Genomic DNA, 69,807 nt, shown 5'->3' with positions numbered 1-69,807 from the left:
CTTGCTGGGTCACTGAGGGATGTGGCCACAGGGATTTTGAAATCCCTTTGAAAATGCTTCTCTTTGTTTTGTTTTATTTAAAAATTTCCCAAATTTTTACCAAGTTAAGGAGACAACCACAAGAATGTGCAGCTTGGGTGGACAATTGGCATAAACAGCCCCAACCCCTCAAACCACTGCCCCCTCCCTCATTCAGCAACAAAACATGACAGATGTGTGTACAACTGTATATGGTCCCTGTGAGGCATGAGGGGCTGGAGATAAATCAAGGGACTGAGATAGACCAAAAGACTAGAGATAGACCAGGGGGCTAGTGGGCATCTTCAGAGAGAGGGAAGAAAGACTAGGGGAGGGAGAGGGGAAGAGGAAGGGGAAAATGTGACCCTTTCTCTCTCTCCCCCTTGGCCCCTGGGGAAACTCCAGAGCCCTAGGGCACACGACCATGGGTGGGGAGGGGGGGAAAGCCCTGACCCAGGAGCTAAGAGCCCTGACTTCCCAGTCTGCCTTGGTGGCCCTGCCAATCTGGGATTGTTCTTCCATCTTCCTGTCCTGAGGGTGGGGATGCCACTAGTGTGACCCAGCCTGCCTCCAGTGATCCCTCCCAAGGCGAATGGGTAAGGGAGGTTCCACAGACAACTAGGTTGGGTCCAGACGGCTCCCAGGAGCTATAAAGAAGCCTTGCAGAGAACAGTTTGTCCAGTACCTATCAGGACAGAATCCCCTCCATGCCGCCCTCAAAATGATTATGGAAGCTCTGCTGAGAGACCCCCAGGGACAGGCAGCTCATTACCTTTTCAGTCTCTCTGGGAGTTATAGAATCCCCCTATCTTAGGACCTGGCTCTCTGCCACTGACTCCAGGGGACCCTGGGCAAGACCCTTCCCCTCTCAGGGTCTCAGTCTTCTCTTTTGTGAAATGGGAAGGTTTAGAACATCAAAACTGGAATTTAGTACCAACTCATCATTTCCCTAATGGGGAAACTGAGGCCCAGAAGCAGGAGGGGAAGTCCTTGGGCTCTGCCTTCCCATTAGTGGCCACGCCAGGATGTCTTCTAACAGAGAGTTCAGTGTTCTTTCTCTTTATGCGTCTGTCTTAATGATCTCTGGGGCTCTAACTTTGACATTCTATGAAATTCTTTGGATAAACACACTCACCCTGATGTGTTGGAGACTTTAATACATTCCACATGGGTCTGTGTGTATGGGGGGGAGGTAAGAGCTTCATTTTCAAGGGGAAGCCAAAGAGGATAATGCCTTAACCCAAAGGAATGTGCCCTTAGTGGTGGGATTCTAGTTCAATGACACCTGAGTGGGCAGCAGCTGGCAGGGCCAGGCCCAGGATGGGGCATCTCCTTCCTCCCCACTTTGGAGCACAACAGGCCCTGGGTGAGGCATCTCAGTGGGGGGGAGGGATGGGAAGGAATCAGATTCTGGCCTTCCCAAAATGTTTACTACATCAGGAAATTAATTCACTCTGCACGGGTGAAGATGGATAATAATAATGGCCTGACCACAGCCACACACACAGACCCAGATACACACTTAGGGCCAACCTGGGCCAGGGGCAGAGCAGCCACTTCTGGGATGAGGCCTGTCACCCGACCTCCCTCTCAACTCCCGAGGATCACCAAGCGGGGGCAGGGGGCCTCAGGACTTCTTTCTAGTCTCCCCAGGCCCAGAGCCCTGGCTGGCTAGCCAACCCACTGGCCGACCAGAGGCTGAGAACTCACGCTGGACCAGAGGATTTCAAGCTGTCATCGTTATACAATGTTAATGGGACGCAGGGCCCCAAAACAATGAGCCCATGTCTCAGGAATGCGTGTTTACAAAGTACTTGCGATGTGTTTGCTGAAATGGTGAGGGGCTGCCGGATTACCCAAGCGAGCCCAGCTAACGAGCAGGGTGCTGAGGCCCCAGCCTATGCCCATGTCCCCACCCCTGGTCCACAGCCGGGCCTCCCATGGGTCCCTGGGGCAGTCCCAAGGAGAAGGAGGGCAAGGAGGGCTCACAGTCTAGGGCAGCGCTCTGCCGGCTCCCTCAGAAGGTCCTGGGAGAAGGGGGTGGACAGCCTAGGTGGGGCAGGTCTGAGGCCCCAGCCTGATGCTCTGCCCCTGTATGCTCCAGGAGACACTAGTGCCCTGCTCCCACTGCCCTGAACACCTGGCACATCCTTCTCTCACCTCCAGGTCCCAGCTGCTTTTCTATCCTTCAAGGCCGTCTCTTTCAAAAAAGATTCCTTGACCATCCTGGTCTCCAAGCACTTTCCCTTTAGGCAGTTCAGCTTAAGGTGCAGGGCACCAGATTCCGAGTCAGAAGCCATGAGCTGACAAAGGTCCCTTTCCCTTTATAAGCCTCAGTTTCTTTCTCTGTAAAGTGAGAGGAGTGGCATCTCAGCTCCCTCCCACCTCTCTGGGTCTGATCCTCCTCTGAGCCATCATCTGGGCAGCTCAGTCTGATCCCCAAGCACTGCCCCTGATTAAACCCTGGCTGAGCCTTGTTCTAATCTTTAGGGACCCCCTCAGATAACTCCCCTCCTTGGACCAGAGGCCCAAGGAGAGGGAGCCCTTCCTGGAGGTCTCACAAGTAGAAAATGGTAGAGTCCAAACTCCTCCCTCCCAGTCCAGGGCTCTGTCCTATGGACCACACTAACTGCCTTTCTTCCTAGACTGGGAGTGTCTTGAGGGCAAGGAAGGGTGTTTCTCATTCTCCCCTCCCACTCCCACCCCATATATAAGGCAGACTGCCCTGGTGCTCAGGGAAGGGGCCTTGGTTGGCATTGGTTCATTGATGCAAAGACTGGGGTTAGTCAGAAGAGTCAAGAAGAAATGGATGGAAGAGGGGAAGGAAACAAACATTGGTTAGGGTCAGGCACTTTACAAATATGTCTCATTTGATCCTCACAAGAGGCCTTAAGTTCTATTATCATTCCCATTTCACAGATGAGGAAATGAAGGCTGACCAAGGCTATTGGCTCCCTCAGGATCACATAGCTAGTAAGTGTCTGAGACCAGATTTCAGAACTCAAGTCTTCCTGCCTCCAGGGCTCTGGCCATTGGACCACCAGTTGCTTGCTCAGTCACTCTAAAACCCCTAGATCTTTTTCGGATAAGCATCTCTGCAGGTGTACCTCCCTCACCTCTGAGCACTAATAAAATTCCTTTTAAACATTCCATCCCTTCCAGGGGATTCCATTCCATGGTATGGCTCACCTGGACCTTTCTGGATTCTGGCTTGGCCAGCTTTGGCCCGTCTGGCCCATCTGATGAGCCTGACACCTGTCCTTTTAGACAAATCCTCGCTAACAGGGATGAGGACAGCCCCAACCTCCCAGGGTAGTAGAGGGGATCCAGTGAGATCCTCAAAGCTCTCAAGAAACACTGGCCCATCTTGGAACATAAAGGACCGACCAACATGGGGCGGTGCAAATCCAAGAAGGGGCTCTGAATCAGAGTTATTGTCCCAGCATCTCTGCACAGCTTTTCTACAAGAATGGCATGATTTGAGCAAGAAGCTGGGTAATCTGCCTCCTCTGCATCCCTCCCACCTAGCACTCCCACCAAAAGGAAGCAAGGTTAGTCTTGTCTGAGCTGGTTTTTCTGTGAAGTGAGCTCTTTCTCCGCAACTTTTTATCTTGACCTCCAAACCATTTCATCCTCTGAGCCCTCCCTGGAGACAGAAGAAACAATGAAGCCAAGTCACCTGATGCGTAGGGGCTCTCTCTAGCCACATCCCTGCCATGGAGGCCAGCGGGGGTCTTGCGATGGCTGGACACCCTGTGAGTGTGGACTCCCCCGTTACTCAGAGTTAGTGGGCTTTTGTCTTTGCTCATCATTCTGTTGTTAATTTGGCTAAATTGGTTTCTCCAAACCTCCTGACATTTCTCATATGTATCTCTTTCTACTAACCATGAATATTCCATTCTATTGTTTCTTTTACGTACTCTTCCAATAGATGGGCATCCATCCGTTTTACTTCCAATGATTTACTGCAACAAAGAGGGTCACTTTGATGATTTGGGTACATATTCAATCAATCAGTTAACAGGCATTTGTCTCAAAGCTTCCTGGGTGCGCATGGGGATGCTAAGCAGTGGAGATGAGAAGGATGAACAATGGCCACTCTCAAGGAGGTTCCATTGTATCAGACTTTTGTTTGTGCCCTGGACTCCCTTGGGAGTATCTGCACAGGAATGGAATGTGGGTCAAAGGGGATGGACCTTTTAATCACTTTCCTTGCAGAATTCCAAATTGAAATCCAGAACCAGTTGGACCACCCAAGGTGGGTGAGTTGCCTGTGCTCCCCTGGTCCCTCCAACATTGACTGCTCCCATCCTCCGCCATCTTTGCCCATCATCCTGAGGGCAAGCTGTTTCCATAGGCTCTCCTCTCACTACTCGGAAGCTGGTATACGTTTCCATGTGGTTGTTTATAGTTAGAACAACTTCTTTGAAAGATTGTTCATCTCCTCTGACCACTGAGTGGCCTGGGTGTTCTCCCTTTGAGCATGACCTGTGGTGTGGCATGGAGCCACGTGGGCTCTGAGTGATTATTGGCTCTCCCCAGACTCCCCAAACACCCTCATAATGTCATGTTCTTGGTACTCTCAGAAAGAGAAGTCAAGTGTATTGGCACCTACAGACTCTAACCTTTATAAGATGCCAGGCAACTTTTGCCCTCCTCCAATCCTGAGATGGCTCTGTCTCGTCTTCTCCCTATGACCCCTGAAAAACCATTGAAGCTCTGACCCCAGAATCTTTAACACACTTTCTTAGGTAGCTGCTTCTGTCCTTTGAATTCTGAACCTTCCTCCATCAGGAGTAGGGATGAGAGCCCCACCAACATCCCTAGATGTTTCAGTCTCTTGGTCAAGACTTCCCAGTTCTCAGCCATGCATCTTCCCCTTTAGCTGCCATAGGAACCATTTGTCTCCATAGGAACCATGAGGAGTGCTTGCCATCGAGCTGGACAGTTCTCTGAAGGATTTGTCACATCCCAACACCCACACTCCCCAGACCTTTTCACTCTGAGAAAAAGTCTAGTTCTAATGGCACCAACACTTTTCCATTGTTTTCCTATGGATAATTGTTGCATAAACAGATTCAGAGGTTGCACTCTGGCCACTGATAGAGAAGGAGCAGGGCCATCCAGGGCAGAGCCACTGAATTTGGTCCTCCTTTGTTCTCTCTTTCTTTTCTCTATGGTCCCCATGTAGACCCTGTAGATGCCACTTCTGACCAAAATCATACAGGGAAGTAAGATCCAACAGAGGGCTCAGTCCTCAGCAGGTAGGGACTGCTGGTCCGTTCCAAAGGCTTTGTGGAGTCAGACTGTGCTTCTGTCCATTCAGTGTCTTCCTCCAAGGACTCTTCCTCTAAGGACTTCTGAACTACTCCTTCTGCTCAGACTTCCAGGATTGGCCTCCTGCTGCCCCTCTGGCCTTGGAGCCCTCAGGCTTTTTAGCAGCTGCTTGGGTGGATGTCATAAAATTCTTGAGTCTCAGAGGTCTCTAATTTGATGTTAGGTCAGATTCATGATCCTATTGGTCCCCCTCTAGACATTTCCCAACATCCTTCCCAAGATGTATTGTCTAGAACAGAACCCAAGACTGGATGTGGTCCAGCTAGGGCAGAGGACAGTGGGATCATATCCTTCTTAGGCCTTGGCCCTGTGCTCCTGCATGTGGGATCCAAGCACCACTGTGCTGCATACCCCATCACAGACTCTCAGAGAGCTTGCAGTCTATGAATAAACTCAGATCCTTTCGAAACTGCAGCCAACCTGCAGCTCCAAGACCATCTTGGTGAGATGGTCATTACCTCCTGATGAGTTTTCATCTTTCTGCCTTTAGGCTAAGGTTCTAACCTGTCAAAACCTTTGGGGATCCCTAAGTAGCTGTGCCCAGTTCATTGGCTTGTGTCCTTGAGAAGTCCTGTCTTTCTCATGGAGTCTCTGGCCTGCCAGAAGGGACAGGTGATATACTTTTTAGGGGACAGACGATATACTTTGAGTCAAGTAGAGGGAAGCTGGAGATGAGTACAAGAACTCTGGGGGAACAAGGAGACTTTTAGGGAGTGGCCCTGAGCTTGGGAATCTCAAGGAGTTGCATCACATTAGGCTCCTTCTCTTTTTTTCTACTTGGCAGGCTTGTTGGCATTTACATTGTCTTTCTGACCCTCCTTGGCTTCATGACCAGGGCCTCAGCACCCCCCACCCCCAGCAACCTCCAGTTCTCCCTGCCCCCCCCCATACAGCTTAACACAATAACAAGGAAAGGAAATCTTTCAAACCACCAGCATCCCAGCCTCAGCCCCAAATGTGGCCCCATCTGGCTGCCTTCACCAGTCAGAGGGTCCAGATGGATTCCAGGTCTTCCTGGGAAGCCCCATGGACCATCTGGATCCTCAGATACTTGTTTTCGAGTGAAACCTAAAAGGAATCATGTGTTTTTTAAATATCTTCATGTTCCAGACACAGCCCAGATCCTGACCACATGCAGGACCATTTATGTAGCCAATGGCTTCCCAATAAAGGTTTGCTTAACACCAAGCCAATATGGCGGGGAAATTGAGAGGGGCAATGTCAGTAGAGGCATGATGAGGTCTCAGAGATTCAAGACACTGTTTGAGAGGGCAGGTGGAAAGTCCAACCATCTGCCTGGCTCCAAGTGGCTATGGAGGCAGACATTGCCCAATGCCAGCTCAGAGAGTCACAGTGGGGCCTAGAGACTTATCTTGAGCACCAGCCCTTCTGTTGCGAATGCCAGCTCCTTTGAAATCTTCAGCTGGGAATCCTGGATCTGGAAAGGATTTAGTCTGAACTGGACTTGGCTAAGAATCCCCTCTATGCCTCCCTCAGTCTCTGCCCCCTTGGGATGGGGAACATCCTGTCCCATCCTATCCTATCCCATTTTAGGACAGTTGTTCTTCCTGACCCCAAGCTTACACTTACTCCTGTAGCTTCATCAAGCAAAATAAAGCTAATCCCTCCTCCTCACAACACAGTTCCTTCGCATCTTGGAAGGTAGCCCTCATGGTCTTCTAGCTCCCACCTCTAGTATTCCCTTTTTCAGGTTAAGCAGACCCAATTCCTTCCATGGATTCTGTTAAGACATGACCTTGAGGTTGGGCTCAGTCCTGGCTGCCTTCCCATGGCCACCCTCTGGTCCTATGATGCCCAGTCCAAGCCTCCAGAGGAGTTCTGAACAGGGCGGGGAGAGCTCCTCCTAGTCTTAGACCACACCTCTCTGGATACAGCACAAATCTTTTTAAAAATAAATTTTTATTTATTTCCTCAAATATTTCTGAATTATGTATAAAAAGTTTATAACATTCTTTTGTTAAAATCTGAGTTCTGACTTCTTTCCCTCCCTTCTGTCCCTCCCTCACCCCCAAGAAAGCAAGCGATATATTATTGATTATACATAGGAGTTTTAGGGGTTTTTTATATTTTGGTATTGGTCATGTTGGGAAAAAAGCACACACAAAACTAAGAAAAATTTAAAAAAACTTTAAAAAGTTTGCTTCCATGTGCACAAAGAACCCACCAGTTCTCTCTCTCTGGAGGTGGGTCCTTTGGAATTGCCTTGGATCATTGTCTGGATCAGGGGAGCTCAGTCTTTCACAGTTAATCATCATTATGATGTTACTGTTCCTAGGAACAATGTTCTCCTGGTTCTCCTCACTTCACTTTGCTTCAATTCTTATAAATCTTCCTATATTTTTTTCTGAATTCATTTTGTGTTTCTTTTTTTACATTTCAATATTTATTTTTAACATTCATTAAAAAGAATTGAGTTCCAAATGATCTCCCTCTCTCCCTCATCCTTTGAGAAAAGAGGCAATATATCAATTACACATGTGAAATCATGCAAAAGGTATTTTCATATTATCCATGTTGCAAGAAACCACAGCAAAAAGCAAAAAATGTAAAGAAAGTCAAAAAAATGGAATTGAATTGAAAATTGAAAAAATGGGTCCTTCCTGAGAAAAGGCTGCTAGCAACACTGCTCCTCAATGACCCTGATGTCTCTGCCTTGTACACGGGCAATGGAGCTGCGAAATGGTGCCTTATTCTGCACCTAGTGCTATCACAGGGCGCCCCTGTATAACCTCTTTCTGACCATTTGTCAGATCCCCTTATAATTATTATCATTAGGCATATTGTAAAGAAGAATTAGATCCAAAGGAAAAAAACCACGAGAAAGAGGAAGCAGAGAGAGACAGAGACAGAGAGAGAGACAGAGAAAGAGGGAGAGGAAAGAGAGAGGATAGTTTGCTTTGATCTGTATTCAGACTCCAAAATTCTTTGGATGTGGATGGAGCTTTCCATCATGAGTTTTTGGAGTTGTCTTAGATCCTTGGTTGCTGAGAAAAGCTGAGTCTATCAATGTCAGGCATCACATGATGTGGCTGTTACTGTGAACAATATTCTCTTGTTTTTGCTCATTTTATTCAGTATTAGTTCATATGTCTTTCCAAGCTTTTCTGAAGTCTACCTGCTCATCATTTCTTATAGCACAATAGTATTTCATTACATTCATATACCACAATTGTTCAGCCCTTCCCCAATAGATGGGTATTCCCTCAATTTCCAATTCTTGACCACCACAAAAAGAGCTACTATATGGTTTTGTGCATATGGATCCTTTCCCCTTTTGTATGATCTCTTCAGTCCTACAAGTGGTGTTGCTGGATCAAAGGGTATGCACAGTTTTGTAGCCCACAGTTTCAAGTTACTCTCCAGAATGGTTGAATCAGTTTACAACTCCACCAACAATGCGTTAATGTTCCAATTTACCACATCTCCTCCAACATTTATCATTCTTCTATTTTGTCATATTAACCAGTCTAATAGGTATGGTGTGGTACCTCAGAGTTGTTTTTATTTGCATTTCTCTAATCAATGAGTTAGAGCATTTTTTTTAAATGACTATAGACGGCTTTAATTTCTTTCTCTCAAAACTGCCTGCTCGTATCCCTTGATCATTTTGTCTGTGTTCGTCCTTCATTTTCTAAGAAGACCATGACATCAGAGAAATGATGACATGACTTGCATTTGACTTTGTTTTGAGTGAGGGAGGGCTGTGCAGGTCACCAGCCTCACTTCTCCTCCAGAGCCATCTGAATCCAGTGACCAGATATTCATCAGGATGACTGAAGAAGTCCCAGGATGTACTGGGAGACCTTGGCCTATTCAGGTATTCACTTAAAAGTGAGGTAATGCCCATTCAGTGAATAGGCCTCTTTAAGGAGTAAACAGGAAAAGAAAAAAATAAGTAAATGGAGCTGGGAGGGAAAGAGCAACAGTTAAGACGGATAATCATTCTGAAGCCAGGAGTGTCCCGAAAAGAGCTCTCAAGTGCAGTTTGGGCAGGGATTGCACACCCTTGACCATTTATCAATTGAGGAATGACTTGAATTCTTATAAATTTGACTCAGCTTTCTATTTATTTTTGAAATGAGGACTGTATCAGAGACACTGGCTGTAAACATTGGCTTCCAGTCTTCTGCTTTCCTTCTAATCTTGGTTGCATTGACTTTGTTTGTGCAAAAACTTTTCAATTTAATGTAATCAAAACCATCCATTTTGCATTTTATAACGCTCTCTATCTCTTATTTGGTCAAAATTCTTCTCTTATCCATAGATCTCACAGATAAACTGTCCCTTGCTCTCCTAGTTTGGTTATAAGCCTTTATATCTAAATTGTGTACTCATTTTGACCTTATCTTGGTATATGTCTACTTTCTGCCATACTGTTTTCTAGATGAAATTTGTTCTTCTAGCTCTATAAAATACTTTTTTGGTCGTTGGACTGCTATGGCTTAATTTAGGTAGAATTGTCATTTTTATTGTATTAGCTCAGCCTACACATGTTGCTTGTTTCTTACAGTACAGTAGTACTCCATCCCAGTCATGTACCACAGCTTGTTCAGTCATTCCCCAGTGGATGGGTATCCCCTCAGTTTCCAATGCTTTGTCACTAAAAAAGAGCTGATGCAACCCAACTTTTAATGCATCAGAGTCCATTGGGTGGCCCAGTGAACTTAGAGTTGGGAGAACTCAAATTCTGCCTTCAGCTGCTGGCTAATTATATGGCCCTGGGCAAGTCCCTCAACCACTCTTAACCTCAGTTTCCTCATCTGTAAAATGGGGACAACAAGAACCCCAAGGGTTGTTGAGAGGATCACATGAGATGAAGTATCAAAAGTGCAACACAATGCTCTTGCTATCAATAATGTTGAACTCATGGGCTTTTAGGGTTCACCTCATCAGGCTCTTTCCCTCCGTTCAGAGGCATTGAGTGCCAGTCACAGCTGAACAAGACTCCTCTCCCCTTCCACCATCTCCATCAACAGCCAGTGAGCCTCTACTTTGGGACAATTCTCCTGAGGAGGGAGCAGACAAGGGCATCCCTCCAGGGCACATCTGGACTGGTTTGGGTGAGGGACAAGGGCATCCCTCCAGGGCGCATCTGGACTGGTTTGGGTGAGGGACAAGGGCATCCCTCCAGGGCACATCTGGACTGGTTTGGGTGGCTGTGAGGCAAGAGACTGGGGACTGGACTCTAACTGGGATGGATGAGCTGCTTTGGCCAAAATCCTGGCCCTGCATCAGAGATGAGGAGGGGGTTGGCTGATCTGGCCTTCCCTCCCTGTCCACTTCCTGCCTGACCAGGGCCTGGGGCCCTACCTTTCCGTGGCTGCTTCCACCCTTTCCACCAGCTCCAGAGTTTACAGATGGAAGGAACCTTAGAGTCCATCAAGAACAATCCCCTGTTTTTACTGAGGAAGTCTTGGAGGCCCAAGGGGAGGAAGGAGAGGGCAGATGGTCTGGGCAGTGAGGAGCAGGTCCTGGACCAGTGGGTGGCTTTATCTCCTCCATCAGGTATCACTCAACCAGATCCTTTAAGAACCTTTCCTTGAAGGCAGGGACTGTCTTCTGCCTCTTTTTTTTTATTCCCAGGACATAGTAGGTGCTTCACAAATGTTTGAGTTGAATCAAAATGGAATTTCAAGGGCTTTCACTCCATCCAGAAATGTTTTTAAGAGCACCCTGGATACAAGCAACAAAGTGAGACAATTTCTGTCCCCAGAGAGCTTACTTTTCTCTGTTCCTGGAGAGCTATAAAATGCATCCACGGTGGTGGGGGCACCAGGGTTTCCAGAAATACTTGGAGGCCTCTCGGGGGAAGTGGCAGCCCCTTGATCTGAGTTTTAATGGGCACTAAAGGTAGAAGAGAAGAGGAGAACATTCCAGGTGTGGGATACACATTTAGCAAAAAATATGAAGATAGAATATTGGCATTTGGTTTGCCTGGAGCTTGGGGGGCTGGGTGATAGGCAGCCTACATGTTTCTCCTTCTCCCTTACTGGGGCAGCCCAGGACTAAGCTGCCATCAGGCCTCAGAGGCCCCCACCCACCCAGGGCTCCATACCTCAAGGTGTCTCTGGGCTTGGAACAAGTCCCCTTGACTTGGGCTCTGATAATATGATCCTTTCTCAACCCCAGGCATTTTTTCCTCATTATATTTGGCTTAGGCTGATATTAAAGTGAGTTCACATTCCCTGAGCCTGGGCCAGCCCAGGATTAAAATCCCCTGCAAGGAATCTGCACACAGGTACCTCAGAAGGTAACTGGTCAGACTCCTGAAAATGCAGGGGAGGAGCAGGTTGGAAGAGCCAGGCCTGCTTCCCACCTCTGCCCATTGGTAGCTAGATGACCTTCAATGAGGCCCTTGGCCTGTCAGCACCTTGGGGGTGGTGGGGAGCTTCTTCCCAGGCAATTCTGGCGGCCCAAAATGGACTGGTTTTCTGCTCCAATAAAGGTCCAGAGCCAGATTCAATGGCATCTTCCAAAGTCAGCCTCCAGCATGGTTGGCAAAGACAAAGGCAAAGGGAGGGGCTCCCTGTTCAGGACATTCTGAGGGTCCTTCCCTGTTCCCCTCACCCCTCTTTTCAACTAGTCCCAGAGGCCTTCTTGACTCAGTGGCTGAAATCTCACCTGATTCCCTGAGTCCCAAGGAGGAAGAAAAGATGGATGGATTATTATTCACTCTCAGTGGGCCAAATGCTGGGCTAAGGTCTGTGGACACAAGTAAGAGTAGAGAGACGTTCCTGCTCCCAAGGAGCTCAAGTTCCTTCTGGAGAGGCCAGCAAATCCCAAGGGCACTAGGCCAAGTAGAGGGGGAATTGGATGGCAGGGGTCTGAGGGTCTGCAGGCTCTTCCTAAGTAGTGAGATGACAGTTGCTGGGGCCTGACAGAGGCCACAGAGCAGAGCACAGGGTCAGGCCTGCTGGTCCTCCCTCCTCTCAGAAGGAATGCAAGGATGGCCTTTCATGGAACCCTATGAGCAGTCAAACAGTCTGGGGGAAGTAGGGAGGGCAAGGGGTAGGCCAAGCCTTCCCAGGTGGATTCTGGGACTATCAAGCCAGAGCAGAGGTGGGAAGGCAGTGTCAGTCATTCACACCTTAGCTAGAAGTAGCTTCTCAGACTAGATTTATAGAAGAACAAGACCCTAAAGACCAGGGAAGCAAGACAGCTTCCAATAGCATGTGGGGAGGGCCTGGGAGTCTGGACAGGCCTCAAGGGGAGGGAGGCCCCCAAGAAAGGACTTGAGTTGAAAGAGTAGGAAATCTGTTACCATCATCACCATGCTGTGGGCAGGCTGTGACTCAACGGAAGGACGAATCTAAATGCCTCACAAAGGTGGTTTTTGAGTCAAGTGGTGCTAGGAGGCAGGGGAGAGGCTTGAGTTCTGACTCCCCAAGAGGCTAGGGTCTTACTTCCCTGGGCTCCTCCCTGCTCTGCATGCCCAAATGCCATGGCTAAGTGCCAGCCCCCATTCCGGTTCTTTCTCCTAGAGGGGGAGCCTCTGAAGGCAGGGGCTGGCTCCCAGGTCCTTCCTGCCTCCCTGGGCATCAGCTCAGTGCCCTGGGGCACACAGGAGACTCTTACAGCTTCTCAATGAGCACCAAAGTCTGACGTGAGTCACTGGGGGAGAAGGCCCAGCTCCCTCACTCATCCCCAGCAGGTTCCTAGTGAGGCACCAGGTAGACCCTGACTCTTTTTCCAGGAAGGATTTCCCTAGGGTCCCAGGCATGGGCCATCTAGATAATTTGCCCCTCCACCTCACTCCCCTCTAAAGATAAAACCAAACATTTTTTTCCCCCATAGAATCCTGGATATTCATTGAGAAGGAAGCTTGGGAAGACTTTAGCTCCATGCCCAGGAATAAAGCAGTGCTTCTCCCTTATTTGTGAGGCTTGGGGGAGGTGAGGGATTGAGAGCTGGAGAAAAGGAAGAACCCTTTCCAACCATCTAATTCCACCTCTTCATCTGACAGCAGAAGGAACTGAGGCCAAGAGAGGGGAAGATACTGGCCCAAGGTCACACAGGCAATGGTGGTGGAGTGACTCACTGCTGGGATTTCTGACTGGGATCCTGAGTCAGTCAGTGACAAAACTGAGATTAGAATTCAGGGCTATGGTCACTCTGGGGCCGAGGCTCCTCCTCAAAGGGAAGGGGTAGCAGCAGACACATAGCAGGAGCCATCCCAGCCTCCAGCTCAAAGCAGAAACTGGGAAGGGACCCACCCTTGGCACTAACTACCAGGTAGGAAATTACAGGTCTCCCCAGAGGCCTTGGACTGAGAGCCCCAGAGCTGGGGGAGGGGGAGAAAAAGAGATTCTGGACTCTCAGCTCTCTGGGGCTGAAGGGAAGGGTTGTGAGGGCTGGGCTGGGCTGGGCCCCAGCTATGGCCCAAAGGTGATGAAACCCCAGAGCTGGGAATCTGGAGATCTCCTAACATCAGCCCTTATTGTGCAAGGGGCATAGCTACCAAGTCTTTCCCCTCTCTGCCTCAGTTTCCCCCCACTGTACAATGCAGTGTGTGGACAAGATGATCTTCATGTTCCCTTCCAGCTCTGACTTCTAGAATTCTCAGAACTGAGGCTCTTTTCCCAAGGCACGGTACCATTCTCTCTTTTCCTCTAGTTTCTTAGAAAGATGCGGTCCTTCTTTTTTTGTCTATGTTCTTGATTTAATGCCTTGCCAAGTACTCCGGGGGCCTCGCCACCACATTCATCCATCCATCCATTCATTCATTCATTCGTTTGTTCATCCATCCATCCATCCATCCATCAGTTTGTTAATTAATTCGTTCGTTCGTTCAACAAGCATTTCCCAAACACTGAATATGTGCCTGGCCCCTTTCTCGTCCCCAGAGGAGGCAGAGTAGGTGCCAAGAGGCACTTTCGGGTTGGGAAGTACCTCCTAAGTCCATGAACATGGATTAAGTGTCTCCTATTTGCCAGGTATGGTTTGTGCTAAGTGCTAGGGATACAAAACAGCCAAGAAAAGCTCCTATCCCCAGGAGCTCCCCCCAATCCAATGGGGAGGGGCAGAGACACAGCTCTGGAGAAACCAGAAATAGTCAAGACCGAGTAGAAACCATCAGGTGCCGGAAAGCTGAGGAAGCAGCGTGTTGTGGAAGGGGGGGTGTGCTGAACCTGGGTGTTGGAGGTGAGTAGACAGGTGCTCAAGGCTTGGGAGCCACAGCCAGGGTGAGGGAGGCCCTTAGAACGGGTATAGGGCACGCGGGAAGGCATAGCACTTCCTACTTGAGCCTCAATGGAACTGGCGGCACAGGTTATGGAGCAGGGAGGTAGCAGACCTCTGTTGCTTTATTAATAACATAACTAATGGTATTCATCCTTCTTTCAGGAAGATCGTTCTGGAAGCTGAACAGAGGATGATGGAGGAGATGCAGAGCCTTGAGGGCAGAGACCATCAGTCTCCAAGGGAGATGTGGTCTGAGCCTTCAATCCCTCCTGGGGAGATTCTTTTCTGGTAGAAAAGCCTGGGGGACCAGGGAACTAAACCACATCCTCCTGGGAGCCCATGCTGCTTAGGAGAATGACTGGGGCAGGTGGGGCTATCCAAAGTCCTGAGGTTGGACCATGGAGAACTGAGAGATGCTCCCAACCACAGCGAGTCTGTGTATCCCAAGAACAGAGGGCAAAATGGAAGGAAGGTCCATGATTATAGGGCTGGCAGGGACCTACGATGCCTTGGGGCCTCCCCGTCTGAGAGGAAGGCTCCTCAGAACACAGGACCACAAGCTGTCCATTCTCTGCTGGATGCCCTCTGAGGATGTTTGGTATGACCTGGGACAGTGCCAGCTGCTATGAGTGAGAGCCCACCCCACTCACTAGACACAGGACTCCCAGAAAGGCTTCCATTAAGATGCTAACGAGTCTAGATTTAACTCAAGGCTTCTGCCTACAAACTCAGCAATGCCCATAGACAGAATGCCACCTACTCAGTTTGTCCCCACTGGGATGACAGGAGATGCCTGGGGGAGCCCTGGGTCTGGCCTGGCAGATGAGACTCAATGACAAAGCCCAAAGAGGCCTCTGCTCCCTCAAAGCTAGGTATGGGCATACAGAAGGTGCTTAATAATGGCTATTTCAATAGAAATGCAACAGGGGTGACAAGGTGAGGCCAAGACTGGAGTCTAAGGTATGGAAAAGAAGAGATTACCAGCCCAGCATGCTAAGGGAGTGGGCAGCCAAGTAAAGCCCTGGAGTTCACTTACCAGCTGTGTGGCCCTCAGCAAGTCAGTTGACTCTGCATGCCTCAGTTTCCTCATCTGTAAAGTGAACTGGAGAAGGAAATGAGCACTCCAATCTCTCTGCCAAGAAAACCCCAAATGAGGTCATGGAGAGTCAGACACGTGTGGCCAGAGCTGGGGGATGAGGAGAATCTGGAAGGGGTCATATGGTCCGAGATTCCATATCTCAAGCTGGAAGGGACCCTGAGGTCCAATCTCTTGCTTTACAGATGAGAAAACTGAGGCCTAGGAAGCTGAAGCTACCTGCACAAGGTGTAGGGTATGTCCTTCCTGCCTTCTGTTCTCCCTCCTCCCTCCCAGCCCCCACATTCCGTGTTCTAAGGGCCCTCCCACCTCTTACATTTTCTGTTCCATATTCTATTTTGTTGGTACCACCACCCCTCATACATAATGTTGGCTCTGACATTTATTTATTTATCCCTATGTCCTGAGCTTTGGCTCCTGCTCTTGCCAGCCCCCCACCCTTCCTTGGACCAAATTGTACCCCTGATGGCCTTGCAGTGACTGCCCCTCCCAGGGAATCTTGTATTTCAGAAGGAGCCCCAAGAACAAAGTAGTGATAGCAGCATTTCCATCGTGATGAGAGTCCCCAAATGTCCAAGTTGAAGGGGCCTCTCACATCACAGGTCCTAGGATGAGGGGGTTAGTGCTGGGGTGGGGTTGGGGTATTTGTTGAGTGTCAAGTCTGCCCTACTCTTTTGACAAGAAGGACGCTGAGGCTCAAAGTGGGCCAGAGACTTGTCCAAAACCACAGAGGAAATGAGGGGCCAAGGACCCACTGCCTCAATGGGGTTATACTTCTGCTGGGAAAGTGCAGAGAGAAAGACAGATTCTCCCCACCCCTTCTAATTCCCAGGCTTCCCCTGGCCTAGCTGATGGGAACCCTGGATACTGGCACAAAACCTCTCCTCCCCCAGACCAGCCTTTTCCTCCTCAGATATATGACCCCTCAAGCCTGGAGCAAACCCAGAGAAAGGGCCCAGATTACAGTGGGAGGGCCCTCAGGGCAGGGGCCAGCCTGGGCGGCCTCCTAGTCCAACAGACGGTGAGGTCACCCGTCTGCCATGGGAGGACTTCCCAGGGTAGAGACAGGAAATCCTCCCCAAAGGGAGCTGGGTCACCTTTGAGGACCCTCGTCTGGCCCCAGACAGACAGACACACACACGCACATATTCACACAGTCATATGCACCCCTCAGGGACCCTGGGCTCCAAGTACCCACTGGGGTGGGGGTGGGGCTCTTGGGTAATGCCCAGTCTAATCCTCTCATTTTACATATAAGGAAACTGAGGCCCAAAGTGGGCCACAGTCCACTCCTCAGCTCAGTCAAATCCAGCCTCTCTCTGGTTCCTGACTTTTCTTCTGAGTCAGCTCTAATGGTGCTTCTCCAGGGAGCCCTCTGTGATCGGCGGGGCCTCCACCATCTTCTTTTAGCTCTTATGATCTGGTGTTGCATAAAGATCAAGCAACGTGGAGTCGGGGGACCAGTCCTACCCCTGATCCGTCCTAGCTGTGTGACCTTGGACAAGTCCCTTCCCTTTGCTGGGCCTGTAAAAGCAGGGTGGGGGGTAGTGGGCAGGATGAATTGTTGTTTGGGTAATGCTCCAGAGGCAGTCCAGGTTGGGCTTGGCCGCAGGAGGGACAAGGAGGGAGGAGACCCAGGTGGGGGCAGGGTTAGGGGGGAGGTGTATGCACACCTTGCCCTGGTGTGAGGTATGATGGGAGAGTGAGAAGAACTAAGAGGCCTCCAGGTACAATGGGAACCTGAAACAGAACCCTGTGGCCCACCCCCCGGACACGGCTCCTGGGTCTGCTGGGAAACCACCAGCTCTAAGGGTCACCTGGAAAATGCTGGTCAAGCCCTCGGCCCAGTACACAACGCAGAGTAGGCACTTAACAAATGCTTGTTCCCTTTCCCTCCTGGTCAGGATGTCCTTCCTGATGCCCAACCCAAGGTGGCTTCTCGGCAGTTGCGCACTGTGCCCTCAAACCTTCCTCCCCAGGACCACCCTTGGTATGGGTTGCAGAACCACAGAATTTGAGAGCTAGAAGGGAGCTCGGTTGTCATCTGGACTAACTCGGAGACCAAAGGAACTGTTAGATGAATGAATGAGTGAGTGAGTGAGTGAGTGATTGAGTGAAGAAGTGAATGAGTAAGTGAATGAATGAGGGAGTGAGTGAACTGAATGAGTAAGTGAATGAATGAGGGAGTGAGTGAATGAAGGAGGGAAAAAGATTGGATAAGTGTTCCCGTGGGCCAATGAGTGGCCCAGGATGAAGGTCAGATGGGGACAAGACCCTCAAAGCAAAGACAGTCCTTGTCCCCAAGGAGCCGACATTCTAAAGGGGGAGCTGGGATGGTGAGTTGGGCCAGGGGCCCAGACACCTGGGGAGGCTGACCCACCCAGTCCAGAAACAATGGCAGAATTGGTTTCATCCTGGTTCTTGGTTCAAGGTTCCAGAATGGCTGGGAATAAGACAGGGTACCCAGGAGGGTGAGGGCTAATAAAGCCTTGGGAGGGATAGCCCCTTCTACAGCCTCCCTAACAAGTGCCCATCCAGCCTCAGAAGGGAGGAGGCCCCCCCCCCCCCCCCAGGATCAGAGAACTTTTCCTCGCATCAGACCTAAATCTGCGGCCCCACCCCAGTCACAGCTCCCAACTCTCCTCTCTGGGGCCTAGCCCTTCTTCCCCAGGATGCCTTTCACAGGGGAACCCAGCCTCACACTTCTGAGAGTCCCTTCTTCTCCAGGCCCCGCATGAACATGGTTATTGTGCCCCTCCCCTTTGTAAGCCATCAAGGATGATGTTTTGGGTCTGACTGTCCATCCAGTGCCCATTGCCCCATGATCCAGCCCAGCCCCTCAGATCTTAGGGCCACCTGCCTTGTCCAGTGGAGAGCCCTCAGCCTTGTTCCTTCAGTTTACAGATGAGGAAAGTGAGGCCCTGAGAGGCCAAGGGTTTGTGTCTTTAGGCCCATGCTTCTAATCTGCTTTCCTCCCTGCCCTCCCTCCTTTGTCTAGGGACTCTTGCTTTGTCTTATCTCCCAGATAACCAGTCTGGATGGTTTAGCTTTTCATTCTTTATGCAGAGTAGAAATTCGATGGCTGTTTGTGGTATGAATGAATGATTGACTTGGACCCAGGAAGGTTTCCTGTGTGAGGTGACTGAGCCAAGCCTTCAAGGATCCAGTCCAAGGATCTCCCCCACTGCCCAGGATTCTAAGGCACCTGTGCTCAGGATGGGTGACCATTCCAAAGGACAGGTCCCAGTTTGGTTTGCAAAGCTGGGGCAGCCAAAGGAGGAAACGCTTGGAGGCACTGAGTGAGTTCAGCCTTGGAATTCTCTTGTGTCCGTGGCAGTGCCGTGGCTAGAGCACTGGGCCTGCAGTCAGGGAAACTGGAGTTCGAATCTAGCCTTGGACACTTACTAATTGTGTGACTCTAGGTTTCTGTCTGCCTCAGTTTCTTTCTCTGTAAAATGGAAACAATGATGGCGCCTCCCTCCTAGGACACTGCATTTGTAAGAAGCCTGCAAACTTGAATGCATCCCCTCTCCGAACCTCAGTGTATATGTATGCCACGCCTACTTCTTGGGCTTGTCCATACAGACCAGCTCTGATCGCTCTGTCTCAGTGAGTCCAGCATCGCGTGCGTCCTTACTCCTGCCCCTAACTCCACTGACCCATGAGGAACTCGTTGCTGCTGCAGCTCCTGGTTCTTTTTCAGACAAACAGCTGCCTCAGTTTCCTCATCTGTGAAATGGGGGAGGGGCTAGAAGACTCCCAAGGTCCCTCCTAACTGTAACAATAAGAACAATGTGCATTTATATAGCGCTTACTGTGTGCCAAGAGCTGGAAGGGACTATCCAATCGGACCTCAACATTTTACAGTTGAGGAAACTGAGGCCCAGATCAGGCAAAGGACTAGTCCAAGGTCACTTGGGGATATGCTCAGTGACCAAGTGAGGTCTAGAGTCCTTCAGTCCTGGACCCTTGGCCACTGCAAGCTCCAGGACAGGACCCCGGGCTTCTCTCCTAAGGCCAGGACTCTTCTATCTCCAAATAAGGTGGCCAGGAAAACAAGACGCCCCCTCACCAGCCACAGGAGCAGGAAACCTGGGGTGGGGCGCCTCCTCCTAGGAGCTGAAGTCAGTTCCTTCTCTCCCAAACAATGGGGCTTCCCCCCAGCCCCACCCTCTAACCCCTCCCCATCACCCAGGGTATCGGGGGCCATCAGATCCTGTGCCAGCACAAACCAGCTTAAGGGGCAGCAGGGAGGGGGGAGGTTGGACAGGAAAGGCAATGACTTTACTGCAGCCCAGACTGCCTTCTTCTGCACCCAGGGGGGCCACAGAGGCACAGAAGCAGGCCCAGCTGTCCCCCTGGTGTCCTGGAGGGAAAAGGAGAGGCAGGGGAGTGGGACAGTCGCTTCTCTTTTCTCCCCTTTTACTTCCCTCTGTCCTCCCCCCATTTCATGCTGGTTCTGCATCACTTTAAACCAGCCAGGGTTTTGATCTTGGCTCATCCTCCTTGCCCCTCCTTCCCTCTGCTCTCTTTCTCTCTCTTCCCTTCTCTCCTCCCTCTTGTCTTCTCCCCTCTCATCGGAGTATAGCTGCTGGGCCGGTGCCCCATGGGGACCACAAGGTCTGAGGCAGATGCCAGAGAAGGGGAACTCACACCAGATACAAGGCAAGATCAAAGCCCCCAAATCGTCTGTTTTCTTATGGGCAAAATTCTGGTGAGGCACAGCTTGACAAGCCCCCCCGTGCTACATGGATGTTTGTACCAGATCTTTAAAGCAAACCCCTGAGAACAGAGATGGAAACTGAGCAGGAGCCCCAAAAAGGAGAATGAGCGAGGACAGAGCTGGGCGACCCTCAGAACATGAAATATCAAAGCTGGGAGGGCCTTAGAACACAGAACATCAAAGCTGGAAGGGCCTTAAAACATGGAAGGTCAAAGGTAGGAGGACCCTTAGAACACAGAACAAGGAAGGCCTGAGCTGGGAAGGGCCTTAGGACAACAGATGGCCCTTAGACGTCATCTCACTCAGCCTCTTCTTCTTAGGAAGGAAACTGAGGCTCCCACAAGATTAGAGACTTGACCAAGGTCTCACATGGGTTTGATTGTTTTTTTCCTGGGGAAGGAGGAAAACTATGGTCCCCATTTTCCAGGGGGGAATTTGGGAGCAGAGTGAGGGGTCTTGAGAGCTCACACAGGACAGCCTTCCCAGCCCCCTCCATGGCCAGAGTCATCCACAGAGATAGATTTTACATTCCATCCTGGAGGCCATAGGGGCTTTGCTGGATAAGGGCAGACTGAGGTAGGCAGACTTCTCAGCAGCTACTGCCACAGGTCAAGTGAGGTGATGAGGGTCTACGCCAGGGGGTGACCGTATCAGTGGAGGGAGGGTGCATGGAAAAGATGCTTAAAAGGTTGGAACGGAGAGATTTGGCAGAGGACTGGATTCGTGGTGACACATGGCCGAAGAGCGAGAGAGTCAGTGGCCAGACTCAGACTCCCTTGCCCAGATCCCCACTGGGGCACCTCTCCTGCCTGCTGCTTTCCTGCTGATTTGGGGGACCTTGTGATGGGGCCCCCAGCTCACTGCTCTGAGTCAGCCTTCCCTTTCAGGAGGAATGAATGCAGAGAAGGGGTGAGGCTGCACCCATGGACACCAGGCAGGATGATGTTGGCCTTGGCTGGGTCTCTGCCAGCCGCTCGATGAGGCCTCTGGCAGCTAGCCCACTCAGTGAGGCAGCCGATAGAGCTCTGGGCGTGGAGTCAGGAAATCCTGAGTTCAAATCCAGTCTCAGACACTTCCTAGCTGTGGCAGCCTGGGCAAGCCACTGAACCTCTGTCTGCCTCGGTTTGCTCCACAGTAAAATGGGGATGATATTAATAATCACCTACCTCGCAGCTTTGTTGTGAGATCAAAGGAGACGCTATTTGTCAAAAGCCCTTAGCAGGTGCCTGACACATAGTAGGGGACGTAGGAATGCTGAATCCGCCTGCTCACCCCCCGGTGCCTCTCAGAGGCATTGGTTGGACCCTGCTTGTTGCCCAGAGAGGGTAGGGCACTCGTTCACCCCAGTAGGATTTAAACACCCACGTTCTCTCCACTGGCCCATGCAGCAGGACTCAGAAATTCACTCTTCCCTCCTGTGTTTCTGAGCCCCTGTGGGGACCTTGAAGGAGAAGGAGAGATCGGACAGCTTCATGGCATATAAAAGATGGAGCACCCCATTCAGCAGCATTCTGATCCTGGCTGGGAAAAGGAACTGGGGGTAGTTGGTAAGAAGACTTGAATACCGTACCTAGGGGGCTGGATCCCAGCCTGCTGTGCCATGGCTGGGGACAGCAGCATCCACCTGCTGGGACCTTCTACTTACCTTTGTGCGACTTCCTTCCTCGCTGAGGTCTGGCAAGGCAGTTCCTAGGGCCCATCCCTGGTCCTGGACACAGTATCTGTCACCCTTCTTGAAGCCTTTTCCTAGGGGACTTTCACACTTCAACCCAGATGAAATCTAGGGTCTACTAGGACCCTCAGATTCTATCAGTCCATGCCTCCTCCCTTCTACTTACAGAGCTGACTTTTTGAATCCAAGTTAGACCTGAGTGTTGTTTCACTCAGTCCAATGCTCTTATCTACTGAGATTTTTAAAAAAATTTTGACTTCGATATCCCACATGTTAGCCATGCCTGCTGGCCCAGTATCATTCTTGAATTTGGTATGTCTTTTTCCCAGTCACTGAAGAATGTTTGCCAGTTCAGGGCAGAATGCAGACCTTCGGGCCATTCCTGTCTCCATGCCACACTTCACCATTCTGGCCCTCTAACCCAATGGGAATCTGCTTTACCCATCTCGCACCCTTGGAGTGTATGTCTCTCTCCATTTTTTCCACAAGAGTAACGGGAGACTCCATCCCGCACCTGGCTCCAGCCTGGGTGAGCTGCTTCGGTCCCTCACCCCACCTCAGTCATACTGTAAGCAGAGCCCATGGGGTCAGTGTGGCATTACCAGGGCCTCTGTGGAGCAGAGCTGTTCCTGCATAAGCATGGTTCCTTTTCCTAGGCCTTCACTAACCATCCCTTTAACAACACAATCTTGAATTGTGCCAGGAATCAGATCAGAGCCCAGTGGCTCATGGTTGCAGACTTCTTTTTTGAAAAATTCTTGGTCTAGCTCCCATATTGCTGAGGATGGCCCAACACCCCTCCCTGCTGGTCCTTCTGGGCCAGTGCCCTTGAACTCACAAGGGGCTGCCGGGAGTTCTCTTGCCCTCTCTGGCAGGGGAAGACGACCTTCCAGTCCCTCCTTCCATGAAACTCCTCCTTCCAATTCAAGCCCAGGGCAGGGCAGCCTAGGATGGAGCAGGGGCCTCACAAGTCCTGTGAGCTGCCTTGCCACTGGCCATCCCTCATGAGACTGGGCAGCCCCTGTTAGTGAACTACTCTCCTTGGGCTGATCCCTTACCCTACTGGGGGTCTCTGGTCTCACCTGGCTGAGGACAGGCCAGGCCACTCCCAGCTCCCAGTTCTATGGAATATTTCAGTTTTCAGGATAGACTAGAAAGAACTTAGGGCAGGAAGGGGCATTGAGGGTAGTCTGCCAAAGGCCTTCACTTCACAGAAAAGGTGCCCAGTGAAGACTGGATCAGCTCTCTCAGGCCTCCTGACCTCCCCTCTTCAGTCACTCACTCAACAAAGAGTCTGCCCTAATGCTAAAGACAAAGAAAATGGTGACAACTTCAGGATGGCAAGTGAACACACAGAGAATTCACAAACTTAGATTTACAAATAAATGAAAAGAAAAAAGAACTTACTTCCAGAAGGCAGACACAAGAACGTCCTTGCTTGTGTGGGGCAGGCCAGGGCAAGACAGGTGAGGGAGATGAAGGGCTCCCCAGAGGCTCTCGGGGAAAAGAGAAGGAGCAAAGAAAGCCTGGGACCTTGCTTGGGGGGGGATGGGACAGTGAAAACTGATAGCTGGGAGAAGACCACAGGACAAGACAATTGTTTTCTCTGCTGAGGACAATACCTGTTGGTATAGGACAGGCCACAAGGGAAATATGTAACTGAGAGGTGATACTCAAGTTAAATAAGGAAAGAGTGGGTGCATGTGGAGCCGTCCTCAGTGAGGTCAAGGGCCCTGGTCCACGAGGGTGGCATCCTTGGGTGCCCACAGACCTGGTGTCAGTGATGGAGCAGCCACTGGCCCAGAGGTGGATGAGAAAGCCTACGGAACACAGGAGAGCTGCTACCACAAGACCAGAAGGAGAAGGGCGAACATTAGCCGACTTCAAGAGAGAAGAGAGCTGTGCTGGCAGGCTAGAGGCTGAGAGCTTGACTTTAGTTCCTGGCAGAATTCTAGAACAGATAATTTGCTGAATGTCTGGAAAAGGACAAGGTGACTGGCAAGAGCCAGCATGGCTCCAACAAGGACTGGCCAAGCTGTGTCAGCCATCTTTTCTTTGCCACAGGCTCACAGGGATGGTGCATCGCTGAATTCCAGGGATGCTGTGAGTGACTGGTCCTGTCTGAAGGTCTCCAGGGAATGAATGAATGAATGAATGAATGAATGGAATGCTTTCCCTGTACCATTCACTGAACATACAAGTACAAGATAGGGAGGAGAGCTTATGAGGACTCTCCACTCTGATGGGGGGAAGATGACACACAAAGGGGAGCTGACCAGGGGGGAGGAGAGTGATGCATGCTGGGACACGATTTGATGGATAGGAAGGCCTGATTCCAGGCAGAGTCCAGGGCAGAGTCCAGCCAGGGCATCCTAGGAATCTGAACTGAGTGAGATAGTTTAACCCTTTTATCAGTGCCTTTGATAAGGACTGGGGGCTTCCTGAGGGTAGGCTCTGGCCCTGCTCCTCCCCTGTCTCTCTTAGCCCAGCCCAGCCTAGCTTAGAAAATGGGGAGCTCAAGAAAGTGCCCTTCCTTATTTACTATGGAGGGCTCTGGACCTAGAGGCTGGAGCTCCTGGGTTTGTCCAGACAGAGCACTCTCTGGGAACATAGGATCTTGCCTTTCTCAAGGTGGCAAGTGGGAATGAGGCTCCCCGGCCCCGCCCCCAGGCAATGTCCTGGAAACTCTGGACACTCACTGACCTCTAGGGATTTGGCCCCACACAATGGGGACTCTGGCTGGAGGCCCACTGCTAATTAGGGGCTGGGATGGCACTTCCCTTTTTTCCTTCCCTCCTTCCCCTAGGGAGGCTTCAGGGCCAGGAGTTGGAGCCCTACACCCCAGCTTTCCCAATGCAGCCCCTATGGCCTGGGCTGGGCTGGGGCCGAGAGCTCACAGGTCACATTCCAGGATGTGGCCAATTCTAGAATGGAACTTGTTGGGTCTCCAGGGACTTCAGGCATGAAGAAAGACACAATTCACCAGCCCTGCCCTCCTCCATGACCCTGGTGATCTGTCCTGATCCCCACCCACCCCCATCCTTCCTTTCCAATAATCTTCCATGTCTAAAATGGCCCCATTCCCATATGGAATGGGGCTGGTGTAGAAAGTGCCTTCCCTCCTCCTGCCACCCCCTGTCATGGGGCCTATACACACATGAGGCACATGTGTGACGTGTCTGAATACAGACTAGCAAACCCGATCATACCCTTGGCTCACTGGTCCAAAGCACCCTCCACTCCCAGCCCTTCTCCCTGAGTCTCCCAGAAAGTGGATTTGGGGTTTAGGAAAGAAGGGACAGGGAGGGTAGATCTGCCTGCTTCCTTGAGGCATCCTATGCCCATCTGAGACTGCTGGCAGGCGGGCAGGGATGCCTTTAGCTGGGCCGGGCCCTGCTCAGGAAGAGACTTGAAGTGACCCCCCCCCCACACACACACACGTGTACATACACACTCTCCCTCTCTATGATTCTCACAGCCCAGAATGGCAGAATGCCCACATGTGCCCACTCTGTGCCACACCATACCCACTGTCTCACTAGCAGCTCCCTTCCCTAGGAAGAGCAGCCATAAGGAAGCCAGTGGGCACAGCATCCTTGTCAATGCCCCCCCTCAGATGGCTCCTCCCTTCCAAGGTGGGGCAGTGGCACCTTCCAGACTCTCCAGTCGGTGAACCTGGCTTTGAGTCTTCCTTGGGTGATGTGGACCAGTCACTCCCCTGAGACTCAGTTTCTTCCCCTGTAAAATGAGGCTAATGATCCTTGCAGGATCAGAATTATCTTGAAGTGAACATTCTATAAACACCTCAGAGAAAACAGAGGGATCCTCACCCCATTACTGACTTGAGGGTCAACTTTGGGGCCTCTGCTCATCACCTATAGCCTGGGGACAAGCGTGCCCAATGCCTCTGCCCTCCTCCAGGAAGCTAATCCTCCACCTTCCCAGCAAGTCTGCTCCATCAAGCTGTAGAGTGAAGGCCAGCCCTGTGTGAGCACCAGCAGTGCCAGCTTGCCTCTCCCAACCCTGCCTGTCCTTCAAGGCCCAGAAGCAGCCCCACCCCCCTGAGGTTTCAGACACACGGACCCACTGTTTCCTGATCTCCAGACATGTCCATCTCCCTCCATCTGCTCGAGCTGTGCCTCATGCCTATAATGTCTTCCTTCCTTTCCCAATTTCACTGCCTTGGCTGCCCATGCACAACATCCATCGTTCATTCCTGCCCCCTCTCCTCCCCCAGGGGCTTCTATGATGGAGAGGGGTCCAGGCCAGCCAGCCTCAGGTTCCCTCCAAGTTGTGGTTCCCTTTTAGCATGCTGTGTGAGAGTGAAAGCCCCAGAGAGTAGGGCGTAGCTTTCATTCTGCTTTGTCTGCATCCCCAGCACTTAACACACCATAGGTGCTTCCTACCTCCCTGACCCTGCCATTCAGAGCCCCCTCTCCCTTTGAGGCTCAGCTCTGGGGAGCCTCTCCATCAGCCTAGGGGAGCAGGTGGGCCCCTCTCCTAGGCCTGGCCTCACATGCCTCCTCTACAATGTGCCTTACCTGGCCTTCCAGTGAGAATATAGAATCCTCAGTTAGGGTGGAAGGGACCCTCAGGATTCAGAGACAGCCTTCCACTATCACACAGACTTGAACTCAGATCCTCTGACTCCAGCTCTACGTTATCTGGAGCTTAACAGAAGCCAGAGAGCTCTGCCCCCTTCACTAGGAAATGGAAGTCTTTCTGTCAGTCACTACCTATTGTCGGAAGAGGAATTTTACTTGTGGGCAGCCTTAGGGTTCTGTTGCTGACCTCCATCCGGAGGGACTGAGGATTCCTGGCCCCCAGTGCTCCTGGCTGCCCTGTACCGGAGAGACCGGGATGGGGGAAAGCCACCGCCCTCCCAGAATGCTTAAGTGAAATTCTGTCACTTGTGGGCTCTCTGCCCCTGCCTCTCTGCTCACCTTGGCCCCAAACCACTGGCTTCTTCTGACGGTCTTCTCTCAACATCCCAGCCGCCATCATCAAGCAGAAAAATCCCACGTTGGACAGCTATGTCTCTATCCATCTCCCAAGTCCCTCTTCACTCTATCAGGAGATGAGCAACCTGTTTCCTCATGTCCTCTGGACTTAGGAATGTCACTGGGCTGATGGGACTTCTCAAGCCATTCCAAGCTGTTGCAAGCCCTGCCTCCCCTCGCCCTGGCTCTGCTTGTAGTGCACAAGTCAACCTTGTTCTTGTGTCTTATAGCCCAGGACCATCCATTCAAGTGCTGTATGAGTTTAGCCACTACCCGATGGGCACTTCCTCACTTCCAGTTCTTTGCCATCATAAAAAGAGCTGCTACTGTTTTTGTGCAAAGTTTCTTCCTCCTTCCCTCCCTCTCTCCCTCCCTCCCTCCCTTCCTTCCTTCCTTCCCTCTTTCCTTCCTCCCTTCCTTCCTTCCCTTCTTCCTTCCCTCCTTCCTTCCTTCCTTCCTTCCTTCCTTCCTTCCTCCCTTCCTCCCTTCCCTCCTTCCTTCCTCCCTCCCTCCCTCCCTCCCTTCCTTCCTCCCTCCCTTCCTTCCTTCCCTCCTTCCTTCCTTCCTTCCCTCCTTCCTCCCTTCCTTCCTTCCCTCCTTCCCTCCTTCCTTCCCTCCTTCCTCCCTTCCTTCCTTCCTTCCTTCCTTCCTTCCTTCCTTCCTTCCTTCCCTCCTTCCTTCCTTCCTTCCTTTCTTCCCTCCTTCCTTCCTCCCTTCCTTCCTTCCTTCCTCCCTTCCTTCCTTCCCTCCTTCCTTCCTTCCCTCCTTCCTTCCTTCCTCCCTTCCTTCCTTCCTCCCTTCCTTCCTTCCTTCCTTCCTTCCTTCCTTCCTTCCTTCCTTCCTTCCTTCCTCCCTTCCTTCCTTCCCTCCTCACTATCAGTGGAGGTATTGCTGGACCAAAGGGTGTGACTTCTGTGGCACAGTTTTCTGTGCTTTCTAGACGCTTTCTTTTCCAGATGCTTTCTAGAATGGCTGGACCAATCCACAGCTCCATCTGGAAGGATTCATAGACCTATTTTCATGCAGTTGATCCGTTGGGTTTTTCTTTTTGCTCGCTTTGCTAATCTGATAGATTATGAGGTAGAACCTTAGAGTTACTTTAATTTGCATTTCTCTAATTATAATTTTTTTCCACATGGCTATGGATAGCTTGGGTTTCTTCCTCTAAAATCTGCCTGTTTGTGTCTTGGACCACATATTAATTGGGGAATGGCTCTCGTCCTTGTCCTTGATTCACAAGTACTTCTCTATCCTGGAAACAAGACCTTTAGCAGAAACTTGTTCCTAGTTATCTGTTTTCCTTTGAACTTCCCCTACATCGGTTTTGTTCGTACAAAGTCTTTTCAATTTTATGTAGCTGCAGTTGTCCACCTTCCTGCCTGTGGTCCTCTCCAGAGATCTGACCTTCTCTTTTCTTTCTGTTGTCATGCTTAGTTGAAGTTGTGAACCTCGTCTTGGTGTGTGGGCCTGATGGCTGCCCAGCTTTCCAGACATTTTTGTCAGGTCATGAGTTCCAGCCCCAGGAGCTTGGGTTCAGCACTAGGTCACTGGGCTTGTTTGCTCCTGAGCTGGGCACCCAGTCACTTCTGTTTCTTGTCCAGCATTAAACCATTAAGGTTTCATGGTATAGTTTATAAAGGTGAACAGTGTATAGAGGTCCTGCTAGCCCCGGCTTCCTTCCCTCTTTTTCCACTATTTCCCTTGAGATTCTTGATCTTTTATTTCCTCAGATGAATTTTGTTATTATTGTTTCTAGCTTCATAAAGTAATTTTTTGGTGGTTTGATTGGTCCATGTCCTATGTTCCAGATCTGACATTCCATGTTCTATGTTCTAAGGGCCCTTCCAGTTCTGACATTTTATGGTCTGGTGCCCCCTCAGCTCTGACTTTCCATCCTTAGATTCTGTCCTGCTCTGACTTCAAATTCTAGAAGTAAGGACTTTTTGGTGTCAGTATTCTGACCTGGCCCACAGGGCTTAACGTTTGTTCTACTTAAGTGGATTATTAGTACCTTCATTTCAGGGATGAAGAAGTCAAGGCTCACAGAAGTTAGCAGATCTGCTCAGGGTTACCCAGATGGGAAGTACGATGATCAGTCTGTCCAAACACCCAGAGTCAGCCTTCTCTCCTAAGATCTGCTCACCCCCAAGTTCACTATGCGAAGACCCATTCGAGTTGGGGTCCTACCCAGGCACCCATACCCCAACTTGAGCTGTGTGACCATGGCCAAAGAACGCTTAGGATCTGTGAGGATGAAAATCAGAATATCAAATCAGAACCATCACATTTGAAAAATGAGAGGGAAGTGACCATCACATAGTAACTCAGGGGCAAAGCTTGGCCTGGAGCCCAAGCCTTCTAACATCGAGTTCAGTGTTCTTTCCTCTAGAACGTTTCTGTTTATCCACTCACTCATTCGTTCATTTAATAATATCTCACACGCCATTTGCAGTGTGCCTAATGCTACTTCGAAGGAAAAAATAAGGCTGTTGCTTTGAGGAAGATGCTTCCAGGAGTCCCAGTGTCAGAGCTGAGTAGGAAGGAGGGAAGGGGTCTCAAAATCGTCTTGTCCAACCTGCCTCTGTCCAAGAAACTCCTCTACATCATCTCCAAGAAGTGGTCATCCAGGCTCTGTTTGGAGCCTTGCAAGGACAGGGAACTCACTACCTATTGCACCAGCTCATTCCACTTGTACAGCTCCCATTAGGAGGAAGCTTTCCTGGGACCACAGCAGACAAAGTCTGTCATCTTCTCTTAACCTAGCTGGGGAGGTGGGTTATACATACAAAGAGTTGATAAAGGGTCCCAGTCCAAGAGGGACCACAAGCATGTGCTTTCTCAATTCTTGTGCCTAGTTTTCATAGTTTTGCTGTGTCCTCCCTATTCCTCTTTCCCTGCTCTCAAATGGCATGCCTGTGCTTGCTTCTAAATGCCATTAATGGGCCTGTGTTCCAAAGCCTCTGTGGCCCCAGCTTCTAATCTGCTGTGTCTGGGAAACAAGATAATTAAACTGATTGTGACTGAAGGAAATGGGTGATGGCTAAGGATTATGGCCACAGGCCCCAGGTGGAAGCCAGGGCCTTGGTTCCCCAGGACACCTGGGCTTCCTGCACCCCCAGATCCCTCAGACTCTTGCTTTGGTTCATGGCTTTGTGGGGAAGGTAAGTACCCTTGGGTTAAGCCAGGCCTGCTTGGAGGGGAGGTCAGGACTTTAGTCCTTGGCCTTGTCTTGTTTTGGGCTTTTCCTTTTCTCTAATTCAGTTGACATGATGGGGAAAAAAAGGCCATCATCACCTCAGTCCTTTAAATCCCAGGGAGCTTCCTGGAGGAGGCAGACTTGCAGGGAAAAGAGGTCTCAGGAGGCTTCCATTTGGAAGATAATCTAACTCAGCCAGCACTTAGGATCACTTATTTGGTTCAGGTGAAGATTCTAGGGTCAGGTCCAGAGGGCCTTTGGAGGTCAGTAGCGGGAGGAGGAGTCTGGAAGGGATATTCTGGGAACTGTGGCTCTTGACTGGGGAAGCCATCCAGTTCAAGCATGTAGAGGCTCCTGCTCTGTGCCTGGCCCCCGGGGCGGGGGTCACTAGAGAGGAAGACAGAAAGGGCATATGGGTGCCTGTGTATACATGTGTGAGTATATATGTATACATACAGATGTATGTGGCTTCATGAAGAGGGGGTTGGGTTCTTGTGGAAGCTGGGGAAAGTGGAGAAAGGAAAGACAGCCTGTGCAAAGGTATGGAGGTGGGAGATGGATCATGAATGTGGGCAGGAGGAAATCTGCAGGTGTGACTGAGAATGGGGTTGCATAAAGGGCCACAGGGGACCTGGGGGCCTGGGAGGACTGGGGGGACTGAAGGCCCTTCTGAGAGACCTGAGGGAGCTGGTGAAAGTTCTTGTTCAGGACCATCAGGTCTAGATGCCAGTTGATATTTGAGGCAAAGTGAACATTCTATCGGCTGGCTCCAGAGGCTTAGGGTGAGGTGGGGGTGGCTGCCCCAACATGGGACAACTGACTGTGTGCCAGGGAGGAAGGGGCTTTCCCATTGGTCCCTACAGCTGTGCCCCACTAGCCAGGTAGTGCCCCACCCCATTCTCCTGACACACCCAGCAGGCCAGAACAGAGGTGGCCTCAGACAAGCCAAGGGAAGCCCTGTCTTCAACCAGGCACATCTGAGCTCCACCTGGGCCTACACTTCAGAAGAGGCTCTACCCATTGGCTGAGGGGAGCTTCCCACAGCCTGTGCCCCACTCGACTCCTCAGCATCTCAGACTCTCCCCAAACAACCCCAAAGCGAAGTCCCCCAGCCCTGCTTGAAGCCCCTTCCCCAACCTCCAGTCCAGCAGCAGCATCAGATTCCATGCCCTCTAACACCCCAAGGTGGGAAAAGTGCTATCCTCACTCTATTCCCTCTGAGCCAACAAGGATGGGCAGGATACTAACCCAGAACTCTTGAGTCCAGACAAGTGACCTTTTTCTACCATAGCATGGATTCCCAGCCTGGGGGGAGGGCTGCGATGCCCTCTGAGTCCCGAGGGGCCTTCGAAAGTAGAAGTAGGGCTGTGCCCGACAGGCTGGGGGCATGAAGATGCTCCATTACTCCCCCTTGACCCTGAGGAGTTGATAGTTGGGGGCTTTCCCAAGAGCTGCATGGAGGGCGGTGAGCCAGTCCTTCCCTCTGTGGAGGAAAGTCCTGCTGAGCACCTGTCCTCACTAGGCTTCCCTTTGGTTCCCTCCTACCTCTGCCCTAATGCAGACACTGTCCTAGGTACTGTGGGGTGACCAAGGTGTCTTCAAGAGGCTCCTCACAATGGGAGGGTCTCTGGAGAAACCCTGAGGCTCCAACCAGGAGGAGGTTAAAGGTGAAGAGGTTTGGCTGAGAACCCAAGGCCAGGGCCAGGTGAGGACAGTCTTAGAAAAGAAGAAAAATTCAAAGCAAGTAAAGGAAGCCATGGCATCTGGCCTTGGCTCCAGGCCGGGCATCAGGTCCCCAGGGCCTCCTTCTCCCTCAGATTCCCTTCTGGAAAAGGAGGGCTTCAGCACACCCACGGGAAGCAGCTGGTGTTTCTAAAGGCTGAACTAGTTGGGTTCTGGGGGCCACGGGAGTTGCGAGGGCACCTGGCAGTGCTGCCCCCCTGGACATCCTGAATGTGGCCGAGCCAGGTGGGGCAGGCGCTCTCTGTCTGTCTCTCCATCTGACTCTGTCTCTGCTTCTTCCTCTGTCCCTTTCTTTGTGTCTCTGTCTCCACATGTCTCTGTGTCTCATTCCATCTTTCTGGCTTTCTCTCTCTCTCTCCCTCCCTCTCTCTGTCTTTTTCTCCCTATCAATACTTCTTTTCCCCACTTTTCTCTCTGGACTTTTATCTTATCCTGTCTCTCACATTCTCCCCCTCCTGAAAAATGAAAAAGCAAAGGAGGAGACTGGCTGGGGACAAGGCTGGGGGAGCAGGCAGGGGTGGCTGGGGGCCTGGTGCTCCTTCGGCTCTAGGGCTGAGGTGCCCATTTGGGCCAGCCCAGCCCATGGGGGGCTCTGGGCCTGGCCCCTGGCAGGCTTTTGTTGCCAAGAAGACGCAGCTCACATGGTTCCTTGGCCATCTACCACCCGCTCTACCAAAACAACACTGATGAGTCTTCACGTAAGTGAACCAGAAACATGTGGATTGAATTTCCCTTTGACACAAACATGAGTTTGGTGGAACTGGAGCTGGGGGGAGAGCAGAGGTCGCAGCACAGGCTCAAGCCCTGTGGATGTGGAACAAGAAAAGGACTAAGAGGTTCTTGACTTTGGGCTTGGCTTCTGGGGGGGACAATGGCCCTGAGGACTCCCAGTGAGGGGACAGTGGACATCGTGAGATAAGAGTCCAAGGCTTGGGTTCAAATCTAGGCCCTGCTGCCTGCAGGGTCCCAAGTCAGGACCTCACTGGCACAGGGCTCAGAGCTCTGTCTCTAGAATCATCTTGGTCCACACAGAAAGTCCTTGGGTGACAAGCCATTGGGAGGTCAGACATGGAGGCCCTTGGTCCCAGGCAGAGCCTTTCTGAGCTTTCCCATGAGGAGAAGTGATCTAAGAGCAGGGATGGACCTTAGGAGTAGAATGTGGAATGTCGGGTCTGCGGTAGACCTTGGAACATGGAATGACAGGGCTGGGATGGACCTTAGAACATGGAACGGCAAGACTGGGATGGACCTTAGGCCCTAGAATGTGGAATGTCAGGTCCTTATTCCTTTCCTTCTTGACTACTCTGCAGCTGTCTTGGACAGTATCTCCTCCTGGATACTTTCTTCTCTCTGACTTTTCTCCTGGCTCTCCTCCTCTCTCTGACTGCTCCTTCTCTGTCTCCTTTGCTGAAGTCTCCTCCAGGTCATGCTCTCTAACCACTCTAACCCTAGACCCTGTCCTGAGCCCTCTTCTCTTTTCCCTCTATAGGACTTCACTGGGTGAGCTCATCAGCTCCCATGCATTTGGTGACCATCTGCATATGGAGGATTATTTGGCCCTGACCTTTCTCCTGACCTCCAGCCTTGCCTCACCATCTTGGACTTCGACAACTGGATGTTCCATAGACGCCTTAAACTCAGCTGAGTTTACACTAAAACTGAGCTCATTGTCTTTCCCCAAAAACATCCTCCATTTCCAAACTTCCCCATTACTGATGATGGACACCCCCTCCACCCACTCAGACATAAGTGTAGCCTGGGGGTCTCCTCATTTCTACCTTTATTTCTACTTTCTCCTGCTCTTTGGCCACACCCTCTGTCTCCTCTGACCCTTCTCTCACCCTCACCTCATACTTGGACCAATGCTAGGAGGAGGGGTCTGCCTGCTCCAGCCTAGCCTAGCCTAGCTCTCCCTCTGCCTTCAAGATTCAGCTCAAATAGCCCTTTCTCCAAGAGGCCTCCCTACTCCTTCAGGGCCCCTCCCTCCACTCCCCCCTTACTCCCCCAGGCCCCGACCCCACTCATGCTGCCTTCTCTTCTCTACTTGGCCTAAAGCTTGTTTGTACATAATTTTTTGCAGCTTGTCCTTGACAGGGACTGTCTTTTGCCTCTTTCTATCCCCAATGCTAAGCACAGTGCCTTCCTGGCACACAGGAAGTGGTTAATAAATGCGCTCTGACAGGGACCTGTCTTCTTCAAACTCCTGGAAGCTTTATTTATCCATGGCCTGCAAACCTCTCCCCTTCTCTGGGCCTTACCTTCCCCATCGCTAAACTAGGGATATTGGATTGGACAAGCTTGAAGTTTTCTCCTTTGCTCTCATGATTCGATATCTGCCCCTGCCAAGCAAGGACTGGCTGGTGTGGGGCAGGGTCCCACGTGGGCTATGCCCTTTCTCCCAGACTGAGCTCGACCTGAAGGCAGGGACCCTATGGCCCTTCTCCTTTCAGGCCCCGAGTGAAGGAGGAGCCATACATTGGAACGGACTGGTGCTTGATCTCTCATGTCCTTCAGGCATGGCCTTCCAGTATCCACCTTCTGCCCTGGGTCTCAGCCTTGGCAGAACAGAATGGTCAGTGAGGGTTCTGGGAATCCTCTTGTCCCCATGGTGACTCAGCTTTGGGAACAGCTAGACCTGAAGCTGACACGTCTGGGCCCCAACCTCTTTTCATGCTCACGGCTTTGTAATGGACTTCCTAGAATTTCACAGGGAATTACACCCCAAATCTGTGCCCGGCCCTGCCGAGCAACAGGAGTTTCCATGGGACTAAAGATGTGTATGTTCGACCAGGATTACGGGGGCTTGGATCCAGGCAGCCTGACTGCACCATGGGGTGAGGGTGGGGGCTGGGCCTGGGACCAAAGGGCATGGGTACAGCCTCCCAGGCCAGACGGTGGTCAGGGAGAAGAAAGAAGAGGGACATCTATTGCATACAGCCCAGACTGAGACCCACATCTGGGTACCTCTGGCCCTGGCCCTGGTCCTGCCCTGCCCCTACCCCTGCCCTTGGCCCTGGCCCTGGCTGGGTCCTACCTCTGTCTCCTTCTTCCATATTAATCTTCTTAGGGGTCTGGCTCACAGGAGCACCCCCACCCCCAGCTTTTACTTCTAACCAAGGCATGAGGGAGTCACAGGCCTTGACTTCACTGCCACTGCCTGGCACTGTGAGCCTGCCTGAGGGTCCTTTCTGGGACTCCTCAGGGGCATCCAGGCCCAGACTCCGGGCTTTGGTCTTTCATCTTCAATGTGACTGAGTGACTGAGTGATGCCCATCGGCCAGTCAATGAGCATTTAATAATCAGCTGCTCACTTTGGGCCAGGCTAGGGGCTGGGGAGGGGGCAACAAGGAATGAAATGTCTGTCTCCCCCACAAGATCACAAGGCCCTTCCCTGGTCTCTGGCATGTTGCAGGTGACATGGGGCTTAAAGGCCATCTAATCCAACTCTTCATGATAAAAGTGGAAGCTGATGCCCAGAGGAGGGGAAGACTGGCAGACAGAGCCCAGGGACTGGGGCATAGCCATCCTCAGTCTCAGACTCTAAGAGTGAGAGGGGATCTAGCCCCTCTGCCCTGTCTGCCAGCCCTCCCAAGTGGGTGTCCAGCCTCCTCTAGAAGACCTTGAGTGACAGGGCACTCACTACCTCCCTCCTGTTGGGGGATAGCTCCCTCGCTCTTGTTTGGGGTCTCATGAATCCCCTGCTTCAGCCTTCCACCCAGCCCCTCATCCAAGGGTCCTTCACCTCTTGTGTCCCAGATCTCTGTCTAAGCCTCAGGACGCCTTCTCAGAATTACATGTATGGTAACAGCAATACTGTTTTAAGAACTACGCTGAGGGGATAAATGTGCAAAGGAAAGTGCAGAGGAATCCATCCGTGTTCACAAAACCTCTGACGTCCATCCGTTGTCCCTTGTGGTGGCCTGTGAGGGTCCACGGACCTCAGGACTGGACAGAGGCCAGGGGTGACTGGGTCTGGTCTGAAGCCTGGTGGCCAAAGGCCTGAGTTGTGCAACTGAGCAGACCGAGAAAGGAGCTAATCACCTCCCCATGACCAACCACTTGCTGGCAAAAAGACTTTGGAGGAAAGAGCCAGGGAGGGGACAGGGGAAGGAGGCTCTTATGTAAATAGCCAGGATAGCCTGACTCAGCCATTGAGGCTCCCCAGGGGTACCTTCCCTCGCCCTCTCTTCCCACGGACGACCTGAGAGGTGCTGGGATGGGAGGTGTCCCACAAGGCAGAGCAGGGAGACAGATGTTCAGACAGGCTCTTTGGACTTCCAGCAGGAGGCCAGCTTAGAGGTTGCTCTGTTAGAGATCCCACAGTGACCTGAGCGCTGCTCCCTCTGGGCTCTCCTCCCCCTCTGACTGTTTCTTCTCAGCCTCAGGTGGGTCTTTCTCCATGTTCTGTCCAAGGTGCTCCTCATCCCTCCTCCCCCATCAGCCCGAGCCCCAGGTTCAATGACTGTGCCTGTATGAAGAGTCCTGCATCTCTCTGCACAGCCCTAACCTCTCTCTTGAGCTCCAGGCTCTCACATCTGAACTCAATCTGCCCCAAATGGCATGACACATTAGCTTTCTCCCCTCTCCCTGGCAAAGGCATCGCCATGCTCCCAGCTCCCCAGGCTTAAATCCTAGACTTTCTTGTCCCCTAACCCCAGGCCCATCAAATTTACCCTTCTAATATCTCCCAAGTGAGTCTGAGTCCCCCTGGTGCAGACCCTCATCACCTCCTGTACAGCCTATAACAATGGCTACTGGGGGTCTGCCTGGCGGCTCCCTGGGAAGTCTAGACCTCTTTCGCACTTTTCTTCTTCTCACCCTTGATTCTCCTCCCTGCCCTCTGATCCAGGGTCACTGGCCTCCTGACTGCTCCTTGGACATGACCCTCCATGTCTCTCAGGCTGGTCGGCCCCCTGTCCTGGATGCCCTCTCTCTTCACAGCCTCCCCGGCTTTCCTTCCATCAGCCCCTTCTACCTGCTCCTTCCTTCTGTCACACCCTGGGGCATTTTCATGGTGTTTCTCCCAGTAGCAAGAGTACCCTCTGAGGGCTCTGTCCTTCCTTCATATTCCCAGGACCTAGCCCAGTGTCTGGCACACAGGAAGAGCTGAAAAAATGCTGGCTGCCACACTGACCAAACAATCTTATCTGGTCAAAATACTCATTGTATTAAGGGGAAAGAGGTCCAGAAAGCTTTGCTTTTATCCTGTTCTCCAGTGAGGGAGAAGCTGCTGCTCATGATAAAAGTGGAAGCTGATGCCCAGCTGATGCCCTTGGGTCACGGGTGCAACCGACCGGACCCCATGTCCTTGGCAGAGGCCCTCCCTGAGCTCCTCTGACTCTTCCCTAGTAGGGTTGGGCCTGGCAGTGTTCCAGGCACCACCTGCCTCCCTCGAGATGCTTCAGCCGTGGATCCAGATACATCCTGAGAAACATCTCGAAGAGCACACATGTGTGAGTCAGGACAGATTGATAATCAAGCATTAGCCCTGCCATTTGTAAGGTGTGATCCTGGGCAAGTCATGTTCTACCTTGAGCCCCCCTGGTTCATGGCATCCATGTGAGAAAAGCCCAGGGCCACCTGCCAGCCCTAGACGAGGCCAGTCATCGCTGAAGGGAGAGATGAGGCTCCTCCTGCCTTTGCCAGCACCTACCCTCAGGTGCAGACCCTCATTTGTCCATACAGAGCCATTTGCACGCCCTCTCCCCATTAGAGTAGGGGGCATGTGCCCTGCTGAGTACCTGAGGCTGATGCATCATTGGCTGTGTGGGCAACCAGCAGCCTCACTGCACCAAGGTCAATGTGCAAAGTGCCTTGATGACCGCCTAGTGTGGCCACACCAGGGGCACCGCCAGCTCAGCAAGGTACCCATGTAGATCTGGGGGCATGATTGGAGGCGTCAGATTTACCGAAATGAGGCTGCCCAAAATTCTGGGATGTGACCCCAGACCAAGGGGGCAGCTTCATCTCTCAACAGAAGGGCTGCTGCTGATGAACCAACCCTCCACAGCAGGTAGTGAGCTCCCTATCTGTGGGGGGATGTCCTCTGAAGGAACTACTTGCCTGGGTGGGGAGCCTTGGATCACATGATCCAATTTCTCCTTGTCCTGAGATTCTCCCATCAGAGCAGCTCATCTTTCTCAAGCCCCACAAGATGGTGAGGGTTTTCTTCTCACTCTTCAGCTTTTTGAAATGTTTTCTGCCCATCCTTCCATTCAACCCTTACAACATTCCTATGAGGTTAGCATAGATGTCTTTACCCCCATTTTACAGATGAAACACTGAGGTTAAGTCACTAACCCAAACTTATGGAGCTAATGCCTGAGGCAGGATTTTAGTCTAGCTCTGCCTGACTCTAGGTCCGTCTAGCTTGGGGTGTGCCAGGCTACAATGTCTGCCCTGGCTCAGGCCCATGTGGGATAGGCCCTTTCTTACTCCTTGGGAAGCAGCCATAGAAGCCCATCACCACCCAGACTAACACTTTTCCAGGCCTTGAGAACACCTGAGTCTTATTCCCAGGGACTTCAGGATGACGGGGGACGGAGAGCAGGACCTGGGCTCAGCATGGCAACCAGGAGGGACCCTGCCCCCCTCACCCCTTCAAACGCTGCCTCCCTCCATGGGCCCCTCCTGCCCAGCTTGGAGGAAAGCAGAGATATTCTTATCAGCGGGGCCGCTGGCTTGGGCTTGGTCCATCAAATAACTAGAATTCCTTCTCTCGGACACATCTGTTCCTGATGGAGGTGAGGGCAAGAATTACAAATAAGGGGCAGAGAAATCGCATTAGGCCTCTGGGGTACAGCAGCTGGGGGAGGGGAGGCGCTCTCCGTGCCCCCTTTTGGGGAGGAAAGCCTGGGGCCGTGTCCAGGGGGCAGCAGGGCTTGTCTAGCCCAGAGACCAGGGTCTGTCCCAGACTTCTCAGCCTCAGTTCCCTACCGGGCACAGGTTTCTTGCCTTTAAAAATCCCCCAGCAGAGTTGGCCCCTGCCTCCCCATCGCTGCCTCTGACTGCCTGGCTCCTCCAGCAAGGAGACTTCCACCCACCCTGCCTGAGTTAGTGGAAAGTCTTCTTTCACTTGGTCAGAAATCAGATTCCTCTGACTTCGACCTGATCTGACCGCATGAACTGTTGGGAAAAATGGAGGGAGAAGCAGCTATGCGACCTCGGGCGAGTCTCTTCCCCTTTGGCCTCTGCTACCCTTTAGTTAGGACAAGGCAAGGGGACCAAGATGACTTCTGGAGCCCTTTGGGCTCTATCCCTGAGATCTGGAATAACAAACAGAAAGAGAGAAGGAGGTAAAGCTTGGGGTAGAGGCACAGACAGCCACAGAAACGGACCCAAGAAAAGGGGCTGACTGGAGTGGCAGCACAGTTAACAGAAACTTGAGAGGCGTCCACCTGCCAAGTGTGCCCTCTCCTCCTCACTGCATTTGTGAAGGGCAGCAGAGGCTGCGACTGATGCCCAGGAGGGAGAGCAAAGGCCTATGGGTGCAGATGCCTTGTTACAAGGTGGAATTATTGGGGAGGGGACAGAGGAAAGGGAACAGGGGACTCTCCTTTTCCCATGAGTTCCTGAGCACAGCTGCTTTCCATAGGCTAGAACCTCTGGAGCAAGAGATCTGCAAGGGATGGAGAGAAAGGAAGGAGGGAACAAGGAACCCCAGATTCTGGAGGGAGAGAAAGAAAAGTCCTTAGAGACAATCTGATCCAAGCCATTCATTTTACAGATGGGGAATCTGAGGGCATTGGAAAAGAATACAACATGGCAGGGACAGGATTTGAATTCAGGTCCTCCCAATGGAAATCCAGGGCTGTCCCTCCTCACTAGGGCAGATAGAAAGACGAACAGGGACTGACCCAAGTTGGCGAAGAGCCAGAGCCTGACTTGTCCCCTTTGCCCACTTTGCCCCCTTCTAAACACATTCTGAGACATTTGGCGAGTAGCCTCTGTTGTCCTGGCCACCCCATAAGGCACAGTGGCTGCCTTGCCTGACCGTGGGGTCCCTTTGGCTCCATCCCAGGCAGCCCTCCCCAGCACTGGCACAGAGGGCTCCCCCCATCCCGCTGAGCCTTCAGGAGAAGGAGAGGCTTGGGAGCGGGAGCCGCTGTTAGCCCGGGCCAGCAGAGGGGAGGGAGGGAAGAGGGAGGGAGCCCATGTTTTGCTTTACCAGTGTAAACAGATTGTTTCTGTCTGCAGAGGGTGGGATGGGGTGGGGGTGGGGCCGCGTTGTCTTGGGCTTTGTTCTGCTCAGAAAAAAAGGCCCAAAATGTGGGTCACAAACCACAAGAGCTCTGCGCTGGGCCTGACTAGCGCAAACAGGCCTTCCCTCGCTGCTTTCTGGCTGGCCTGGCTGCCCGAGATGGAGCTGGCCCCAGCCCCACCACTGGAGCCCAGCCTTAATGAGGGAGGCCTGGCCCAGCCAGGGGGGCCTCAGCCTTCTCATCCCTCCAGGCTCTAGCCCTGGCACTTTCCCTGGGCCCCCTGGACAGGCCCCTGCTTTGTACCCTGGGGTCTAGAGTAAGTAACCCTACGGGCCTGCTCTGGGCCTCAGTTTCCTCATTTGTAAGATGAGGAAAGGAAGGTTGGACAGGGTGGGCTCTGAAGTTCCTCCTCATTGAACACTTTGTGATTGTCTGATCCCCAGGCAAGGCCCTGGGGGCAGACAGAGCATGAGGCTGGGTACCTGTGGGAGCCTTGTCTGGAACCCACAGCTGAGACTACTCAAAATCAGTGACCAAAGCGTTCACAGTGGGAGGGTGGGTCACCATGAGCATCCTGAGCTCAGGTTTTTGGGGAACAAAAGAACATCTTCAGCTTGTTTTACCTGGAGAAGAAAGGGTTAGGGTTTGGGTACTGTAATAACTCAGGGGTGAGGAGCTGAGGGTCTGCACCAAAGTAGGGGCTGGGTCAGAAGAGAGATCACACAGGTCTGGGCCCAGCCTGGATTTGGGGGCAGCATGAGAGAGGGTGAGAGCTTTGGGAATGGGAGGATGGTGGGGCCTTTGGCAAGGATAGACGTTTTGGGCTGAGTGGCCATGAGAGGGGCAGTGGAAGCCATTTTGGACGTGTTGAGTTTCTGGAGTAAGGGACATCAGGACAGAGTTATCCAGAAGAGCTGCCCCTGAGCGCAGCTGGGTTAGCCTTTTCTGGTTTGCCCCAGAGACTTCCACAGGAGGCCCCTGTGGAAAGTGTTTTTCCAGACCCATGTTAGATCGATGAAATCCATGGTGCCTTCTAGCCCAGAGAGTCTGGGACGCTCAGCCTTTGAGGCTGGACTCCACAGCTCTGAGAGCCTCTAGAAAGGCCCCCCTGATGGGGGCATCAGAAAACAAAGCATGACCTTGAAGTCAGCAACAGCTAATTCTCTTCTAACTCTGAATTCACATGAGAGCTGGGGTGGAGGGAGGGAGGAGGCAATGAGAAGACTCAGTACATGTCCTGGGGACATGGCAGACCCAAAGCTACATCAATCTCAAGCTGCAGTGAGAGAGGGAACAGCACTAAGGAGTAGAGGTACCTGGACTCCATCCTGCCTTAGTCTCACCAGGAGGATGAGGCCCCACAAACGAGAAAGGAGCTTCAGGGTGTCCAGAGGAGGGACTGGAAAGAGTTTAGGTCCACGTTCGATGAGGATCAGTTGAGGGAAGTGAAGGGGAAAGGGGAGATGAGAAGATTCAGGTAGGGCCATGAGAGCTATCCCATGGAAAAGGGTCTAGCCTTGTTCTGCTTGGTGCCAGAGGACAGAAAAGGAACAGTGGGGGTACATCAAAGAGGCTGATCTCAGACTTCCTAATAGAACCTTCAGAGAGTGGAAGGAGGTATAATGTGTGTGTGTGTGTGTGTGTGTGTGTGTGTGTGTGTGTGTGTGTGTGTGATCCTCCTCCTCATGTTACAAAGGAGGAAACAGGCCCAGAGTAGCAAAGAAATGTAGTGATGGTGACGCAACTTCCAGCTAAGGCTCCTTGTTGGGAATTTTTGTCAGGATCCATTTGTACCAGGAGGTCACTGTTATTAGACCAGCCTGGAGAACGGAGGGCTTGTGTATGTTGGGAAGAAATGGGGCACAAGGTGAGAGAGGAGGGTGAGACCCAGAGGGGAGGAGGAGAACCTGAGTCTCCAAAGGAGCTTTTGTATAGTCAGTCAACAAGTCAATGGGGGAGGGGAGGAATGCGGCCCCAAAGACGGGCCCAGGCTTCCATTCTCAGCTCTGCTCAGCAGCACACAAAGAGAAGGGAAGGGGGCAGATGATGGGAGGGATCCAAGGCTGGGGCTTAGCAGGATGGAATTAGGAATAGAACTGGGGAAAGGGAATCAGGGTGGAGGACAGTGGGTAGGTTCACCAAGGAGGTGAGATAGGGAAGAGGGGAGCCCATCATCCGTTTAGGGGCAGCAGCTTGGGACAGAGCTGGCAGGTCTGTGGTGATGACAGAGGATAGGACTGGGGTAGGATGCTCAGGGAAAGATGATGATGAAAAATGACCATGAGATGAAGGATGTGTGGACCCAGAAGGTAGAGCATGGGTAGTTGATGGCTGCCTCTTCCATGTAGCTGGGGTGCAGTAGAGGGGTGGTCACTCACTTCTCTGCTCCGGGGACTCCCCAGACCTCACCACTTTGGCTTAGCAGACTCTTCATCCCCTAGAACATCCCTCTGCCATGCTGGGCCCCTTCTATCATCGCCTTCTAGGGGACTGCCATGTTGGGCAAGGATAGCCACGTTTACTTCCCCTCCTGCTTGGGTGCCTGACCTTCAGGTCCTTTGTTTTTTACCACATACCTGTGTGCCTCATGTAGGTACTCCCCTCTGCCCCATTCCTTTCATCCCACCATCTTTCTCCTCCCTAGAATGGTGCTTACCTTGGAGACTGTCTTTCTTTTTGCTTCTATTTGTATCTCTAGTCCTTAGCACAGTGCCTGCATACAGTAAGCACTTAATAAATGTACATTGCTTGCTTGACTGAGAGTTGAGGAGATTGGGATGTCTGAGGTATCACTAGATATGTTGAAATCCCCTAGTGAGAGGGCCCAGGATGAGGAGAGAAAGCCATGAGGGGGATGTTGAACCCACAGAGGAAAGAAGGAGAGTGTCTGGGGATGTGCAGACTGATGTGGACTGAAGGAAAAGTATGGACACAGTGAGTCCCAAGAGTTGGAGAAGATAGTAGAGGGAGAGTCTGGAAATGGCGATGAGGAGCAAGGAATGTTCTGGTTCCTCCTCCATGACCAGTCTGAGGGAGCGTGGGCAGGGGAGTCCTGTGGTTGGGAGAGAGCTAGAAGGTGGAAGGAGTGAGCAAAAGGCCTCTGGAGATCAAGGGCAGCCTTCCAAATGGCAAAGCAGAAAGAGGGGGGCATGGGTTGGCTGAGGAGGGGAATGGGGTCTTTAAGATCATTCCTTTAGTTAGCGCAGGATTAATGGGAGGGCGGGACTTGACACAGATGAGAAGCCCCAGGTGTGGAAGAGGAGAAGGTACAGATCTTGGCATGGCGGCCTAGAGCTTGGGAGCTCAGCATCAGGAGAAGGGGTGTCCAGGGGTGATAAGGCTGAGTTTTGGACTGGACACACTGGCTGTCAGGTGCTGGATGAATCTCCAGGTGAAGTTCTGCATGAGGTAGGGGGTGTCATTCTCTGAAGAGAGGAGCTGCCCTTCTTGGTTGAAGGGGGGCCTGCAAGTCTCCCCTCTGCCATCAAGGGCTTTGCTTGGGTCTGCCATCCAACTTCTGTGGAGAGCAGACAATGAGGGCTCTGCCATTTATGGGATTCTCATTTCAGTAATCAGGAGAGTGAGCTGGAAGGATGGGCAAAGGAAGAGGGTGGAGTGAGAAGCATGTGGGGAGAGGTATCCCCCCTCCTGTCCTACTCTGGGCAAAGCTGACCTCACCTTCTTCCCACTCTCTGCCTCTTGGACATGCTGCAAAAGCTGTCAGAATAATGTTCCTAAAGCACAGACCTGATCACGTCATGTCCCTCAAGAGCCACCCATGGCTGCCTGCTCAAATTCCTGTTAGTACATCAGGCCTTCAGCATCTTCCACCATCTGGACCTGGCGCTCCTTGTGGACCCTTCCCCAAAGAAGCAGGAGCTCCGGGGAGGCCTGGAGCTCCCTGCCCCGACTTCTGTCTCCCCTCCACCTTGCTCCAATGCTGTCAACGGCTTTCTATTGCTTAGGGTTCAGGATCCTTCACCAGGAGGCCCCAGGGCTCCTTCTAGTCCTTCTGAGTGGACTTGCTAGAGGGCAGGGCTCCTCTCCTTCCCATCCCTGCCTCCCAAGCCTGGGCCTCCAAGAACCGCCATTTTCTTTCTTTCAGACTGTGTTTGTCTCCATCCTGTTCCTCAGGCCTAAAATGGCGTCCCTGGCTCCCCATCCCCCAGCCTTCCAAAGCTCACCTCCTCTCCCTGTCTGCCTTGGTGGCCCAGTCACTCCTCACTTCCAGGCAGAACACATCTACAGACCCCAGTGCTCTCTGTCCCACCCCATCTTATTCTAACTTTCATTAGAACCACTTGTCTCCCAGTCTCCCTGAGAGCCAAGCCCTATCAGTTCTCACTGCAAAAGGGAGGCTCTTTGCACTCTCAGTGCGGTAATGGGCCCTAGGGTCCCTTTCTGGTCTTTGTTCTATAATAGTAGCCCTTTTCCAGGTGGATTTCTAGAGTGTTTGATCCAGGGAGGAGAAACTAGCCATTTAAGATTCGGTCTTAGAAAAGCATCCCTAGCCTAAAGGCCACGAAAAAAAAGCTGGCTGACAGGAGCTGTCCCCTAAAAAACTAAGGGATTGCTAAGCACCAGGAATGGCCCTCTGATTCTCCCCACCCCCACATACTTCCGGCCCAACACAAGGTTCAGAACACCTGGTTGGAATGAATCTGTCTTTGAGCAAGAGCACTGTGGGGTGTGTCCCCCCACCCCACCCTAGGGGATTGGAGTCCTCCTGCTTTAAAGAAAGGGAGCAGGGAGGTGCAAGCCCACTGGCATGTCTGAAGAGCACGCTTCTCCTCCCCTCTCCCTCCATCAGTCTCACCATTTCCCCCTCCATCCTCTCCCTGTGAGGATCCCAGAAGGAAAAAGGGAGCCAGAGACTGGAGGCGAGCATAATTGATTGCTTTATTGATAATGCAAGTTATAATATTTGCAAAACTTAAGAAGAGAGAGTTTCGCATATTAATTAAGCTGAGCACATGTATATGAATCCATCAGCCCGGATACATTATCTCCCCCCACCCCCTGTTGTACAAAACAGAAGCCAATAATGAATATTGAACCCCCAGGTTGAATGGTCTTTGAATGATGACACAGCCAGGAGAGGAAAGGACTCCTCCCTTTGGGTCGTCCAGAGGCATCTGGGGAAACCGCCAAAGACCGGGGTGGAGATGAAGGGATCCGACAGGATGGGACCCAGAGATGTCAGGACAGTGGAGAGCGCCGTGATCTTGGGATGGCCTTGGGTGCGGTGACACACTGAAATGAAGCTTCTCTGGCCAGCTAAACATAGCCGATGTTGGCCAAGAGCGGCCAACCCCTTAGGGAACCACTGCCCCGGTGGGAGGTTGGGCAACCTTAAGGATGCCACATGATGCTAGGAATTGGTAGAGCTTTTCCCCTGGGCTCTGCTTGGTTGGAAGACCCAAGGACACAATTTCTGAATTGCTTTTGTTAAAAATTGTCTTGGCTTTTAGAAGCCAGTTGGTATCCCAATTCTAATTTCATCAAGGTTGTTGCTACCTCAGCAAAGTTTTTTAAAATAAAGTATTTTCTTAGGTTTTTAGAAGCCAATTCATAACCCAATGATGCCCAATTGAAGCTCAAATGTTCCAAATTTTGATAACATGGTAGCTACCTCAGTAAAGAGATGGTTTTGGTTGTTATTTTAATTAGGTTTAGAAGCCAATTGGTGCCCAGTCAGTGCCCAGATTTTGCTGAGACATTTGATTAGATAAAATTAGATTTTGATAAGTATGTGATTGATCAATTTTGATTACTCTCCACCATTCCCATTATCAAGGCTTTTAAAAATGTGTCTGCCATCTATTTGGGGGTTAGCAAGAGTTCCCGAAGGGCTCTCTCTCCAAGAAACCCACAGAGTTGGTTACTTTGGGTTTCTAAGCTGGTTGAAGGCGGTTTTTGGTAGAGTGGCTGAACTAAAAGCCAAGGTGGGTTGGGAAACATTTCAGTCCAGCCACCCTCCTATCGACCTTGGAGCTGGTAGCCTGGCCACTAGACCCTTTGACACATGGGTCCTAGGAAACCTGCTGACCAACCATGGTGTGACCAACCGTCAGACATGATCTCTCCCACAAAACAGCACTTCCACAGGAGACTGGACCAGTCTCTCTGGGTTGGAATGGGGGAGGCTGGGGAGAGAGTTGGGATGGGGAGCTAGAAAGAAAATAGCTGTGTTCCCAGGGCCTTGAGAATGGACATGCGAGAAGAGCCACTTTTCTCCTCGACAGAATGGTAACCTTCCTGCCTGCAGCCCCCCAACCCTTGTGGCATGCAGGCTGAGTGATGAGATCAATCACCACCCCTTAGGAAGTGGCCTCTGGCAGGCACCCAGGAGCTCAGCTCTGCTCCCTAGGTCCTCACCTTGGTAGGACCTTGGTAGGTCCCAAGGGTGGGGACCCCCAACTCTCACTGTCTGCCCCCTCCCCCTTACAAACAGGATGGTAACAATATTCCACAAACAGTCACACAAGATTAACATGGCACCCACACACTCTCAGCCCAGAGTGCTGGAGAAAGCGATAAAGAAAAAGGAGAGGAAAAGAAAAAAGATTCCCAGCAGGACTCTGGGGGCCTCCACCCCACGAGCAGCAGGCAATGGAGGAGGCCTGGGCTGTCATTCTAGGAGACATCCCCTGCCAGGTATCTTTGAGGGAGGCAAGCCCCCCTCCAGGACTGGCTCTCAGCTTAATTAAGGTTAATAAGAAAAAGGGATTATATGACAATATATGAGGAGGCAGAAAGAGAAGCCCTCAGGAAGGGGCCAGGCGACGCTCTCACACCCTTCCCTTGAGATGGCTTGGAGCATCTTCGGGGCTCTGTTTTTAAAAGCCTCCCCTTTTTTTGGGCGTTTTTTATTGTTTTAATTTTTTTCAAACTTTTATGTCTATTTTTATTATTTTTTTTGGTTCAGAGCAAAAACTATCCAAGCTGTTTGGTGCTTGCCTTAAAGCAGAACTACGTTGCCTCAAAAAAAAAAAAAAAAAAGAGAGAGAAGGAAAAAATGACCCCAGTGAGAAAAAAGGTTGATGTAAATTTGAGAATTTGCTCTCCTGGGTTTTAGACCTGCGATCTGCAATTCCTTCATGACTCTCTCCGATTTCCTGCTCTTCCAAGAAAAAAAGAAGACACCCCCTCCCAACGCACCTCCACTCCTTCCCTCCCCCTTCTTCATCCCTGGTCTGCTCCTGCTCCCCAGTCCTGGTGTTTTTGTGGGGAGCAGTCTTATGGAGAGGAGCTGGATAAAGCTGGTGGCTCTAGGGCCTGACTGGAGGAGCCATCGGTCCTCTCCTGCCCACCTCGACTTTGGACCAATCTCATTCCTCACGCACTTGTGTATCCCTGATACCAAATAAATAAAAGGAGCTGACCTTCCCCAGGTTCTTGGTTGTTGTACGTGTTTGTGGCTGGCTTATCGGAGTGCCGTTCTGGTCAGGGAATATATTGGCTCAATGGTGCATGGTTACTGAGAAACAGACAGAAAGTGATCCTGGGAGCTGAGAGGAGGACAGTGAGCCTCCCCTTGGACTGGGGCAGAAGAGGGCAGGAAGGTGGCTTGACTGGCTGGCTATTTGAGCGGTTGGATTTGGAAGCCCAGGCGAGGGGCAGAGTTCTGGTTCTCACCCCAGCCTGCTCTCCCCACAGGAGGAGGGCCGGCCAGAGTGCACCCCCAGGAGGTAGTGCCTCCTCAGGCTGGGCCTGCTGGACAATGAGGCCAAATGGTCCGAATTCAAACGTGGTGCCTCTTGCCACCCCCAGCTCTGGCTTTTGTGGTCGTCCCAAGAGGAGGAATCCCACCCTTAAGAAAACTAGGCTTAAAAGCAGGATTCCTCCCTCCTCCCCATCCTCAACCTGACCGTGCCCACCACCTTTCGAGAAGGGGAAGGGCCAGGGGAGGGATGGAGGGAGGGGACTAGAGGCGCTGGGGGTGGGGGCGGGAGGGGAGAAAAAAATACAGGCCGAGGGACCAATTTTGGTAGGTAAAGGATGACACAGAACGGCACTGGAGAAAGCTATGGAAAAAATAAAAAAGCTACCTGCTGTGTGAGAGAAGGGGGTTGGCGGGAGCTCTGAGGGGAAGGCAGAAGTCTGAGAGGGTGAACCATCTGCCAGGGAAGCCTGAGAATGCCGGATCCTGAAGGCACATGCTTGGGGGTGTCTGCCACAGTTTGGGAACTCTTCATGGAAATGTGTGTGTGAGTGTGGGGGTGTGTGTGCGCGTGTGTGTGTGTGTGTGTATGTGGAGTGGCAGTCTGGTGTGAAGGCACGTGCTAGGCACATGCATGGATGTGAGTGTGGGTGCATGCATGTGTGTGCTCGTCTGTGTGATGAAAAAAGTGGAGAAGAGTTCACCAAACCGTGTGCCTTGGAAACAGGAAGAAAGAATGGCATTCTCCTACTTTTCTCTAGTGGAAAAGCCAGCTGCCCAGATTGGTCAGGATTCACCCTCTCACCCTTCCCTGATGAGGTGTTCCTTCCCCATCTGTCCCAGCCAACTCACTTTAGCACCATAAACACACTGATGGAGGAGCACCAGGGTCCCCTAGATGATGTCACACAAAAAAGGGGTCAGCTGGATGGAGCTCTTCTGCCGAAGGATGACGCAGGGTCTAGGCCTGGGCTAGACCGAGGTGAGCCCTGGCAAAGGCAGCTGGACAGCCTCACCTGGGGGACAGGGCCCGGATTGCTCTGCTCCATTCTCTAGTGTAGCCTACTCTCTGCCTCTCTCTCACTTTGGGATGATTAAAAGGTGCAAGTAGGCATGGAATATTGTAGTTAGGCAGAAAAGTGAGTGAACCAGAAACCTGCAAATGGACTGTCAGCTGGGGATTCCTCCTCAGTGATGGTAGATGGCGGGAAAGGAGCAGAGAACATGAGGTTGGTTCAAACAAACGGGGTGGTTTGGGGGTTGAGTTTTGGAACATGCCAATGAACAGAATCCCCGGAGTGATGGTGGAGTGGGGAGACATCACATCTATAGGCAAGGCTCGGGGTCCCCCTGCCCTGGCTGAGCTCCCAGCAGAATGGGCACCAGGAGTCACCCACAACCTCGGTTGGTAGCGAGGCCCTCTCTTGCTGCCGCCGTGGGAGTCCACGTCACAGTCCAAAGCCAATCTGACTGAGGAGCGTGGAAGGAGAGAAGGGGAAGCTGGTGAGCTAACTGATCCCCATGGGGACCCCATGGGTGTTGGGCTCTTTGGAAAATCCTATAGATGTGATAGCGGGGTGAGACCATGGCCCCAGAAAGCATGGCAGCCCACACTGTTGGTGTTAGGGTAATGGTCAGATGCTGCCTAGAGATGACCAAGGAGGCAGCTACTCAAAGCCCCTTGGCTTGAGGGTGAGGGGAGAAAGGATGAGGTGGTATACGGCGAGGGTGGGGTGGGAAGAGGGAAGCAGGGAATCTTGGAAGAAAAACCTTTGGAAAAATAGAGGCCAAATTTGTCAAAAGAAAAGGAGAGAGAGCATGGATAAAGAGGAATCCAATCCCAGGGGCAGAAAGGCAGGAACCCAGGTTACTTCTGATTGGTGGGTTTTTCGGATGAGGCATCCTTGCGGATGGGGTCTTCGCTGGGCAGGGTGATCAGGGGACGGTGACGCTTGGCCTCTCTGATCGCTTCCAGCGCCTGGGCTCTCAGCCGGTCCCTGCGGGCACGGAGGAGGGCAGGCAGGCCCCTCCGGAGGCGGCGGGCTGACTTCTGCCAGGTGTCAAATCTGAAGAACTTGCCCACAGGGAATCTGGGGAAGTTTTCCTGAGATTGGGAGGGGAAGGAGGAAGGAAGAGAGCAGAATTCATGTAAAGGGAAGGAAGAAAGTGGAGTCAGCGCTGGAGCAGAGAGGAGCCAGGAGCAGCCGATCACAATCAGGCCTCCAGGGGAGATGGTAGGCAGCCAGCCTTGGGTGCTCCTGAGGATGGGGGAGAGAAGGAGAGGGCGTGGACAGCAGCTGGGATGGAGGTCAGGCAGAAGAAAGAGTTTCCTAGCTGGTTGGGAGGAGGTAGAGAGGGAGCGGCCCAGACCTTGCCCAGAGAGCTCGGAGAAACGTTTGGAGCTGAGCTGGAGCTGGGAGCTCACAAGGCCAAAGCTGAGCCAGGAGGAGCCCAAGTGAGGTCTCCGCCTGGTCCCCTCTGCCAGGGGACCTTCCCAGGCACCCCCCAATAGTTGTGAGAACAAGCAGAGACCAGAGCTGGCCCAGCCTGGACTACAGCCCCAAGGGACCGTGGGGTTCTCTTCCACTGGCCCACCACATGGAAACACCTCTGAGCAGAAGGAAAAACCCAGAGACAATAAACAAATCCATTCATTCTTCCCCTCTGCCCATTAGCAGACTGAGCTGGGAGTCTGCCCACTCCCATTAGTCATTATTCACCTCCCCCTGGGCTGGGGGTGGGGAGGCGTTGGGGAGGCTGGATTTTACCCATCTGGCCATGACCAATAATTCACCTTTTGGGGCCCACCCTTCACATCCATCAGCTCATCCTGTTCTCACAACCATCCCCAAAGGCAGGGCAATCAGACTCCTCTGTCTCCATTTTGCAAAAGAAGAAAGTAAGGTTCAAAGAAAGGATATGACTGGTGAAGGTCACGCTGTGCAGACATGGGAGAGTGGGCAATGGAGCCCACTGACCTCCTGGGGCACAGTATGGCCTCAGGCCATATCGGAATGCCACTGCTGATGGCACAGCCAAGCAGGAGGGCATGGCAGCCCTCAGGCAAAGACAGTGACCGCAGGGCGAGGACAGACTGGAAGGGGGGAGCATGGGGAAGGAGGGGGAGCCCCCCAGGAGGCACCTCAGGCCTCTTGCCTCCCAGGTTGGCTCTCTTGCTCGGGCACCATGTCAGGCATGGACCCTGGTCCCAGGCGCACGAGGGGTCCGAGGGGTGTTACGAGGGGGGCGAGGGGCCCGTGAGGGGCGCGGGCTGCGGGCGGTGGGAGGGGCTCGTGGGTTCTGCGGAGGGGAGCTGGTAGGACCCTCTTCTCCCTCACTCCTTGCCTGGCTCTTGGCCACGGCTACGCGTCTCCAGACACTTACCGGGAGCACCATCATAGAGGCTGACAGGTCTCTCTCGGACTTGGCAGGGGTAGCACAGTAGGTCTCCAGCAGGGCCAGATCACAGCTGCGGAAGCAACACTCTTCCACGATGCCGCGATTCAGGCGACGACTCACGCGGCTCAGGGGTCTGCCAGGAAGACCTGAAGGGAAGAGGAGAGAGCCCTTCAGTGCCCACTGTATCTCTGGGTAGTGGGACATTCCCAGATGGGGAGACTGAGGAAGCCCAGAGAGGGGAGATCTGACCCACAGAAGGAGGAGGCGAGACCATCACCTCCAACCTGGCAACATCCTAGTTTACTCCTTCCCAGTGGCTGCACCCTAAGTTCCTATTGCCCTGCCTATGGCCCATGGGCCAAGCACAAGAGGGGAGGAGAAGCTCTGGCTGGATGTGGGGAGGTCAATGTCACACACAGAATGAGGGTCCGGAAAGATCTGTCCACCACAGGACTTGGCACAATAAACCTGTCACCAGATACATTCTAAGACAACCAAGAGTAGCTGGGACAACCCCCCCCCCATTTTACAGCAGAAGAAACTGAGCCTCCAGGTCCATCCAGCAGACTCCATCAGGACCTCATTGAATTTAAAGGAGCTTTGGAAAACCTCCCACCCACCCACCAAATTCGGGAAGCAAACAAGGCTGCTATACCCATTCAACAGATGGATCCCAGTGACTTGCTCAGGGTCATGTAGGAAATAAGAGGGGAAGGACAGCAGAAGTGAAGACCCGAGAATGCACCCCAAACATAACTTCTCATGAAGGGAGGACTCAAAGAAACCACCCAATCCTGCTCCCAACCATTGAACAGAGGGGGAAACTGAGGCCCAGGGAGGGAAGAAGCTGAGGCTTCGGGGAGAGCCCTGCTCCAGGTCACCTCGGGAATAAAGAGCAGAGGCCCCATTGGCACATTCCCCTTGGCATGTCTGAGATCCAGTCTGGGAGGGAGGTTGGGAAGACCCCTGCCAGCTACAGGAAATCCCTAATGGACCTGGAAGTATTGGTCGCCAAGAAGCAGGGAGACTGAGCTCAGCCCACCCACCGCCTTAAAGAGATTAGATCCCTCAGGAAGCCCAAGGGAAGCCGGCTGTCTCTCTAGGGGGGCCGCAGGAGAGACCCCCTGGCTCTCCCTGTTCACCTGCCTGCAGGCAACATCTGGGCTGTGGCTGGCACTAACACCTGACCTGGGAGAGGTGCCTGATGGGGTGTTGTGAAGGAGGGTCAGGAAGAAGACGGGAGGGGAGGAGTGAGTCGCCTTAAACTAGCCCCAATCCATCTCTCCCCCCATCCTCTCCCTCACCCTCATCGTTCAGGGAGCTAAACTGGGAGCAAGGCTTCTCTCCCTTGAAGACACTAGCTAGGATCTTGCCCCTCCTGCCTTGCCTCTACGCGGAACCGCAACCAAGCTTCCTCCCACTGAGGAGAAGTGTGGGTCTGCAAAGTGCCCCTGAGGCAGGAGTCAGGGAGGCTGGAGAGGAAGGCCGAGACACAGACACCACTGACACTGACCAGCACCTGCCTTTCTGGAGGGCAGGAGTAGGGGGAGGGGAGAGCTGAGGCTGCTGAGGGAAGCCTGGGACTCTTTACCCCACAATAGTGAGCCTGACCTAGTGCTGTGCACACAGCAGGTGCTAAATCACTTGATCCAACCCTGCAGCCTTTATTAAGCGTCTACTGTGTGCAGAGCATTATGCTAAGCACTGCAGAGATGCTCAGAGAAAGACAAGGAAGGACTGAGGAGGTCAGGTCAGTGAGGGCAATGGGGAGTGAGGGGAGGACGGGGTGCAGCCCTGCTGGACAGAAGTTCTTTATGGAGGAAGGCTGGCTCACTCGGGCTGAGTCCCACGCTGCTCACACTTGGACACACGCATGTGAGCACACACATACACATACACACGCATACTCACTCATTCACACACAGACACACTCATTCACACACACAAACACACCCACCTCTCAATCAAGCTAGCAGCCTGAGACAAACCCTTGACTATTCATGGCCTTTCTCCCTTGCATGAGCCAGGACTGCACCACCATCGGCTGCTTTGTGATCGCTACTCCTGCCTTTGCCATCCTGAGCCTGAGCCCAGGAGCCTTGCTCTACTCCCTTAATGCCCACCCCCCCCCCAAATCCCTGGCTCTTTTCACCCAGTATTATTGTGTGCAGCCGCAGAAGCCAAGAATGTGCCCCGTCAGCACCCAGAGAGGGGAGCTCAATTCTTATCAGCTGTTGGGAAGGAGCAACCAGGAGCTGTTTAGAAAGAAGCCTGAGCTCTGCTCCCCAGCCCACCCCCTCGCTGAGGCGGTGGTCTATTTCCCTTCCCTGGACTGTGGCTTGTTGCCTCTTTCTCATCTTGAGAACACAGCAGCTGGGCTGGTCTTTCTAGGGCTTCCTCCCTACACACACGTCCCGGGCTGGGCTCTGGAGAGCTTTGGCGAGGAGGGTGGGCATAGGTGGTCCTTGCCTTTGGGGAGGGCTCCCTGAATCTTGCAGGAGCCAGGCTTTTCATCAGGGAAGAAGGCTAAGTGGCCCCAGCATTCTCAGAGACCCAGAAGGACCTCACTCATCAGGGGAAAGTGGGGGGTGGGCAGCAGAAAGTGATAAGCCAGCACACAAAGCTGTCTTCCCTTGGCCTATCAGAAATACTTCCAAGGTCTCACAAGACCTTCATTTTACAAACAAGGAAACTGAGTCCTAGGAAGGGAAGAGACTTGCCTCAAGTCCTACAAGTGAAAAGAAGCCAGAAAGGGATCCCCAGACACCACAATAGCCCACTCAGTTTTCTTCCTCATCCTCTGGCCAAGAGCCCACTTCCAGGTAGCTTTGGAAGTCCCTCCATGCTCCATGCCCTTAGAGGGCTGGGACTTCAGTTAAACATCACCTCAGACCCATTTTACATGGGAGTAAATTCAGACCCAGAAGAATAAGGAATTTGCTCATAGTAGGAGAGGAGAACGAACTTGAGGTGGGAGTAGGAAGAGACAGATTGGGAGAGATAAAGAGGAGGGAGAGAGACACAGAAGAAGAGAGAGAGAGTGAGAGAGGAAGAGAAATAGAGACTGGCAGAGGTGGGAGAGAGACAGAGAGAGAGAGAGAGAGAGAGAGAGAGAGAGAGAGAGAGAGAGAGAGAGAGAGAGAGAGAGAGAATGTGTCTCAGAAGGTTCAGCAGCATGAACCAACTACCACTACCACCCCAAGCAGGAGCGGGTAAAGACAACCAGTCTAGCATCTGCCACCTCAGAGGGAATGATGCTAGAATCTGTTTCTTTTCCAGAATACCCAGGACAGGCAAGAAAGGAAGAGGGAGGGAGAGACACCCAGAAACACCAGATAGTGACCAAGATAGAGACAGAGAAAGCAGAGTGTTCTTGGGAGAGATTTCCATAGGAGGTGAGACAGAAGGCTCAAAAAAAACCAAAAAAAAAAAAACCCCCAGAAAACAAAAAATCCTTGGCACCAGGCAATGGGGAAAGAGAGAGGCAGAGGTCAAGAAAAACAGAGATACAGGCACAGATAGAGATAAGAAGAGGCAGAGAGACAGAGATAGGCAGACAAGGAAATGGAGACAGAAGGAGGAAGAGAAAATCAGAGAGAGATGAAGAGACGGAGAGAGATATACAAAAAGACGAGGGGGTAGGAGGAGGCAGAGAGAGACAGGATCAGAGAGACAGAACTGGGCAGCGGAAGAGATAGGGACAGCAGGAGGAGGAGGCGCAGAGCCTGAGAAAGAGGGACAAAGAGTAGGAGAGGGAGACAGTGATAGTAAGCGAGAGATAGAGAGAGGCAGAGACCAGGAGAGAGGGAGCGCCCCTCCCTAGGCAAGGCACAGGACTAGCAGAGGTCCGGCGACCACACGGGAGCCTCCCCTTGCCTCTCCCCATTCTTGCATCTCTATACCAGCTCGGCAGGGAAGTGGGAGGGCAGACAACAAGGTGCCTGCCGCTAAGTTTCTCGGAGGGATTTCTATGCATAGGATCACCTACCGGCCTAATGATGCCGACAGTAGCTCAAGTCCAGCCTCTCATTTTTGAGAGAAAGAATTGGAGAAAGTCTAGAGGAGGGCAAAGACTCTCCCAGTCACACAGTTAATAAACGACAGACCTGGGCCCTCATCTACAGCCTGGGACTCTGCTACTCTATTGGTTAGTCTCTGCTTCTGTTCTGTTGGCCCCAAACTCTTCCCGCACTTGGAAGATCCCCCTTTCATTCAAATTCACTTCCCAAGCAAAGGCTAAACGTCTCAAGTTGAGCCACTTTCCCAAGCCACATTTTCATTCCACTACCTTTCACTTAGCTGAGGGCTGGGCAGCTCTGGAAGGGTGGGAGTCTGCAGGGCTCTATGTGGGGCATCCCCTTAGACCTACAGAGTCTCCGCTCTTCCAAGAACTGTAGCCCACAACACTGGCAAACTGAATGTACACATCTAAATAAAATCTGCATGTCATTTTTAAAATCACATACCTTGTTAGAAGAGTCCTTGAGCCAGTTCCAAGATGACAGATGGGAAAAGTTACCTACCTGAAGTCCATCCACCCCATCAGATCCCAGAGAGAGACCATCCCCAGCAGTGGGTGGTCTCGCCCAGCCAAAAGTAGGGATATATCTCTGTGTGTATGTGTCCTATTTTGGACTAAAAGTGGAAGCCCCCAGGAAAAAGACTGCTCTTTCTCCTGCTCCCTACACCATGTGTAAGATAGGACTTGTCAAACAATAGACACTCACTAGAAAGCTGAGGGGGTATGAAGCCAGCACTTATCTCAGGGAAGACTGGGTATTTTCCACCCATAGCCAGCAATGAACCTACACTAATGTAATGTTCGTTGAAGGACAACCCTGGTCAAGTACCTGTCCACCCAATTCATCTTACTTTCTCCAGACTAGCCCAGCTCCAGAGCACTCCACTGGCCTGCCCTTGACCACCCACCCCACCCCCTCAGAGACCCACTTACTGAAATAGAAGCCGCGGTCGCCACACACAAACTGGAGAGTGTCTACCAGTTCCCCACCACAAAGGGTCTCACTGGGGCGATAAGCAGCGTTGCAGCACGAGGCAAAGGCCAAAAAGGTGAGTGATAACAGGAACATCTTCTTCATTGGGAAACCCATCTGTAGAGAGAAAAAAGCCAGCCCAAGATTAGTTCACTTACACAAGCAAGACCGTAGTGGTAGGCGTCCAGCCTGGAACAATCCCAAGCTGGGTGGGGAGGAAAGTGCACCTCTCTCCTTCCCACAAGAGAAGATTGGGACAGGAAGAGCTGTAGAGGGGAAAAGAGAATAAACTTGTCCCATTGGCCCTGGGAAAGCCGGGGTGCCATGCGTGCAAGAGGCAAAGAAGATAAAAAATTCGGCTGGATGTCAGAAAATATTCCTTTCTTCAGAGCTGCCTCAAAATAGAATGGGCTGCGTCAGGAGGTAATCAGCTGCCCATTGCTAGAGATATTCATCTGGAAGCTAGATGCCCAGTGGTCGGGGGAGGCTGCTGCGGTAGGGGTTGGAAGGGAAGGATGCCTCTGAGGTCCCTTCCAGCTTTGGAGAGTCAGTGGAGAGCCTACCCTAAGGCCCCCCTTCTCAGCACTCACAGCCTCTTGGCTTTGAGCGGGAGGCTTGCTTCCCCAGATGTACCGTGAGCTTTTCCAAGAGTGAGGCTGTCTTCTGTCTCTCCACCAGTGCCCAGCAGAAGGCTTGGAGGGTGACTGCTCCGCTCTCAGTGATCTCCGAAACTGAGAGCTGATCTGTGCTCACACATTTATGTAGCCCCCAGCCCCCAAAGTCCAACCCAGTCCATAACCACGCCCCTGCTTGTCCCTCCCTAGTCTCCTCCTACTTCTTCAGCTCACCCAATCCCCCACCCTTCAGCTCAGCCAATGATATCAGGGTCCCTAAGAGGCACTCTGGAACAATTCCCAGATTACATCACCATTACCTGGGTCCTCAAGGATTTGCCAAAGTGGCACCACCCCCTACAGCCCTAGCCCAGAGACCCACGGCTTCAGGGATCCAAGATCAGTATAACCCTGCCCCATCTGGGTCTGTGCTGCCTAATGGATCCTAACTAACAAACACTAGGAACTCAGCCTATAAGGCACCTTTCCCTATCCTGTCAGATTCCTGGGCAAAAAACTTTCCCCTACCCAGAGATACCACACAGATTTCATGAACTCTTTCAGATATTGGCACTGTCTACCGGCATACCCCAAGAGTAATGTGGCTGCCCCTTCCTCCCCCCAACATTTGGCTTAGCTGTTCTGGACCTTGGTTTTCCTATGCCAATGAGTAGCATCCTTGGGGAAGCTGAGGGTATTTTATAAAGTTAGCAGGCAACAGACCTCCCTTCAAATTCAGGTTTCCCAGCTCAGTCCCAGACACTACTTGGAGCCCACATTTTCTGGGTAGGGAAATGTCAGGCAGCTCACTCCCAGAGAAGTCCCTAAAAGGCAGCCAGGCAGAAGTCCTGAGTCAGCAGGGCTTAACAAATAGAATGACCTGTTCTAAAGAAACTTCAGGACCCTTGCAGTAACCGGCTCCCTCTCAAGGTTATCACATCTGTCCCCAAGACCTCCCTCCTTGCCCTGCCTCCCAAACCTCTTCGACGGGGTCTCAGAAGGAGCCAACATTCTTTGTAAGGGATCTGGGGCAATGTGGTCTGTCTAAAGGAAGGAACTCTGACAGCTGAGTCCAAAGAGAGTCAGAATGACAGCTCTTCCACTTGAGTTTTATGACCTTGAGCCTTACATATCCCTTTTCTGAACCTCAGTTTCCTATTATGTCAAATGGGGGCAATAATTCTTATGTTATCTACCTCCCTGGATGACAGTGAGGATAGAGTGTATACAGTAAACTCGGGGGTGGGGGAGGGAAGGTCTTTATCATTGAGCACCTGACACCACACACACACACACACACACACACACACACACACACAGAGTGATATCTGCTCACTCCTGTCCTGTCTGGCCTCCTGTCTCACCCCGGGACCTTCCTTCCCTCTACAACTCTTTCAGCCCTTTCTTGAGCTCTCCTCAATGTGAAGACCTGCCTTCCACTTCCAGGCACCTTAGGTGAGTGGGCAGTACCTCACTCTTCAGAAAACAGAGGCTACTGCAAGACTTGGTCTCCAGCTTAGCAGGGTTGGATTCATTAAGGGAAGGAGGGTGGGTGAAAGCTACAAGGAAACCCAAGCCTGCCCAAGTTTTCTAGTTGGCCAGTTCCCGGGAAGGATTGGGCAAGTCAGTTTGAGTAACCTCACTTAACTCCTCCTTGCTCTCAGTTGTTTCCCATCCCTCCGGCCCTGGCTTCTGAACTTCCTGAGGTAACCCCCACAAGAAACAGCTGAGCTCAAGCTAAGTGGCTGCTAAGTCAGAGGTGGTGGCCACCGGGAGCCTGGCCTGGGACATTCCCCACATCCAGGTCAGGAGGACATGACTGACAGCTTTGGTGTAGATAGTGTCCATTATGGGGAAACCTGCCACTCCCCAATGCTGAGTGCAGCCCCCATGACACCAGTGGATAGGGAAGGAGCTAGAGGAGGAGGATGCAGAGGAAATGAGGGAGGTGCTGAGGGTGCTCCAGTATCCGTAATGAGGAAGGTGAGAGACACAATTCTCTGGTTCCCTTTCCTTTACCTGGACTCATTGTAAGCACAAAGCACTTTCTAAATGTTCGCAGAATTCACACTGATTCAGTTCAAATCAAATATATTGCATTGCGTTGTGTTGCATTGCATAAAAAAGAGGGGAGAGGGGAGAGAAGAAAGGGGAGAAGAGAGGGAAGAGGGGGGATGGAGAGGAGAAAGGAGGGAGGGGAAGGGGAAGGAGGAAGAAGGGGGAAGGAGGGGGGGAGGAGGGGCTGGAGTGGGGAGGGGAAGGGGGGAGGAGGGAGGAGGAGAGGCTGGAGGGGGGGAGGGGGTGGAGAGGGTGGAGAGAGGAGGGATTGGAGGAAGGAAAATATCCCCCTAAGTGCCCCCACCCTACAGAACTGCTTTCACCTGTGCCTGGGAAGAGACTGGGGTTTGTCCCAAAAAGCTTCTGGCTGCTTTACTGATTCCCTCCTCCCCATTGCTCCCCCCCCTCAATTTTAGCATATGTCACGCCATCCTTCTCCCTATATCCTCTATTTCAATGAACGCCAGCCCCCTCCTCACATACTTTCCATCAGTCACTGCCAGCGGCTCCCCGCCCCCCCCCCACAACGATCTGGGCGTGGGCCAAGAGAGTGCAGGGGCTGCTGAGCAGCATGATGTCCTTTCCCTTCCTACCGAGGGGATTTTCAGGTAGATTCCTCCTTTCTCTCCAACCTGGATTTATTCCTTCTCCTTTCATTTCTTTCTCTCCCTATAGCCCCCCCAATATGATTCTCTAATCCCCTCCCTTTCTATTTCTGTCCCACCCTATGGTATCTTTTCCTCCTTTTTTTATCTATAGTCTCTCCCCTCCTCTGCTCCCCCTTTCTCCCTGCCCCCTCCTGGGCCCCGCCTTTCTCTATGCCCCCCTTTTCAGGGCTAAGCTCGTATGTCTCAAATCGAGGGAAGCCTGGAGAAGCCCCCCTACCTTTCAGTCCTTGCACCTCTCTCCTGGCACTAGAAGCCCACGAACTAGAGTTTGGGTGCCTCCTCTCAGATTGCCATCTCTCCTCCAGCCCCCAGGTCCTGACCACGCCCCTTAGCTCTGTAGCAGACCCCAGAGCCCCCCAGCCTCCCCAAGTTTTTCGAGGGGAGTTCATACAAACTCACTGTTCAATACCACCAAGGTCGAGCTTGGCCCCACCCTGCCCCGCCCCTCTGAGGGGGAGGCCCCTCCCAGAAAGAACTTTTGCAAACTGGGGTCGCCTCATGAACTGAGCCCCCCCCCACCCCGTCATCATCTTACTCATTTCTTCAAGAGCTCCACCCCCATCCCCAACCGCCTAGGGTGCAAACACCACCTCTGGGTTGGAGCCAGCAAGTCTCAGAGAGATGGGGGGTGCTGCTCATGTGGGGGGGCCCCCTATGGGCCAGACTGGGTCGCCCTTTGGGCGTCCCCTTGCGGACACTCCCGGCATTGCACTGCAGCCCCAAGAGACACGTTGGAGGGGGGACTGTTTACCCACAGCGCGGAGCTCCCCCCCGACCCCGTTCCCTCTGCGGAGCCTCTCCGCAGCTTCTTTATGCAGTCTGGGACACTTGCCCCCTCCCGAGTGTGCCCCCCACTTCCAAGGACCCGGGAGAGAGCGCAAGAAGGACCCTGAGCTTCAGGGGCGCAGGGAGAGGAGGAGAGCCCCTCCCAGCTGGAAAGCAGCTCCCCCAGCCGCCCCGTCGGTCCTGTGCTGTCCTAGGGCGCACTGGGGAGGGGCCGGGAGCCGGCCAGGCCGCCTGAGGGGCCGGTGAGCGGGCTGACGGGCCGCGGGGCTGGCCAGCCTGCCGTCCGGGGGCTTACCTCAAAGCTGCCACTGCTACTGCCCACCTCCTTGCTGCGGGACTGTTGTAGGGTGCTGACACTCGCGTCCGCCGACCCTGAAGCGACTCCTCTTGCCGTGTTCCCGCGCTGACGAAATCTCATCATTGGTCTAATTTTGGATTCGGGTCAGGCTGGTTCTGGCTTTTATATTGGGGGTGGTAGTTAGGTTTTTTTGTCTTTTTTTTTTTTTTATTCAAGTGGACGGGCTTTGGGGCGGGGCGGGTTGACTCGTTGTTTTTGGATAAGTTTGGGGAGATAGTGAAGAGGGTTTTGTAGAACAGTGGACAGAAGTAGCAGAAGACAGTCAGTGAGAAAGATAGAGCACAGGCGACAGACAGAGAGTGAGCGAGGGCGGCGTGCAGCGAGCGAGCGAAGCCAGAGGGGGCAGAGGGGGCAGAGAACAGGAGACAGAGAGAGAGGGCGAGGGCCGAGGGTGCGGGCAGACAGGGGCGGGCCGGGCAGGGCGGGGAGGACCGGGAGGGGGTACTTAGGAGGGAGAACGGGGAGAAAGGGCGATGGGTGCGAGGGTGGGGAGGGAAGACAGAGCGATTTAAGCTAAGGGCAAGGGAAGGGGACCAAACTGCCTCCCACGTCGGGGGGACGCCTTCTGCGAGGCACCCCGCGGGCCTGAGTCCTCCGCCTCCGGAGTCAGGCTACAGAGAGAATGGGCTGCAATTTGGGGGATCCTGTGGGGCGGACTGAGGGCGGGGAAGGAGATGAGACCTCTGGAGGCGGAACCTGCCTTTTCCCTTTAAGGGAGGTGGAATGGGATGAAAGCTGAGGTAGTTAAGGAAAAGGCAGTTTGGCGTTCCGCACAGAGGCCCCAATTAGCAGCAAAAAAAAAAAAAAAAAAGGAGGGGGAAGGGGAGGGGGAGGGGGGAAGGACGTTGATTGACGGAGGGGCGCCGGGCGCCTGCAGGATGGAAAGTGAGGCGGGGGCAGCGCCCACGTCGTCGGATGGGATGGAAAGGCGGCGGCGACGCGAAGATGGTGAGCCGACGCTGCGAATTCCCGACTACCTGCTCCGTCTAGGAGGAGACAGACAGATCCGTCCTCCTGCGGTCCTTTTATAACGGTTTGGGAGAACCCGCTCGGATCGCTGGATGTCACTACTGGCGGCAGGCCCGACCCAATGGCTTGGAAGAAGGTTATCTCGCTCCGCCCCCCGGCTCCGCCCCGAAAACCGAGCCAAGCTGGGGGGGGGGGGAGGAGTGGGCGAGGGGAGGTGGCCCCCAGAGCTGGAGGGGGGGGGTGGCAAAAAAAGCGGGGATAGGAATTTTGTAAAGAAAGCCAAGAAATAAAACAATGCAAAAATGAAAGAAATAAAGAACGGGAATGAAATGGGGAAAAGAAAACGGAGAGAAGAAGAAAAAGAGGAAAGGCGAAGAGAAAGACGGGAAAAAGGAGAAAGAAAGAATTAGAAAAGAGAAAGACCGAAAAAAGAAGGAGGGGAGAAAGGAAGAAAAGGAGGAAGGATGGAAAGAAGGAAGGAAAGAAAGAAGGAAGGAAGGAAGAAAAAGCTGAAAAGGAAAGTAAAAAAGAGAAAGGTGGGTTAGAAAAGTAGAAAATAATGATGGAATGGGAGAGAAAAAGTAAAGAGAATAAGAAAAAAGCGACAGAAAAGAAGAAAGGAATAAGAGAAAAGAAGAAAACCGAAAAGAAGGAAAGGAGTGTAGAGAAGGGAAAGAAAGAAGAGAAGAAAACAAGGGAGAAAAGAAAATTTCAATAAAGTTTTTCTGTGGAGCGTTTGGAAATGGCAGTGTGGTCATTCTCTTTTCTTTCTGGCTTCCTTTCTCTCCCTTTCTTTTTCTTTCTTTCCTTCTTTCCTTTCTCTCTTCTTTTTTCTTTCTTCTTTCCTCTTCCTTCCTTTTCCATCTTTCTTTTCTCCTCTTTCCTTTTTTTCTTTCTCTCTTTCTTTCCTACCTTTTCTTTTTCTCTTCCCTGGAGAAGAATGAAACCGAGACAGCTGGCGGACAGGGTCTCGGATCTTCTTCTCAGGTAGTGGCGTTGCCTGACGGGCTGGCAGTGTCAGCTCAGCTTCGAGGGCTGTAGGCGATCAGTCTAAAGGAAGGCGCTGACAGTCTTTGAACAGATAGGTCTGTCCCTAGGTCCCCAGACTCAGGAGTCTGTTTTCTCCTGCCTCTCCACGCTTAGCTTTCGGGAAAAGGATGCGCCTTCTCCCCGCGGGCGAGCGCGTGGGCTTGAATTTCTAGCCCCGGTACTCGCCCCTTCCATCCCGCTCCCTGCGGGATTCGGCAGCAAAATCACCCTCTTACCCCGGGTCCTTTTCTTTTCTCCGAAAGTGCCTGGAAGGTATTAGAGTAACCCGAGCGCTCCCTCCCCTCAAGGTGCCACCTGTCCTTACCGCTTCTCGGTCCGCTGCCCCCGTTTCCTCCCGAATAATCTGGGTGGAGGCTGGAGCAGAGGAAAGGTACCAGTGCCCCAAAGTGCGAGATTCTTGAATCTTCGGAGCACCGTCCAGCTGAACGCAACGCGGCACTGAGTCCTGCCGGGCTCCAACTGCGGACATCTGGTCCCCTGTCTCTTCCAGCCCACCCTCTTTCGTCCTGTGGTGCCGAAGGGTTAGCGCGCACGTTAGGGCCAGTTGGCTGTGCCCGAGTTAGCAAAACCCTGTGCCCTTCTCTACCTGCCTGCGTGTTTGTGAATGTGCGCGCGTCTAGGCATAGTCCCAAACGCTCTTTAAACTTGCAATCGAACCATCTGTCTCCCGCCTTTGCCCTCCTAGATGCGGGCTCGGCACCCTAAACTAGCAAAGTGAGGTGTGTGGATGTGTGAATGCGGTGGCAAAGTGGTCAGGGGGCGCGGAGCCGGGAGGCGCGCAAAGAGCGCAGAACGGAGTCCGCTCGGTAATTGGGCTCGCAACAACGAAGGGACGTAGGGCGCTACTCCCTGTTTTCCGTGGCCTCCGTCAATTCTGAGGACTGGAGCCCGGAGTCCTCAGGGCTGCTCCCGGGGACTCGGAAGGTCCCCGGACTCTGGGCACAGCAGCCGCTAGCTTCGCCTAATGTTATTTTTGGAAGGGAAAAGGAGGACGCACTGACATTGTTTTTTTCCCAATCAATTTCCCCACCCCCGAAGGGAGAACAGAGAAAGTTGGCAGCCCGGGGGCCCACAGAAAGAAGTCAGAGTAGTAGCCCCGAAACTGCTGCAGCCGCCTCCCGGACCTTCAGCCAGCAACCCACCGGCCGGGTGGGCAGGGACTCAGCGGGCGAGCCGAGAAGGAAAGCTAGGAGAGAGGCTGCTCCAGTTGCAGCCGGGAGGGGAACCGGTCCGAAAAGGTCGCGGCCCCCCAAGCTCTGCGGAAGATCAAATAAAGCTGCCTGCCACCCTGAGACCCAACGCCGAGAGCACCCCTAGCTAATCCCTTTCCTAGTAAGGACACAAAAGAAAGCCACAGGAGGTGAGAGGGCAAGCCGTCTGGGTGCAGGGCATTGCCTTCCAGCAAACAAGGGGCTACCAGAAATGTTGGGGACCCCTGCGGGACAGAGGGCCCCGCTAACCCACAGCCCAGGAAAAAAGCATACCCCAGATTTTGCGAAGGCTGCGGCGGTGTGCTGTCTAGCGAGGCTTTGAACGCTTAATTGCTCCTTCGTTATCCTCCTCCGTGGCAAATAAACAGCGAAATGTGTGTGTGTGTGTGTGTGTGTGTGTGTATGTGTGTGCGTGCGTGCGTGTGAATTGTAGGGGGGCGGCGCGGGGACAGAGGACGGGGACAACGGACAAGGGAGCCGTGAGGCGTGCGCTTGGGAGCGGGGCTGCCGCCTTGGGAGGAAGACAATACGCGTCTCCTCAAAGCCGGCGCCTTCCATACGGAAAACCAGGCAGTCCTGGGTGCTCAGTGAACCGGGGTGGAGGGGGGGAGCGGCCTGGGAGGCCAGGAACTCCCAGGCTGCAGGCACCCAAGCGTCCGGGGTCACTCTGTCTTGACCTTTAAAAAGAGAAGCGAGGCTGGGGACGAGTTCAGGTTTATCCCAGCAGAAAATACAAGATCTGGGAGAGAAGCGCGCGCGGCGGACCAGGGGTGGCAACGGGTAGGGGTACCTCGGAGCGCCTTCTTTTCTCCTCCACAAAAAAAGCCTTTCTGAGGAAATGAAACCTGAAATGGCAGAGGGGCAAAGTCCAGGCTTTGCTTTAAAGGCAAATATTCAACCAGGCACAGTTAGTCCTTGGGTCTCCAATCGACAAAAAGGGACAAAGTTACCTTTAGAGTATTGTGTAACTGACCTGGGAGAGGGTGGCTTCTCCCTGGGGAAGCAGGGACGGTGCGGGGACAGAGGGGCTGGCGGAGGGACCAGGCGGCCGGGACGCGGCGGCGGCGGTGCGGCAGCGGCGGCGGCGGAGGCAGCGGGGTAGATGCTGGAAGGAGGGAGGGAGAGAAGGAGCGAACGCGGCAGCTCTCCTGGGCGCCTAGGGGTTTTCCCCTTTGCTGACAACAAACCTGAGTTCGTGTCTAAAAGTGCCTCTCGAACAGCTGGGATTGGGGCAGGGGATGGAAATGAGTTTGACGAAGGGAGTGGAAATGAGTCTGCTATCTGGGATGGAAATGGGTTTGGGGATGGCGCTCTGGAGTAGGTGGGGTTGGGGTCCCGAAGACAAGAATGCCTTGGGATAGCCACGAGGGGAAGGCCCAAAGCATTGGGGTCATTGATCTCATTTACAAAAACGGGGCCTTCTGGGCCTCTTGTGGTCCCGCAGAGGTTAAGCCATATTTCCCAGGTGTGGACATCGAGGCAAGGGTTCTGGGGACTTGGCTTTGGAAGGTGACTTCCCCATAAAACGCAGCTCATTTTCCACCCAGGAGAGACCAAGACAGTGAAAATGCCCCCCCCCCCCCCCCCTTAGATCTCGGTCCCGCATTCAATTAAGCTAGTGTCCCACGCCAAGAATATCCGGCTTCATCCCCTCCAAATGACTGCCTCTACTTTTCCCCTCTCCATTATGCAGTTTCTCTACGTCCCCACTCTTGCCTTGGACAGGGCTAGAGGGCCATCTATCTCCAGTGACATGTGCACATTTGCAGCTGGGCACACAGAAACCTGTGTCTACAGATTTCTAACCTAGCTTTGTCCCCACTGTTGAGACCCTATGGAAACCTGTACCCCAAATGTCCTGGGCAGAGCTAGGTTCTGGTGTTCACTGTCTACTAGTAGATGGACTTGCTACCTTTCACATGAAACTGCACTTCATTCGAGGAGAGGTTATGCCTTCTCCAGCTTCTCCTGGGTCTCCCACAGGACCCTGCCTGACTAGGCTTCCCCCACCCCCATCCCCAGGTCTTTTTATAAGTACCTGGTGTCCAGCTGATGTCTGGCCCCTTTTATTTCTTATACGCAGGCATTTCTGATCAGTCTGTGCCTGAGGCACCTGGGCCTGTAACCTGTACTGTCTTCTTCCCTTTAGTGTTCTGCCTTTCCCCTACTACGGAGGGCACTGTGAGAGGGGGACTCCAGTGGTGCCAGGGCACATTTTCCAGCTCTTCTACTCTCCCAGGACTTCTTACCAAGGCAAACTTTTTTTTAAAACACCAGCTGCAGCTCTGGCTGAGGCTTGGCTCCCTGTGGCTGAGAGCTAAAAGCAATTCCAGTCCTCAAGTGTTGAAACTCCTCAGCAAAGGAAAGAATCCCAGAACAAAGGGCAAGATAGGACTAAAAGGAGGTTTTACATCAGTTCCCCACCCCACCCCACAAAAATTCAGACCATCCTACCCTCTGCTGGGACCTTTAAGGCAGACACAAGAGCAAGGACATTTCCAAAACCTCTATTCTTCCTTTCCCAGTCCCCAGGGCCTTCCCCGACCCTGACCCAAAGTAAATGAATCTCGACCTGAATTCCCCATCTCAGGAGTAGCCTCCAGCTCCCTTCCCCTTGGGCCTGGACCCAGGTGAGCCCTCGCCTGAAGCTGTGTATAGCACACAGCAGCCTGGGTGCCCGCAGCATCTTCCTGGCTTTCGCTGCCTTGACTCCCACTTGTGTTTTGGAGCCCCAAAGTCTCCCAAACTAGTTCTGGCTCTGGTTCAGCTTTTGGTCCGTCTGAACCCCAGGAGGCTCTCTCTCCTCCTTTCCCCTGCCTTTCTGGAAAAGGAGCCCATGTCCTGATGCTATTTTGGGCTTTTTCTTTCCAACTCCATATCCCACCCACCCATTAGGGGACTATTCCCCCTTCCTCCTCTTTCAATTCCTTCTTTTTCTCCTGACTCATTCCCCCCCACCCCCCTCCAGCTCATCTCTAATGTTTTTCCAGTATATTTCTTTCTGTGTTCCCCCCACACATCTGATCTCTGGGCCCACAGACCCAAGTTGAACCTACTTGGGGGAAATCGATGGGTAGGCAAAAGAAGGAAGCTGAGAGGTTGACACAGGAGTCACCTTCCAGGGCCTTGGAAACTCAAGCTCTGGAAATCCTTAGTGAAGAGCCTTGTATAAGGGCTAAGGAGACTGGCGAAGGGACAGAAGCAGCAGCCAGTGGGTCCCACGATATCCACCATCAGAGTGAGCATGGTTGGGGAGGTATCCTGGAAAGGAGGATGAGGCATGCAGTTCCTGGGTAACTTGAGCAGGCTTCCTAAAGTCTCTTATCTTAACCTTTCTTCTCCCTGGAGCCACAGCTTTGGGGAGGCTGTCCCCTCTCCCTCAGGGAGCTCCCTGTGCCAACCTGAGCCATCAGCCAGCCTGGGGCTCCACTTAACTGGCCTAGTGACTCGTCTACCCGCGAGCCTTGGCCCTCATTCTGGCCACCTTGCCTGCAGCATTCTTCCTTCCCGAGTACCAACGCTCCCGCTAACTCCCAGGGCCTGGTTGTGTGCAGTGCACGCCTGCATGAAGCTACTTTGAGGTCTGGGGAGGAGGGCTGGGAGACTGTGCCCTCGAGAAGGTGAAATGGGCGTCTGGGTGTTGGGCGCTTGAGGACAGGGGTGGCTTGGCCCTTGCTTGCAGCAGCTTCGAGAGCCGCTTTTTTTTCTGGGGTTAGGGGCCCAGAGTCAACAGCCGGCCTGCCTGCCCGGCTGCCTCCTCTACCACCTCTCAGACCCTCCGAAGTCTGGAAGGCTTTTTCTTCACTTCCTCCAGGGCTGGGTGGGTGGAGGGTGCCAACCCAGGGATTCATGAGAAGGGACCCAGGGATGCAAACTGGAGCTAGAGTCAGAGATTTGATGTAAAGGGCTGGGGGAAGGGCGATGCTTTAAGGTCCCCCCACCCCAAGTTCTAGGATCAGCTCTTAAGCCCCCTTTAGGATTTTTTCAGTATTCAGACTAGTGGGCAGTGAGCAGCAGAGCAGCTACTCTTTGTGCCCGTTTCGGGCTTTCTCTGAGCCTCAGACACCAGAAACTAGCCAGGGAGCCGCCCAAGGGAGGAGCTCATAACTCTGTCTGCCTGCCTCAGTTAGCACCGGGTCTCTGGCTACCTTGGCGAGCACACCCTTTCAAAGTCCTGTCTTTGGAAGCCAGACTCTGGGAGAGGATAGAGTGTGTGTGTGTGTGTGTGTGTGTGTGTGTGTGTGTGTGTGTGTGTGTGTGTGTGTGTGTGTGTTTGTGTGTGAGTGTGAATGTGTGTGTGTGGAGTCCAAAGGGGAACAAGGGATGGTCACAGGGAGACCTCTGCAAACTACCACAGCCCAGGAAGGCCTCCGCAGCCACGGACCTAAGCAAGCCTTCTTATTTTTTGTCTCTCCCTCTCTCTCTGGTTCTACATCTCCTTCTCCTATTACCTCCTCCCTCCTCTATCTCTGTCTCTCTCTCCCTCTGTATATGTGTGTTTCTCCCTCTCTCTCCCGCTCCCATTCCCTCTCTCCCTTGTCTCTCTCTTCCTCTCCCTCTCCCCTCTTCCCCTACCATTACCTCCTCCCTCCCTCTCTATCTCTGTCTCTTTCTGTCTGTAACTCTGTCTCTCTCCCCCCTCCTCTCTTATCCTTCCCTCCCTCTATAGCTGTGTCTCTTTTCTCCTCGCCTCTCCCTCCCCCTCTCTCATCCCTCCCTATCTGTCCATCTTTCTCTGTCTCAGTCTTTCTCTCTCCCCCTCCCATCCCCCCCAATTCTGCTGGTCTGTCTTTATTTGTCTCTCTATCTCTCCCTGCTTTCACTCCCTCTCTTCTCTATCTCTGTCTCATCTGTCTCTCCTCTCCTCTCTCCCTCATCCTTCCTTATCTCTGTCTGTCTCTGTCTCAGTCTGTCTTTTTCTCTCCCTCTCCCATTCACTTTTTCCCACACTCTTGGTCTGTCTTTGTCTCCATCTCGCCCTCCTTTTCTCCCTTTGTCTATCTGTCCCTTTCTTCCTTTCCCTCTCCCTCTTCCCTCCCTCTTTTTCTCTCTGTTTCTGTACCTCTCTCTGTTTCCGTCTTTCTCTCCTTCCCCCTTCCCTCTTCTCTTTCTGTTTCCCTCTTTGTCTGTCTCTGTCTCTCCCCTTTCCTCTCTCCCTCTCCCATTCCCTCCCTTCATCTCTGTCTCCATCCCTCTGCCTCTCCCCTCCACAAAACATGAATTTCTCCTTTGCCTTCCCCCTTCTTTGCCTTCCTCTCCTTCATCTGCCCATCACAAGCATCTCTCTTATCCTTCCCTTTCTACTCTTTCTTCCAAAGTATCTTTCTTTTTGTCCTCTATTTCTTCTCATCTCTAGCCCCGCCCCTCTTCCTTCCAATGGTTGGCATGGTTCCTGGCACACAATAGGCATTTAATAAATGCTTAATGAGTGTCTGACTGTCATTTCAGCCTTTTGGCTTCCCTATCACTCTCCATATTCTGCCCTCTCCCCTTTTCTTTTCTCCTGGAAGGTCCTCACGATTGGACCCAGAGTCTCTGGTCTCTAGACTTTCAAGAGCTCCTCCAGCTTGGGAAAGGGCTACTAGCAGCCTGCCCTGCTTCTACAGGAAGGTTCAATTCCCTCAGTTGCTTCCCCTTCCAAGATGGATCAGCCACATGGAGACCCTCGGGAGCAAGCACAGGACAGACCCAAGTCACTGCTGTGACTGATGCCAGAGACTAAAGCAAACCTGGGAAGCAATGTGAAAGGTTTGGTGGGGGGCCTCCTCCAGGTTTGGGGGGTGGCAGCCCAGGCTGATGTGGGCATATGGCTGTCTGGAAAGCTTTCTTGCCCAGAGGACCTGTGCTCAC

The 69,807-nt window shown here is 52.6% G+C and overlaps 1 protein-coding gene across 6 annotated transcripts; it reads right to left on the bottom strand.

Moving 5' to 3' along the window:
• Window positions 1-45,067: 45,067 nt before the first annotated feature.
• IGF2 (insulin like growth factor 2) lies at window positions 45,068-64,769 on the bottom strand. 6 transcript variants are annotated; one of them, XM_072639489.1, is made up of 4 exons: window positions 64,748-64,769; window positions 56,204-56,360; window positions 51,235-51,395; window positions 45,068-49,954 (listed from the first exon to the last, which is right to left on the bottom strand). In XM_072639489.1, the coding sequence occupies exons 2-4, from the start codon at window positions 56,358-56,360 to the stop codon at window positions 49,718-49,720; spliced, it is 555 nt and encodes a 184-aa protein (XP_072495590.1). In that variant the 5' UTR covers window positions 64,748-64,769; the 3' UTR covers window positions 45,068-49,717. The 6 variants fall into 6 exon arrangements, with proteins under 6 accessions (XP_072495590.1, XP_072495586.1, XP_072495587.1 ...); XM_072639485.1 differs by lacking the exon at window positions 64,748-64,769 and adding an exon at window positions 64,231-64,340; XM_072639486.1 differs by lacking the exon at window positions 64,748-64,769 and adding an exon at window positions 63,051-63,231.
• Window positions 64,770-69,807: the final 5,038 nt, after the last annotated feature.

Source organism: Notamacropus eugenii, chromosome 2, assembly GCF_028372415.1.
Source record: "Notamacropus eugenii isolate mMacEug1 chromosome 2, mMacEug1.pri_v2, whole genome shotgun sequence".
In the NCBI taxonomy this organism is placed as follows: Eukaryota; Metazoa; Chordata; class Mammalia; order Diprotodontia; family Macropodidae; genus Notamacropus; species Notamacropus eugenii.
Note: the sequence above shows the minus strand (reverse complement) of the source record. Positions and strands in the feature narration are given on the sequence as shown.

Coding starts and splice junctions, on each gene's coding strand:
- IGF2 (XM_072639486.1), bottom strand. CDS start 63,215: ATGTCCGCAGTTGGAGCCCGGCAGGACTCAGTGCCGCGTTGCGTTCAG. Junction 51,396..56,203: donor CGACCGCGGCTTCTATTTCA/GTAAGTGGGTCT, acceptor TCTTCCCTTCAG/GTCTTCCTGGCAGACCCCTG. Junction 49,955..51,234: donor CCTCTATGATGGTGCTCCCG/GTAAGTGTCTGG, acceptor TCCCAATCTCAG/GAAAACTTCCCCAGATTCCC.